General features: G+C 39.1%; 1 protein-coding gene across 2 annotated transcripts; it reads left to right on the top strand.

The window, feature by feature from the left end:
• Window positions 1–26,722: 26,722 nt before the first annotated feature.
• On the top strand, window positions 26,723–56,401 carry LOC134612368 (eotaxin-like). 2 transcript variants are annotated; one of them, XM_063456707.1, is made up of 4 exons: window positions 26,723–26,840; window positions 49,385–49,505; window positions 54,537–54,715; window positions 55,988–56,401. In XM_063456707.1, the coding sequence occupies exons 1-4, from the start codon at window positions 26,774–26,776 to the stop codon at window positions 55,993–55,995; spliced, it is 375 nt and encodes a 124-aa protein (XP_063312777.1). In that variant the 5' UTR covers window positions 26,723–26,773; the 3' UTR covers window positions 55,996–56,401. The 2 variants fall into 2 exon arrangements, with proteins under 2 accessions (XP_063312777.1, XP_063312776.1); XM_063456706.1 differs by having other exon boundaries at window positions 55,985–56,401.
• The last annotated feature ends 15,688 nt before the right edge of the window (window positions 56,402–72,089 follow it).

Below are 72,089 nucleotides of genomic sequence, written 5' to 3'. Positions count from 1 at the left end.
AGAATCCTCCGTTCTAAATAGAGTCACCACCCCAGAGATAATAAAATAAGAAAGCCTCCTCCCTGTTGCAAAAACCACGTCCCAGTCGCCAAGGGACCACTAACAGCTATCAACTGAAGTTCGTTGCTGAATTTCTATTCTGAATACTAAAATAGTAAGGAGATCGATCGCTGTCTAACCTCCAGTCCTTTAAGCAAAAACGAAACTTTCTAGTAGCTGCGTGTCCCTGCGGCTAGAATACCTCTCGGCTACAGACTAAAACCTCACAATTTGGCTCGAGCTATCCTGCAGAAATATCTATCAGAAGACATTCTATCTGTCCCTTGTCTAGCTCCACAGCTCGCTATTGTCACAAGCGTCCCATATTACACTACTGCGGTCCTGTTTTGCGCAGTTTTTTCTATTAATCTGATGCATATCTGGTGGTATAAAGACATGTTAGTTTCACATTGTTACACTACGAACTATGGAAACATTTCAAAAACGAATGCCCTACTAACATCGTTTTAACTGAAGTTTAGTAAGTTTATTATGAACTGAAACTCATTAATTAGTTAATAAGCTACTTTATGTTTCATTAAAAAAATGGAATTTCAGGAAAACGAAATCTCTTTTTATGTGAGCGAGTCAATTCAAACCATATTGATAAAAATAACATGTTTTGGACATTTTAGCTTTGTCAACGCACGGGGAACATGCTGGGATTAAGCTGTAAGAATTATTCTTACTAACAATAACTAATTACTTTACTTGATTGTATGGGATTTCTCTAAATTCCAATGTATTATCTTTGCTTAGTCTATTTGCTATATGGTGAGCCATTGTTTGCCATTTTATTTTTTTACACTACAAAGACAGTGTCACGTGCTGTGGACATGGGGATTAAGAAATTATACCCAGACATACAATGTCTTTCAAGGAATGTGGTGACAGAAAGTAAACGTGGTTTATTTTAACCAAACAATGTTGTTAAAGGAGTTTATTCTGAAAAAAGGGAACATTCAGAATAAACGTGTTATCATATTACAAAGTAAGTCTTTTATGTTTGTCTGAAATTCTTTATATTTACTAAACTGGAAGGAAGGCTGAACTTGATGGACGCAAGTCTCTTTTCAGCTATCTAACTATGTAACTATGTAAACTGAGAAATTATAAAGATGAAAAATGTACAGAATAGAAGAACGTGATTCTCAGATACACAGGTATCTGCCCACAGAGTCTGTGCAACACATCCACCACACAGACAGACATAAAGAAAGACAGACAGACAGGCAGATAAACAAATAGATTACTATATAGCATTTTAATCAGCCCCCTGAGCTGTTTGTGCTGTCGCAGTTTGATATATATTAAGGCCCTTATAGACGAGAGGTATCTCTGTACTGGAGATACCTGGGGTGTTTTAGTCGTGGAACATAACGTCTGGAAATTCTACACAAAAATGAAACTTACATGAGAAAACACAATGAATTACGTAACATTAATGTGTAGATTTAGGTTTGATGATAACCTGGTTAAAAGGGACTTGTCATTCCCTGAACTACATTTCATCTATACATTGTGCTGCAGATTTGACGGAAAATGTATAGATTGAGAGGAAACAAATATTTAAAAATAGGCATTTTCCTCTTCCCAGTTAAATCAAAGACTGTATGCCGATGATTGGACTGAGGGAGGAGAGCAAAGGCGGTCCTTCTGCTCTTCCAAGCATAGCAATCATAGTGCATGGAACTCTGACATGGAACTCTGACATGGAACTCTGACATGGAACTCTGACATGGAACTCTGACATGGAACTCTGACATGGAACTCTGACATGGAACTCTGAAGTATCTGGCTGTTACACCTCGGGAACTCATACCACAAACCCCTGCTACAGTTATCAGAGAGTAAAATCAGAGGACCGCATAGCTACTAATTTGTTCTTTTGCTGTTGTATTTATTAGACAACCCTAAAACTTTAAAAACCAAAGAAAAGAAAATGTTACTTGCGCTTTCTCCTTAATCCCTATGTATATTTAGACAAATGGAGGTCATTTAGTTGCTCCAATGGCCATTGGAGGGAATGCCCGCCTGCCAACGTCAAGGCAGACCCCCCTAAGCGGGTCCTAACACTGACCCTTCAGCCTGCTTCCTTGAGCTTCTGGCAAAGATATCTCTAATGAGACAGAAAGGGGTATTTTTTATATACACCCCTATACTTATTAACCCTTAATAGGGAACACATGGGATGGGTAGCAGCATTGTAACCAGGCTGTGTGATGCAAAGTAAATACAAATACAAAAAGAGAAGTCCTGCGCTTAAGCAGCAAGGACTACAACACACATCAGACCCAATATATAGTAAAAACCAAAGAAAAGAAAATGTTACTTGCGCTTTCTCCTTAATCCCTATGTATATTTAGACAAATGGAGGTCATTTAGTTGCTCCAATGGCCATTGGAGGGAATGCCCGCCTGCCAACGTCAAGGCAGACCCCCCTAAGCGGGTCCTAACACTGACCCTTTTGTCTAAATATACATAGGGATTAAGGAGAAAGCGCAAGTAACATTTTCTTTTCTTTGGTTTTTACTATATATTGGGGCTGATGTGTGTTGTAGTCATTGCAGCTGGCCCAGTAGTAATGTGACTAAGCGCAGGACTTCTCTTTTTGTATTTGTATTTACTTTGTATCACACAGCCTGGTTACAATGCTGCTGCCCATCCCATGTGTTCCCTATTAAGGGTTAATAAGTATAGGGGTGTATATAAAAAATACCCCTTTCTGTCTCATTAGAGATATCTTTGCCAGAAGCTCAAGGAAGCAGGCTGAAGGGTCAGTGTTAGGACCCGCTTAGGGGGGTCTGCCTTGACGTTGGCAGGCGGGCATTCCCTCCAATGGCCATTGGAGCAACCATTTGTCTAAATATACATAGGGATTAAGGAGAAAGCGCAAGTAACATTTTCTTTTCTTTGGTTTTTACTATATATTGGGGCTGATGTGTGTTGTAGTCCTTGCTGCTTAAGCGCAGGACTTCTCTTTTTGTATTTGTATTTACTTTGCATCACACAGCCTGGTTACAATGCTGCTACCCATCCCATGTGTTCCCTATTAAGGGTTAATAAGTATAGGGGTGTATATAAAAAATACCCCTTTCTGTCTCATTAGAGATATCTTTGCCAGAAGCTCAAGGAAGCAGGCTGAAGGGTCAGTGTTAGGACCCGCTTAGGGGGGTCTGCCTTGACGTTGGCAGGCGGGCATTCCCTCCAATGGCCATTGGAGCAACTAAATGACCTCCATTTGTCCAAATATACATAGGGATTAAGGAGAAAGCGCAAGTAACATTTTCTTTTCTTTGGTTTTTACTATATATTGGGGCTGATGTGTGTTGTAGTCCTTGCTGCTTAAGCGCAAGACTTCTCTTTTTGTATTTGTATTTACTTTGCATCACACAGCCTGGTTACAATACTGCTACCCATCCCATGTGTTCCCTATTAAGGGTTAATAAGTATAGGGGTGTATATAAAAAATACCCCTTTCTGTCTCATTAGAGATATCTTTGCCAGAAGCTCAAGGAAGCAGGCTGAAGGGTCAGTGTTAGGACCCGCTTAGGGGGGTCTGCCTTGACGTTGGCAGGCGGGCATTCCCTCCAATGGCCATTGGAGCAACTAAATGACCTCCATTTGTCTAAATATACATAGGGATTAAGGAGAAAGCGCAAGTAACATTTTCTTTTCTTTGGTTTTTACTATATATTGGGTCTGATGTGTGTTGTAGTCCTTGCTGCTTAAGCGCAGGACTTCTCTTTTTGTATTTGTATTTACTTTGCATCACACAGCCTGGTTACAATGCTGCTACCCATCCCATGTGTTCCCTATTAAGGGTTAATAAGTATAGGGGTGTATATAAAAAATACCCCTTTCTGTCTCATTAGAGATATCTTTGCCAGAAGCTCAAGGAAGCAGGCTGAAGGGTCAGTGTTAGGACCCGCTTAGGGGGGTCTGCCTTGACGTTGGCAGGCGGGCATTCCCTCCAATGGCCATTGGAGCAACTAAATGACCTCCATTTGTCTAAATATACATAGGGATTAAGGAGAAAGCGCAAGTAACCCTAAAACATTAGCCCAGCTCCATGCTAATGAGATAAGAATGTTCTATAATGAGGTTAGTTTCATGTTGAAGTATTCCGAGTCTGTACTATTTTTTACAAGTTCCTGCTAAGGGAATATTTCAGAAACACAGAAAGACAGATATTTCATTGAGTTGCATGTTACTGCACGTATCGAGTTAGGGAATCTGCTACAGCTTAGTAACATGATGATCGAGGGCTGTGATGTGCTTGTGATTGTTAGCAGGTGTGTTGTTTAGTTTAGGCGTGGATTATTCTAGAATACGAAGCACTTAAAAAAAAATAAACACAAAATTAAGTGTAATATGGAACCAAAGGAGGCTAAAAATTTGGAAGAGAGATTTAATCAAATCACCTAATTATGGGCACAAACAAAAAGGACTTAGACAACATCCTACGAAAACAGAATAGACAAGGGTCACTAATTTGTAAGAACTTGTATCGAAACATAAACTTTCTACTTGCTGTGTTAAAGCGTGCACTACATACCAGAGACTGGGTTCAAAGCAAGCACATTTACAAATGCCTTAACGATGATACATGAATGTACAGATCCAATATATATAAGGTTTTCCAATTGCATACAAATAACATAACGTAAAGTACAAACCATAACCACTACAGAACAGACTGCCAAATAATCTGATCTGACTTATCTGCCTTGTTGCGTAGAGAACCCACAGTCCTTCTGCTCCTTAAATTCTCAATTAATTCAAAATATACAACTCAATTGAGACTGCTTAGCATTTTGAGCACGTTTCCACCGAGACTGGATTGTACGATAGAATTCGATTTGTTCATTAATTGTAGAAGTGGTATGTGGACTATCAGAATTAATTTTTACAGAAGAACTGATTAGGAATAATTTTAACTCCCCCTCTCCAGCTTTTGGTGTATTTAATAAAGGAACAAGGTCCAAGCAATTTTGTGTTTTTTGGCTATTTTTGTCTGCAAACAGTAAAAAAAGTATCTTTAATTTAGCAAAGCAGACAAACCTGGAAGTAAAAAGTAAAAAAAATACCGAAATATCCCGTACCGGCCATGTGTTCTTATCCTAATGTCTGTTCATAATTAGTTTTTATTGTATTGTTACTTTATCTTCATGACAAGCAATTTTGGTTTGAGAATACTTCAATAAAACACATGTCCCGCTGTTTCTCCAAGAAAAATATAGCATTTAGATAATAGTCATCTATTATTCCCTTACTCTCTCCCAACCAATAAAATAAAAAAAATACAAACTAGCAAAAAATGGCGTTTATGGTTGTATTGCTGCAAAATTAGCAGAATTTTCAGAAAAACGAAATGGTTCTGGAATACTTTCAAAAGAAAGAAAAATAGGGAGGACTCTATGTTAGTGTAATTCAGCCCATTCAGATTATATTGTAAATAAAGTAATTGTTTCCAATCTCTGAAATGTGGCACTGAGATTAATACATTTGATTTGCCGTGGGAGATCTAAATAACTCACATTCAATCCATAGTCAGTTTAATATTCTTATTGCAGCCAAGTCTGCATTCAACTCACAACCAGTTCAACATTCATCTCACAAAACAGAAATGAAGGAACAGCGCACACACAATAAACAAAGGTTTAAAAAAGGCTTCCTAAAATCACCCGTCAAATATCGTGATTTAAACAAACAAACAAAAAGTTACCTGCACACTATCCTAAATTCCTATGCATACTTAAATAATTGTTTTTAGTATCACTAATGGCCATTAACGTCAACAGTGGTGCCATGTGTGCCCTGATAAGGGATAATAAATGTGTTCCCTAATAAAGGATAATAAGTGTGGGAGCTTTTTATGGATAATAAGTGTGTGCCCTATTAAGGGTATTAACACGTGTTAAGTGTTAATACGTATGTACCATATTAATGGATAATAAGTGTGTGCCCTATTAATGGATAATAAGTATGAGCCCTATTAATGGATAATAAGTGCGTGCCATATTAAGGGACAATAGGGTTTCATAAAATACCCTGTCCTGCCTCATTATAGATTTGAAATTTTAGCTGAAAGCAGCAAGGTGAATTGTTAGTGTAGGACTGAGCTAAGAGGTTTTGCCTTGATGTGGCAGGTGAGCTTATACTTTAATGGCCACTGGAGTTATTCTAAAAATTTGGGATAGTGCTCAAGTAACTTTTTTCTTCATTTTCTTATTTTATGTATTGGGGCTGATAAGCATACTGCAGTTATTGCTGCTGCCCAGGGGTAGTGGGAGTTTGCACGCAGGGTTAAACTTTGTATTGGGATTCGGTTACACCATATGGCCATTTTGTGTCAAGCCCACCACAAGGTCCCAGTACCCCAATATTGGTGGGTCCTACACATATTAGTGTGGGAGATTAACTTGTTAGCTGCAATACTTACTGCTTAAATGGCTTCCAGAGGCTCTGCTCATATTTTTTTTTTTCTGTAGTCACATGCAAAGAGGCAACCGGAGTGAAGGGGAGGACAGGACAAGATATTGAAAATTAATCTCACAACCAAATGAACTTTCAGCCAGGTCCATATTTTCTGCTCAGCCAATTCTCAATTTAGCTCACAGCCAAATGTCTAACCTGAAATGGTTGTGAAATGCAAGAGGTTGTATATGCTACAGTGGGTCATTTCGGTGTGTTTTAGTATTAGTGCACACAAAAGGACAAATTCATGAAATTTTGTGTACATTGCAGACAAGCATATTTACATCCTCACTGCATTGCATACTCACTCCCACCATACACTCTACACAGTCCATATCATCTGAAGATAAATCGAACCACTTGTCATAAACAGCCTGGGCTAAGGTTTACAAAGGGCATGAGACCTTTCACCCCTATTCCTCTCACTTTTCATGGGGAATCCGATCCAGTTCCTTGCTGCACTGCTTGATTTATGAGGATTCAGTCTATGGAGGAATGAGGATTAGGAAGACCTAAAGAAACAGTAGTGGTGCTCCTCCTACCTCTCCCAGCGCTCTTTCAGTGTTTCTTTCTCTGGTTCCGCCTCTACTCACCAACCCCTCTCTGTCGGCGTCCCCCAAGGATCTGTCCTCGGCCCCCTACTGTTCTCTATCTATACTGCCTCCCTTGGTAAACTCATCAGCTCCTTTGGTTTCCAATATCATTTATATGCAGATGACACGCAAATCTACCTGTCCTCCCCTGATCTCTCTCCGCCCACCTTGACTCGTGTTTCTGACTGCCTCTCTGCTATTTCCAACTGGATGGCTGCTCACTTCCTTAAACTCAACCTGTCCAAAACAGAACTTCTAGTTTTTCCTCCCTCAAGTGCTGCTACTCCTGTTGTCTCCATCCAAGTCAACGGCGCTACTATCACCTCTACCTCGCAGGCTCGCTGCCTAGGGGTTCTTTTCGATTCTGACCTCTCTTTTACTCCCCATGTCCAATCGATAGTCAAATCCTGTCGCTTCCAACTCAAGAACATAGCGCGCATCCGCCCATATCTAACGCCGGACGCGGCTAAGATATTGGTTCATGCTGTTGTTCTCTCTCGCCTCGACTACTGCAATCCCCTTCTGACCGGTCTTACATGTTCCCAGCTTGCACCGCTGCAATCTGTAATGAACGCGGCTGCGAGGCTTATTTTCCTGTCCGGTCGCACCTCCCACGCCTCCACGCTCTGTCAGTCCCTGCATTGGCTTCCAGTTAGATATAGGGCCCAATTCAAAATTCTGGCACTTGCTTACAAATCCCTACATAATGCTGCTCCAACATACCTATCCTCCCTCATACACAAGTATGTCCCGTCGAGACCCCTGCGCTCATCCCAAGACCTACGCCTATCCTCTGCCCGGATCCCCACTTCTGACGCTCGCCTTCAAGACTTCTCTAGGGCTGCACCTATTCTGTGGAACTCACTTCCCTCCTCAATCAGACTTTCACCCAGCCTCCACTCCTTCAAAAAATCTTTGAAAACTCACTTCTTCGTTAAAGCGTATCAATTAAACTGTCAGCAGGCTTCTCATCCCCCACCCCTTGACTCCTTCCCTGCAACTGTCAAAAATGACCTACCAAGCACTCAATAAACCCTTCTCTAACAAACTATTTAATTCCCCTACTTTAACCCGTTTGTGTCACTATACCCCACTCCCTCTAGCATGTAAGCTCATTGAGCAGGGCCCTCAACCCCCTCTGTTCCTGTACGTCCAGTGGTCTGATCTCAATTATGTGTCTGTTAGTCCACCCATTGTACAGCGCTACGGAATTTGTTGGCGCTATATAAATAATAAAATAATAATAATAAATAATAATATAGCACATGCTCTGCGCTGCTCTCTTTAATTGGAACCAAATTACCAATGGTTAAATATAGTTTATATAGTTTATTTATTGAAAACATTTTATCCATAACACACATAGAAAAAAAAAAGATAAAAACGCTTAAAAAAAAAAAAAAAGATAAAAATACCGGTGTTTTCCATGTCGTCTTTGGTAATATATTTTTGCAAAGAGTTAAACCTGCTGGAACCAGCTTTAAATGAAATGCTGAAATGCATACAATAAAAAACACGTGGAGTCTAAGAGACATAAAGCTACTTGTGTGTATTTATAAGCAGCATCAAGTCTTTCAATCTACACCAAAAACTACTTGCGTAGACCAACACTCCCCTCCCCATCCCTTGCTCCGTGCAACGTGTCACTTTCTGCTGAGGTTGAGATAAAAACATTGCATAGTTCAGAGACTGACTATTATTATTATTTATATAGTGCTAACAAATTCTGTAGCGCTGTACAATGGGCGATGAAAGTGTCCAATAATTGCAGAGTCCACTACATGCTAAAAAAAAATTCAGACTTTTTTTTTAATTACGAACATGTTGTCGTTTTTTTTTTGGCCCACTTGTGTTTTATTGTGCATTTCTCTTTGAAATAGCATATTTTATAGAAAAATGATCTTTTGTGCAATATTTGCCTCATTTTATTTTATGGAGTTACAGGGATCCCATCTTTAAAGTCAGGCACAAGTTAGCATTATGCCCATGCCTCCAAACACCTTGAGCTGATTTTAGCTCTAAGCAATGTGAGCTTAAATTCAATCATTCTAATACATTATAATTGAAAAAGAGAGAGATATAAAATACCTTTTGTTCTTGTTTGTTTTGTCCATATGTTATATCTGCAAACACCTGGATTTAGTTTTAACCAATGTGAATGCAGTATCTAATGACTCTGTGTAGATATCAGTCCACTAGCTATATCCCTGTGCTTTACTATCTAGCAAACATAGCATCTAATGGTAATAGGTTTCTTTGTGTAGAAATAATACTAAAATCAAGTATTATCATGATCACATATCCTGCAAAAAACAATATTATCGTGTGGTATGTAACAATATGCTCTATAAAGCTCTCAAATTCCTGCATTTACCATATACTATAATATAAATATGTGCATTCGTTTCCGAATGAATCAAAAAATGAACAAACATTTTGTTGTTAACTTCGCTAAAAACAAAAAGCGGACAAAATGTTAACGAATGTCTGTGTAACGAAGCCCTTGTACTCCGACAGAGTACCTCCGTCAAATTTGCTTCCTAGCTGCAATCAAGGACCCTGGAGTGCTTCAGACCCAGTCGCTGTAGCTTGACTGGGGTCTCTGTGCAGCTCTGCCACCGTGGACCAAGCTGCTGTGGTTATAGCGCTCTGCAGTGAAGCAGTGATTATAGATAGGTTTTCCCACACATTAGCTGAGACTGAATGTAATCCCAGATAGGTGGATTCACACACCAGGGGGTCCTACGTGCAATGCAATGGCCCTCACTATAGTCCCACCCCGGTGCCACTCTGTCTGAGGTCTGAATAGCACCATCCCCAGCTAACCAGAGAGACTCCCTGCTGTGCCTGCCCAGACCAAGAGACAATGTGTACAAAATGTCCGTTTTGTAATTTCTGTCCATGTGGTGATAGGAGTCCGTGACAGTCTGAATGACGGTCCACTGAACAAATTTTGTTTTGCTTAACTTGTTTATTTGCTGAACACCTGCTGCTGAGGGGATTAATATCTCCCTTTAGGGGGAAGTCGTGACTGCCACCATTTGGGTTTATAATTTCCCAGGCGATTAATGGCTGACCGAAATTCATTAAAAAAACGAAAAACTTTATCAATTTTTTGACTAACCAATTAGATATTTGAACAAATTCCAGAAAAACTGAAAACCAAATATTTTTAGAATGAACCAAACCCATGAAAAATGAAAGAAATTTCTTCCTGTGGCCTCTCAGCTACAATCTAGCATTCGATGGGCTTTGCATGTCATGTGGAATAGTTTACTGTTCTGGAAGTTACACAGGGGGAAGCACTCGTCTCTAGAGTATTTCCAGTCATTTCAAATAAGAGGATCCCAATTAAACAAGGTCAAGTCCTTCCTGGCAGTATGAAGAGCCTTTAGCTGGAGGTAAACTCAACACAAGGCTTGTTTCAGCAAGATGTATGTGAGGTCGTATCGGTTCCAATAATCTGCTACTACTAACATTATAAAATACATTGTGTGTCTTAAACAGTCACTTACTCTGTGTTCTGATAACATCCTGATGATAATATTGAGATATGTTAAACAGTAGTGAAAGTGGTATGTATACATCGGCCCTAGACACGATCCGGCTGCCACAATAACAGAATGGCTAAAATAAAAGGGAACAGTGAATCGTTGAACCATTGTCAAAGGATAGGAGGCGTATCCCCTCTTATAATAGTGTAAATCACTATGGAATCTGTTGGCGCTATACAAATGGTAATAATAATAATAATAATAATAATACAGTAATGAACCAATGCAGAATTAAATACCAGCATCTTTCCATCCAGGTACCCTCACCCTAAATGGTAGGGAACTAGGGATAACCACACACGAGAAGGATTTGGGAATTGTTATAGACAATAAATTAGGCAGCAATATGCAATGTCAATCTGCCGTTGCTAAGGCCAGTAAGGTTTTGTCATGTATAAATAGGGGCATAAATTCTCGGGATGAAAATATAATTTTGCCTCTTTATAAATCGCTGGTAAGACCACACCTTGAATATGTTGTGCAATTTTGGGCACCTGTTCTAAAGAAGGATATTATGGCACTAGAAAAAGTGCAGAGACGAGCTACAAAATTGATAAAAGGAATGGAGCATTTTAGTTATGAAGAAAGGTTAACATTTTTAAATCTCTTTAGTTTGGAAAAACGGTGCCTGAGAGGGGATATGATAACATTATACAAATATATTCGGGGCCAGTACAAACCATTATCTGGAAATCTATTCATAAACAGGGCTATACATAGGACACGAGGTCACGCATTTAGGTTCGAAGAAAGAAGATTTCATCTAAGGCAAAGAAAAGGTTTTTTTACAGTAAGAGCAATAAGAATATCGAATTCTTTGCCTGAAGAGGTGGTTTTGTCAGAGTCTATACAGATGTTTAAACTGCAGTTGGATAAATACTTGCAAAAACATAACATACAGGGATATAATTTCTAATTAGTGGGGTAATAGCTGCTTGATCCAAGGAGACATCTGACTGCTATTTTGGGGTCAAGAAGGAATTTTTAGCTAGTTTGTTGCAAAATTGGAAGCGCTTCAGACTGGGTTTTTTGCCTTCTTTTGGATCAACAGCAAAAAAATATGTCAACTTGACGGACACAAATCTCTTTTTAGCTATGTAACTATGTAACTATGTAACAATGTAACTATGTAACTATGTAACTATGTAACTATGTAACTATGTAACAATGTATATATGCTAGAAAGAATTTGTTTTGTTTTTTACAGTAGAGTGTCTCTTTAAAGGGACACTATAGTCACCTGAACAACTTTAGCTTAATGAAGCAGTTTTGGTGTATAGAACATGCCCCTGCAGCCTCACTGCTCAATCCTCTGCCATTTAGGAGTTAAATCCCTTTGTTTATGAACCCTAGTCACACCTCCCTGCATGTGACTTGCACAGCCTTCCATAAACACTTCCTGTAAAGAGAGCCTTATTTAGGCTTTCTTTATTGCAAGTTCTGTTTAATTAAGATTTTTGTATCCCCTGCTATGTTAATAGCTTGCTAGACCCTGCAAGAGCCTCCTGTATGTGAATAAAGTTCAATTTAGAGATTGAGATATAATTATTTAAGGTAAATTACATCTGTTTGAAAGTGAAACCAGTTTTTTTTTCATGCAGGCTCTGTCAATCATAGCCAGGGGAGGTGTGGCTAGGGCTGCATAAACAGAAACAAAGTGATTTAACTCCTAAATGACAGTGAATTAAGCAGTGAAATTGCAGGGGAATGATCTATACACTAAAACTGCTTTATTTAGCTAAAGTAATTTAGGTGACTATAGTGTTTCTTTAAGGAGCTTGATAAAATTTCAAATGTAAGCCAGGATGACCAAACTGAAAACAGAATTGACTTTCATAATTTTCTAATTCTGCTTTTTTGGTCAAAAATAATATATTTTTACAGTTAAATTGTGGATCTCTCATTGTTATGTTATATGGAAAGCTCACAACCTCCCCTATCTCCCCTTATCGTTTCCCCTTTTTACATTTCCCCTTGTCTTCCCTCTTTTCTTCTCTCATAACACTGACTATGTATTTGCATTCATTATATATATTATGTGTTAAATAATTTACCATTTCTGTAACAGCATCTCGTGGATAACTGCACACCTTATTTCTTGATATGATTTTATTGTATCTGTATAAATACATTATAACCAAAGTTGTTACTATACGAAAAAATATAATAATTCCTAAACAAAATATTTGAAAAGAAAAAAAGTTTAAATTTACTTTGAATCCAATTTAAATTCCCAGCAATTCACACTTAGTTCATGCGCCCACTTTGAAACATCATATTCCCCCTCCTGATTATGCATCCAAGATATTTGCATGGGTGAGCAGGGTGTGGGCGTGCCGAATTGCCATTAACTCTTTAGGAGCCATTAATACAGGCTCCCTGTTTCAAGACACATTCCATTTTCATGTGTATCTCTTTCTTCAAAGGGCTTCATCCCATTCTGGTAGAGCATCATGGGAAATACAATACAGCGCTGTGGAATATGTTGGTGCTATATACATAATTGGAATTGTATACACAACAATCAATGTAAATATAGTAAATAGTAGAAATTATAAACCTTGAAAAATGTAATGATGATTACTCACAGCACTGCGGATATCCGTGGACGACATGTTTTACAGCTGATACCCTCTGCACTGACTGGTCCCAGAAATGGTAATAACCTCGTTAGGCCTGTGCCTGTAGGGACTCCCACAGCATGGGGCATATGATGAGTTTATCACAGTTTATTATTTCATCTCCTCTGTGAGGGGTTACATGGGGGCTTGGACACAAGACACTCAAGGAAGATAAGATACACTAAAGGGGGTCAGACATTCAATAGACAGGTAAAAAATTTAAAAGGAGGGGTAAAATGCATGCATGTAAAATGCATGGGGGTGGGGCAATATGCATCTTAGCCAATGTAGCCAAAACTCCTTGCACCAGTGAGGAGATATAAAAAGGAGCCTGTCTGGGAACCTGGCAAGGAGGCAAACCATTACTAAACAGTTTGCCCCATTAAGAAGAAACCATGCCAGGCAGGGCCGTCTTTAACGCGGGGCAAACGGGGCAACTGCCCCGGGCCCAGTTGCTCCTGGGGGGCCCAGAGCAGCTGCCCCGTGGGCCCCGCGATTTGCGCAGCCCCCCTTGGACCCAGCGGTGCGGCTGCACAGAGCCGCACCAGCCCGCACGCTGAGGAGGCTCCCCGGGTGGCTCATGCACTAAGGGCCACCCGGGGAGCATGTGTGAGCAGGGGCCTGGTCTGGCGCTGTGACGCTTAAACAGCGCGACCAGGCCCCTTCCTGTACCGGCTGGGAGGAAGTGATGCCACTTCCTCCCGACGGAGAGCACAGCCGCGCGGGAGGAGAATGGCAGGGAGGGGAGTTCCAGAGGAGAACTCCCATCTGCCTCAGCCTGCCACTGTACCCCAGGGAAACCACCCTCCAGAAAAAGGTAAGAACCTGGAGGGTGGCTAAATGTATGCTTGTGTGTAAGTATGTCTGTGTGTCAGTATGTCTGTCTGTGTATGTATGTGTGTGTGTATGTCAGTAGGCCTGTGTGTGTCAGTATGTCTGTCTATGTGTATGCCAGTATGCCTGTGTGTGTGTGTCAATACTTCTGTCAGTGTATGTGTCTGTGTGTGTCAGTATATCTGTCAGTGTATGTGTCTGTGTGTATGTATGTCTGTGTGTGTCAATACGTCTGTCAGTGTATGTGTCTGTGTGTCAGTATATCTGTCAGTGTATGTGTCTGTGTGTATGTCTGTGTGTGTGTGTGTCAATACGTCTGTCAGTGTATGTGTCTGTGTGTCAGTATATCTGTCAGTGTATGTGTCTGTGTGTGTGTATGTCTGTGTGTGTGTGTGTCAATACGTCTGTCAGTGTATGTGTCTGTGTGTGTCAGTATATCTGTCAGTGTATGTGTCTGTGTGTGTGTGTATATGTCTGTGTGTGTGTGTCAATACGTCTGTCAGTGTATGTGTCTGTGTGTGTCAGTATATCTGTCAGTGTATGTGTCTGTGTGTATGTATGTCTGTGTGTGTCAATACGTCTGTCAGTGTATGTGTCTGTGTGTCAGTATATCTGTCAGTGTATGTGTCTGTGTGTATGTCTGTGTGTGTGTGTCAATACGTCTGTCAGTGTATGTGTCTGTGTGTCAGTATATCTGTCAGTGTATGTGTCTGTGTGTGTGTATGTCTGTGTGTGTGTGTCAATACGTCTGTCAGTGTATGTGTCTGTGTGTGTCAGTATATCTGTCAGTGTATGTGCCTGTGTGTATGTATGTATGTCTGTGTGTGTGTCAGTATGTCTGCCAGTATATATTTGTGTGTCAGTGTATGTGTGTGTCAGTATGTATCTTGGAATGTTTTAATGTCTGTCTGTGTGTATGTGCCAGTACGTCTGTCTATGTGTATGTCAGTATGCCTGTGTGTGTGTCAATACGTCAGTGTATGTGCCTGTGTGTGTCAGTATATCTGTCAGTATGTCTGCCAGTGTATGTGTCTGTGTGTGTGTGTCAGTATGTCTGCCAGTATATATTTGTGTGTCAGTGTGTATCTGTGAATGTTTTAATGTCTGTCTGTGTCTGTATGTGCCAGTACGTCTGTCAATGTGATTGCGCATTGGGGGGAGGGATAGGAGGGGCAGGGCCCAGGGGGCCCAAGAAAATGCCTTGCCCAGGGTCCTAATCATATTATAGACGGCCCTGATGCCAGGTACTCCCGGGTACTCCAGGGTACTACCAAATAATTAAATACGTTTAAACTGAATAATCCTCCCAGATTGACCAGCACAATTAGAACATATTTATGCCATAAATTGACGGCTGCTATGTTCATGATTAAGTTCAGCAACAATTGTAAAGCGAAATGTTATCTCTGTCGAGAGCACATAGTTACGTTTCATGAAATCAGAATCACAATGTGAATTATTGAAAGAAGATTTTTATTGGAACGCTGCATTTCGGTGTGATATCATATCAAGTCTGTGCATGCTAATTGACAAAAAATCCAAGCATTTTGAAAAAAACTATAATGTTTTCAAAACACTTCTCCTTCAAAAGGAAATGTCGGATGAACATTTTCCCCAGTTAGCAAAGTCATTGATGAGTAGGATGATATATGCGAAGCTGTTATAGAAATATTAATTGGAAAATACAAAAAAAGGTTCACTGATGTCACACTCAGATTAGCATTTCAGCCTCACCAAATTTATATCATCAAGACTCCTCTAGAGTACTACAGATAGAATGGAATGAGCTCTCAGCAGATGACAATTTAAAGTCATAGTTTGATGCCAAGAAAAATCCAATTGAAATATGGAAAATGCAGTGGAATACTCACGCCTTCGGCAACATGCCCATAAAATGTTTTCCTGCTTTTCAATCACTGATTGCTGAAAGTCTACATTCTACCACCTAACCCAAACCAAGACTCTATTAAGGTCACACATGACAGATACCCATCTACGGGATCAACTGTAACTGCGGACCTTATTGCTACAAAATATATTTAAATGCTTTTCAACAAAAAGCAGACACAACAAAGTCATTAAACAGTTACTTAACAAATAGTTATTTTTTTATTATTAGGCACATTGTAGTTTTTTTTTTGGGGGGGGGGGGAAATAATATATGTAAGGAAACCAAGTGTATTTAAACCTCCTTCGGTAGTTTCCTCCCGAACCGCCAGAGCCTAGTGAATATAGCTCTCCGTTCGGTAGTTAAAGTAGACGAAATCCATACGAAATACAAATAGCTTTATAAGATAATTCCCTTAATAAAGCATACGAATCCCTAAACATCAGCCGAAGTCAAGAAGAAGGGTACAAATAGAACTGAGCTTTAATGATCATACACAGGCTTTTATGCAAGTCCCCATGCAAGGGGACATCTCACAAGGAGGGACAGAGATTAACCAATCGGGCACAGTAAAACATAACACACACCTACAATTCCCTCCCCTAGTCCTGGAGATAATCAAGTCTGATAAAGTAGTAACTTGATTATCTCCAGGCAGAAAAATCACAGTTTTCCCCAATATCTGCAACACCCCTTTATACATTAGGTATCCCCACAAATAATATGTCCCATGATAGCCCCGATCTGGGTGACCAACATATTCAAATTTCAAATAAAAATAAATTCAGTATCAGCGCTTAGTGGGTATGCCCCTGTTATTTAAAAAAGGGTCCAGCACAACAAAATAACCATTCAGTTTGGCGGGACTTTTGAATTTGCCACAGCACAGCAGTATCTGGAAGTCGGCGTTCTTGTGAAGGACGGATCCAAGTGCACAGGATCGGTTCGGATGAGATTTATCCACGGAGCGGTAACATCCTATTCTTCCATTGATACTCTGTTTCAATTTTGCTTTGATTGTGAACCTTAGAGATAAGCTTCACAACACATTATTGTAAGAGTTTCTTCTATGGGTTTTTTTTCTTATGGGAATAAAAATTGTAACGTTTTTACGCTATGTCAGTTTCCTTTTTTTAAAGGTCTGGATACGTATAAAGACACAGACTTGCCATATATGCTACTGTTACAATAACTAATCCCTGTGGATTTTTGGAAGTACCCCTACATAACACTGGAACTGAAACTCTTTGCTGAATGGTTATTTTGTTGTGCTGGACCCTTTTTTAAATAACAGGGGCATACCCACTAAGCGCTGATACTGAATTTATTTTTATTTTTTTGTCCTATGGGATGTTCGAAAACTTGGGAAGGTTTTTATTGTATCTAGCAGCTTTTCTCAACTATTTTCTTGTGGATAATTGAATTTGGAGCATTGTCTTAGAAAATTCACTGTTTTATTTATTTTTTCACCTTGCGCTCTCTATACTGTGTGTTTTATATTCAAATTTCACCCAGATCGGTTCAGGGGTTCTCAAAAACTAAGTCTTCTGTGACCGGTTCGCCGTGTGTGGGCTGCCCAAAATAGTTCCACAAGTTTGAGTGGTTTTGCCGGTCACTTCAGTAAAAGGTTAAAAATGAACAAAGTACTGAATGGATCCCCCTGGCTCCTAGCAGTGATTGTTCCCCTCATTCATATGCACAACCGTAAGCGCTCTTCTAGCTAACCGGTACATATAGATCCAGCGTTCGTGGGTTAGAGATCGGTGTTCAGGAAGTCGAGTGTCCGATTTTAGTTCCAGACACTCGACGACCAAGTCCCGCTGCCTTTGTTTGTCTGAAATAAGATGGCCGCGGTTTTCTTAGCCACGAGGCGTTCGGTAGTACGAACGCTGGCCGCACACATAGAGGGTTTAATTGAAGCAGGCTTTGAAGTTTAATGAGCCAGGGGGTGGTCTTTGTTCGGTAGTTACATCTACCAAATGGAGAATGAAGAAATAATGAATAAAAAAAGGTAATTTCTTCACAATGTACATTTTTAAGTACATATCATTGACGTTTCTTGAACGTGGCTCTATCTGATTACAGCTAAATTATTTTTTATTTATTTATAAAATATTTTACCAGGAAAGATACATTGAGATTTCTCTCGTTTTCAAGTATGTCCTGGGATTACAGCTAAATGAATGCGGCCTTCCAATATGAGAAGATTCCCTACCCACGACCTAGGGGGTTTAGCCCAACGGAAAAAAACTCAGACAAACTGAGGCTAAAATAATACTTTACTTTTTTAACTTTTTTTAAATGATCAGAATAATTGTAGAGCTGATACAATTGGGCACCTTGAAAATATATCATTTATAATAGTGTAATGAAACTTTAGAGATTTGTGTCTTTCACCATATCTGTATTTACATTTTTCCTATAAATATATATAAAGCTACTTACACTTTTGTCTTTTTAAACTCCATCGCTAGTCTCAGAGTAGGATTGTTTTAATCACTAAAATCTTAGCTTTTGGATAGATTGTAACATTTCAGCAGTCGCTGCTGTTTCGTTTCTGTCTGTTTTTGGAGTCCCAGGTAAGAAACGTATGCATCAACCATAGTAACATAAGGAAAGATAAAAAGGAAATGTTCTTGTGTCATTAACTGTTCTCTTTAAAGGCAAAAATCTTTGGTACTAAACCAAAGCAAACATTAGGCAAAACTCACAGGGGAATGCGTATTTATGGGATATGTCCTTCTTATTATTTAACAATGGACAAATACATCTTAAAATCGTGAATTTCCAAATCCTAAATGGGTGCTTTAATCCCTTAAGATAGATGCAGAGATGAATATTTGTCAACAGAGATTACATAGAGTGTTTCTTACCAGTAGCAGCTGGGATATTAAATAAATAGCCCCCCATCCGCTGTAGAATGGGGTTTACCTTCGTTACGGGAAGTCTGGTGATTTGGCATTGGTTTGACAGCCATGGAATGTCTGTAATTACTGCAGACCCCCTGGACGTGTTTACAAAATGAGATTCTTCAGCCGCACCTGCCAAAACCAGCTAAATGGAACCAGGAGCTTACTGTCTGCATTACAACGTATTGCCTCCCTGGACAAAAATCATTTGCTGCTGCCTTGTGTATCCCACCTCTCCCTTTAGATGCTTTTTCTATCTATTTTGACAAATTTTTCCTTCTGCCAGAGTCTTTCTCCATTCTTCTTCTTGGTGTCTTATTTGTCAGTTTATCTCGATCCCCGTATCATCATTCATATCATAGGCTATTAGCCTCTGTACCTCCTCAGCCTCCATTACCATTTTCTAATCTCTATTTCCCCTTTCAACCATTCTTTTTTTTCTTTTGCGTTAAATTTTATTTAAAAAACATTTACAAGAAAACTAAAGCCACTTTAAATAAAACCCAAACCACTGGGCGGACTGGGTCTCCCGATCTGGTCAAATACCACCAAACTATACACCAACAACGCATCGCCGAATTGGGCTCTAGCACCTAAGGACAAGCTCTGGATTCGCCATAGAGGCAAGCTTCTCTACACTGCCACTACATACGCTTCCCTGGCAACCCTCACAAAAGACGATGAGACCAGAAAGGATAGCTGCCTCTCTGGCTGTTTGGAAGAAGATTTCCGCCAATCCGAACCTTTCGCCATCTGTCTCCCCCCCTCTACCCCATCACTGACAACCCATCGTCCCGCATAATCAACTCTTTATTTTTACTTTTTCGAAAAAAGTAATTTAAAATAACTGTCTACCTACCATGGGCGTAGGAACCGGGGGGGATGGGGGGGACGCATCCCCCCCAGCAAATCATGCGGGGGGGACAGGTAATGGGGAAATCCCCCCAGCTCCGCCGGCCCCCCTTTTGCTGCAGCCGCCCGAGCGCTCTGCAGAGAGCCTCAGGTGGCTGCAGCTCTGCCCGGGCTGGTGCGTCCATGAGGGCGCACCACCCGGGCGCAGCCAGAGGAGAGGGGCTGACAGGAGGGAAGCGCTCAGCGCTCCCTCCTGTCACTCCCTCTATGTAGCGTGGCCGAGCCCTGTATAGTCCGCCGGTACAGGGAGCATCTGTCTCCTGTACCCGGCCGGACTAAAAGGAAGTGAACACTGAGTGTGCACTTCCTGTTAGTCCGCCGGGTACAGGAAACAAAAGCTCCCTGTACCCGCGGACAGTACAGAGCTCGGCCACGCTACAACACAGGTAGGGGAGGGGGGAAGAAAGAAACAGGGAGGGAGGGAGGGGGTGGGGGGGAGAAAGAAAGAGGGAGGGGGGGAGAAAGAAACAGGGAGGAAGGGGGTCAGAAAGAAACAGGGGGGGGATAAAGAAACAGGGGGGGTGATAAAGAAACAGGGAGGGAGGGTGATAAAGAAACAGGGAGGGAGGGGGTGTGTGATAAAGAAACAGGGAGGGAGGGGGGGGTGACAAAAGAAACAGGGAGGGGGGTGATAAAGAAACAGGGAGGGGGGGGATAAAGAAACAGGGAGGGAGGGGGGGGAATAAAGAAACAGGGAGGGGGGATAAAGAAACAGGGAGGGAGGGGGATAAAGAAACAGGGAGGGAGGGGGATAAAGAAACAGGGGGGGGTGATAAAGAAACAGGGAGGGAGGGGGGGATAAAGAAACAGGGAGGGAGGGGGATATAGAAACAGGGAGGGAGGGGGATAAAGAAACAGGGAGGGAGGGGGATAAAGAAACAGGGAGGGAGGGGGATAAAGAAACAGGGAGGGAGGGGGGGTAAAGAAACAGGGAGAGAGGGGGGATAAAGAAATAGGGAGAGAGGGGGATAAAGAAACAGGGAGGGAGGGGGGATAAAGAAACAGGGAGGGAGGGGGTATAAAGAAACAGGGAGGGAGGGGGAGGGGATAAAGAAACAGGGAGGGAGGGGGAGGGGATAAAGAAACAGGGAGGGAGGGGGAGGGGATAAAGAAACAGGGAGGGGGGGGATAAAGAAACAGGGAGGGAGGGGGGATAAATAAACAGGGAGGGGGGTGGGATAAAGAAACAGGGAGGGAGGGGGGATAAAGAAACAGGGAGGGAGGGGGATAAAGAAACGGGGAGGGAGGGGGGATAAAGAAACAGGGAGGGAGGGGGGATAAAGAAACAGGGAGGGGGGAAGAAACAGGGAGGGGAGGGAGAAAGAAACAGGGAGGGAGGGGGGAAAGAAACAGGGAGGGAGGGGGAAAGAAACAGGGAGGGGGGAGGGGGGAGGGGGGGAAAGAGTGACAAGGGAGGGGGAGAGTGAGTGACAAGGGAGGGAGGGGGGGAAAGAGTGACAAGGGAGGGGGAGAGTGAGTGACAAGGGAGGGAGGGGGAGAAAGAGAGTGACGAGGGAGAGAGATTGACATCCATCACACACACACAATCATGCCACCCTCACACACACAGAAACACACAATTCATCCTTACACACACTCAATGCACCCTGTGCACACACACACAATCATGCACCCCGTGCACACACACACAATCATGCAATCCGTACACACACAGAAACACACAATGCCTTCCTTACACACACTCAATGCACCCCGTACACACACTCAATGCACCCCATACAGACGCACATACTGCATCCCGTACATACACAGAATCACATCTTGCAGCCCTTACACATACAAACACAGATTCACACAATGCATTCCTTACACACATATCAGGACATCCCCTACACACTCCACCCCCTGTGAACAAACTCATTGGTGGAACGTGAAGGTGGACCCTGGGACCCAGACCTTGAGCTGTGTAAAGGGCCCCCCAAAAAATGGAGCTGCTTCCCGCTCTCCCAGAACATTGATTTTTGGGACTACAGTTACAAACAGCCTCCAGAGAGCCTGTTCTACACCAGACCAGTGGAGCCAGACTGCAGCTAGAGTCCATCATCATCCTCATCTGGTTGTAAGTAGGCAATCTAGCATATTATTTGTGGCACTAATCTCTAATTTACCTCACATTAAAGAAACAATATAGTCCCCAGAAGCACTGCAGCTTAATGTAGTGGTTCTGGTGTCTATAGCCTGTCCCTGCAGGCCTTTTAATGTAAATACGGCGGCACTCCAGCACTGGCGTTAGTTAACATGGCAGAAAAATAATTGGAAAGGGTTAGGGGGGCTACTAATAAGGATAGGGGGAGAGGGGTAGGTAGAAAAATAATTGGAAGGGTTTAGGGGGGCTACTAATATGGATGGGAGGAGGGGGGAGGTAGAAAAATTATTGGAAGGGGTTAGGGGAGTACTAATATGAATGGAAGAGGTAGGGTGGGTTCTAATATGCATGGAAGGGGTTAGGGGGTACTAATATGCATGGAAGTGGTTAGGGGGTACTAATATGCATGGAAGGGGTAGGGGGTTAATATGCGCGGAAGGGGTAGGTGGGGTTCTTTTGTGCATGGAAGGGGTAGGGGTGGTTCTAATATTCATGGGAAGGGTAGGGGTGGTTCTAATCAGGAGGATCCCGGCGCTGTATCCAGGTAAGTAAAACCCCTTCCTTGTAGTGACCCTTTAATGTTATTATTTAATCATTTATATAGCGACTGCAAATTCCGTAGCGCTGTACAATGGGATAAACAACTCCTAGTTTACGGAATAAGAATATACCCGGCGAGTAAAAATGCTATCCCCCCCAGATTTTTTGGGGTTCCTACGCCCATGCTACCTACTGTATAACTTTATGGAAGGAACATGGTCATAATCTGTGACTCTGTGTGTTTGCAGGATTCCTTGCTCCCCCTTGTCCTTCATTCTGGACAGAATCAGGGCATTGGATAGGTAACCTGGTAGCACTTCTATGATTGTTCAAGAAGCAGCGGTGAAGACCACACTCTGCCGTGTATTAGTAGGAAGTGGCGGATTGCTCAGGCAGGTATTATGATCTTCACAGAGATACTCCGTTGTGTGACAGTAGTGCCGACCTTGTATCTGCTTCTAATGCCAAAAATAATCCATATTGCAGATGGAGTAAGGAACACCGGGGAGGCACATGATATTGGACAGAATTATTGACATATTAGAATACTCCCATGTGTATACCATGTGTCATGGAAAACTAACCTGTCTTTAGGTTCAATCTCTTTGTACTTAGTGTAAAGAAACAAGCAACTTCCTGTGTAAGATAATATTTCCTCTAGGAAGGGTTACATTAGTATTCTTGTAAAAGCACAAAGTGAAGGATGGAGAGGAAGAATACAGCCCCTGTACTGAACACGGGAAGGAACGGACAAGATACATTAATATGATACATGGGTCTGCAACAGATCCTTTATCACCAGAGATGGTTTATCTGTGAGACAGGAGTGTAGGTATAGGATGAACAAAGCCATTATTATTTTTTTCTCTAAATGAATTATGAAGCCTGGTGGTTACTGCTTGAATATTAATTAGCATATTGCGGTTTTTCAGTCAAGTGTTGTAACAACATGCCTTGCACATACTCAGAACAGCTGTGCGTGTTTCATAGACACAAACAATGTCAATGTACAATGAATTGACAACATATTGGAGAACAGGCTGTTAGTGGGGGGAGGGGAGGGGAGGGGAGTTCTTTCAACTTCAATGATACAATATGGGTGTTCAGCCAAGAACGTCCCTAGTGATTCAGTAATGGGGGCATGTTAATACTTTTTTGAGAAAAATAATTCGTTTAAAAAGGCTGACTGCCAAATTTACTTAAAGGGACACTTTGTGCACTCTAACTATTTGATATAATTTAATTTGTTATAGTCCCGTAAGTCAACTGACGCTGTCCCTCCATTTAGTTTTAAACTACTTTCAAGCAATTTAAACGGAATGAAGGTCCCTGGCTTCCTGTAGCCCGGCCCTCACTGGAGGTGTGGCTAAGGCAGAGATTACACACTTCCTCATAGCCATACCAATTTATACCAGTAATGGGCGCTGTGACAGGCTAAAAGTGGTCAGCTGACACCTCTCAGTCAATCACAGCGACCTATTGCTACTCAATTAGTCCAAACCGCACAGAGAGCTGGGCTCCTGGGGAGTCTTTTTTGACATTAAAACATAAAAAATGGTTTAACACCGAAATGAACAATGGCACCAGCGGTTCCAGACATTATAATCGCATCAATGAGATGAAGCAAGCAGAGTGCCGACATTGCCCTTTTAATGCTTCACAAGGATTGGCCATTGCTGTATCTGCAGGCAGATATAACCAAATGTGTAGAATTGAATGCATTATACATACAGCCCAGTGCATTGAGATGGACTAGCTATCACATGTAAATATAGCACATACTGTCCACCATAATTAGACAGACCAGCTATCACTGTAATTTAATCAGAATTAAGTCGGAATTATTTATATATTTTGCAGTACAGTGATTTCTGATTTTCAGCAATTTTTAATTTTCACACCCTCTTGGTTCACCCAACTTTGTGCTAGCTGTGACTCCGCATGCTTGCCTGTGTTAGTGGTCATGTATGACTATGACTCTGAGTGTGTTATTCTGTCTGGTACTGACTGTGTCTCTCTCTTATGTGTATGTCTATGACTTTGTGTACAGTATGTGTGAGGGAATGTGTAGCTCTGCGTTTGTGTGTGCATGTCTGTGTGGGGTCTGTATACGGTCTGATGAGAGACAAATAAAATCTAAAATGAAACATGAAAAGTATGGTTTTATACACACACTGTTATTAAATGCTCTCTGGAATGCATACTATGTGTGCAACATCACTAAACCAACTGCTGGCCATAACTTCTCATATTCATAACATCTCATGTTCCCTAAACTTACTGGCATTAACTGCAACATGGCTATCTCCCTCTGACACTGCTACCTCTGTCATGATATCCTTTGGTGGTCTTCAATTAACTCACACCCCTAGACAATCTGACAGTAAGGGTGGCAAAATAGGATTTCTGCTTTCACCCCACTGCTCCTTCACACCTCCACACCTCCTCCCCCATACTGCTCCTTCACACCTCTACCCCCCAACTGCTCCTTCACAGCTCTACCCCCACTGCTCCTTTACACCTCTACCACCCACTGCTCCTTCACACCTCTACCCCCCCCACTACTCCTTCACACCTCTACCCCCCACTGCTCCCTCACACCTCTACCCCCCACTACTCCTTCACACCTCTACCCCCACTGCTCCTTCACACCTCTACCCCCCCACTGCTCCTTCACACCTCTATCCCTCCCCACTGCTCCTTAACACCTCTACCCCCCCACTGCTCCTTCACACCTCTATCCCTCCCCACTGCTCCTTCACACCTCTACCCCCACTGCTCCTTCACACCTCTACCCCCCTCCCTCTCTTTCTCCTCAAATGAAGTTCCCTCAATTCACCTGTTCAAACCCATCTCTACAAAGATTGCAGTTATTTACCGCCCCACTGAGTCCAATCTTCTCTATCTTGGCCACTTTGCTGCATGGCTTCCATACTTCCTTTCAAGTAATATTCCATCCCTAATTCTTGGGGACTTCAACAATGTTCAGCAGCCCCAAAGCCTATTTCCATTGATTCCTCCATTGGGCTATCCAAATGGGGTAAATCTCCCAGCATGTAGCTGGATCTAATATTTTTCTAATCCCTGTAACACTCCATTTCTCTGTCAGATCGCCACCTCTTATCTTTTTTTCTTGAGAGCCCCCTCACCCAGCCTTTGCAGCCTTACCCTCCTCAACTTAGGAGGAAACTGAATTCTCTTAACCTTCAGCAACTGTTAATTGATGTCCTTTCTCAACACTCATCAATTCCTACCTTCTCCTGTCCCTCACTTTTGACCTAGATGCTGTAGCCCCGCTCCAAACATACACCTCTAACCGTGGCACACTAGGTCGATCCACTACCTGCAGAGATGCACTTTGTCAGACTTTCTCCATTATAAAGTCATCCTGCATTCACACACCACAGCCTTCGCCCTTGTTAAACAATCAAACCAGTGGGTGGTATGCTTTAGTTCGAGCATGTGCGTATCGGCAATGGGGAGTACCCTTCCTAGCGGCTGCACGTGAGTCCAAAGTTTGTATCAGCAATAAAGGGTGTCCGTTGATTTGTGCATGTGCTGCAGCCATAGCGACTGCACATGCGTCCAAATTACGACTTAGAGTTCTGTCTGCCGGTGACCTTCTCCTGTCTGCTGCTCGCACACTTACTGCTAACTCGCACTTGAAAGACAATAAAGGAACAATATGAATACATATGGAACAGTATATACAGGGAATAAATGGGTGCAATGCCAGAAGATTATTGAAATACGTGGGGAAAAAGTCAATTTTACGTATTCAGAACCATTACTTAATTACTGTCCTGTTTGCTTATCTGTAACGTAACCCCTTAAGGACTGGAATAAAAGGGAATCATGACATGTCACACATGTCATGTGTCCTTAAGGGGTTAATTAGTTGGTAAATAATTGGTTTTTAAACTCTTCCTGTTTAACAAAAAATATAACTTTTCCATTTCCATTTAATAATGAGCTATCTATGCATTATGAAACCACTTGGCAGGGAAGGGGTTAATACAAGTTTTACTAATTCTTACTTTGGAAAACTCCATAAATGTAAACATTGCTCGATACGGCAGAGGTTATGCAGCTGGAAGGCTATTGAGCAAGGTGTGCAGTGAGAGCACATGGTCAGTAATGAATCAATGGGCTCCGAGCCAAGAAATCTCACTCAAAGTAAATCAGTTGATCAGCCTCTATAAATACAAGAGCGAGAAAGAGGAAGTTTGGACGTTTAGCTGAGAACGCGAAGACAAATCTCTCTCTCCCTGCGGTGAACAAGCTCAGACCCCCAATATGAGTCTGTGGTTCTTCATTCCTTTTATCCTGGCTGCGTTCCTCCCTCAAACTGTCTACATGCAAGGTAAGTCCTTGTCATTACATACTCAGCACGTTGCATGACTAGGTGATTACTCATTAGAAAACCATGTGAAAGACGTCCTCCGGTACTGAAACCGCATCTTATAACATTCTGCACTCTTGGAAGTAACGTGTGAGTCCCTGCAAATCTCAGTGATTGTGCTCCCTCTAAGGTGAGTTAGCGTGCATGCAAACGGTTAAATAACGGTTGTGCACTGTACGTTAAATAACGGTTATGTACTGTACGTTAATTAACGGTTATGTACTGTACGTTAAATAACGGTTATGTACTGTACGTTAAATAACGGTTATGTACTGTACGTTAAATAACGGTTATGTACTGTACGTTAAATAACGGTTGTGTACTGTACGTTAAATAACGGTTGTGTACTGTAAAATAGTATAACATTTTATAAGGTCGGATTTACTTCCGCTTTATAAGTAAAAAAATTTCTTATTTTTGAATGATCCTGTTTTTCTCATCTTCCGGCTCTTACAATTTTATGTAGCGTTTTACAGCAATTTTTATCTTAAGATAAATGGTTACATTTTCTATTTGGAGTTTGTTTTGTTTTGTTTTTTGTTTTTCAAGTAAATTGATTAACTTAAAACGGAATTGTGTTTTTTGAATTGTTAAATTGTTGACAAACTGTCCTGTATTTTACAAAGGATGTCTTGAATGCACAATTAACCCCTTAGACAGCCTCCTAGAGGGGACTGTGTTTGCATCTAATTCACCTCCATTTAGGTAAAGAGAGAGCAGTGAATAGTGAGCCAAAGTCCTCGTACAGTCTATAGCATTCTCCGTTTATGGTCTGCAGCATTCCAAGAAGTTTGTGTGCTTTATAGTTTCTGTGCTTTGCACAAATTCATCATCTTCTTGTCTTTATCTCCCATTTCCTGATAAATATCTAGTCAATGAAATATCTAACGCAGAGCCCCTGGCAGAGCGTGCCGCCCATGCCATTTGTATGAACTGCTTTGTTTTATTTAGCATTAAGCATTAAGCTCACATTTTTTCTTTCAATGAATGGTTTGTTTATCTTTTTCCAGTGTGAACAGATTTGCAAACAGACGTCAGATAATGCAAAATAAAAACAAAACTCTAAGGTTTTCACGTTCAGAACTTATTTACTAAAATGCGAATTGTGATGAATTAGAATTGGCTTTAAAATTTTCACAAAATAGCCGAATTATCCTGAATTAGCTGTGTTTTTATTACATCAATATTGGCATTAAAACACAACAACTGTAAATAACTGAACAATCTTGGCAGGGATTCACATCAACGAATTGTGATGTCTATAAACTAATGTGCAAAATGTACAAAATTTGGGAAACAATGCATTCAGCAATCAATGGTTTTATTCCAATGTTGCTCTTTTCGCATCACCCAATATCACCTGAACTCACTGTTTAGAAAACATGCTCTACAGAACACTGTTTATTAATTTATTAAAACACATCTTCTTCGTTTTTATATCAATCTTAAAGTCATGTATTTGCTTCCAGTTGTAAGAATTGATGTTTTCAAAAGTTTTCATACTATTAGAAATCAGGACAAATTGACAGTTAACACTCTACCTAAAATTCCAATATTGATCTTACAATGATAGACATCCTTCGGCACTCCAGATGTTGTGGACTACATTGCCCATCATGCTCTTGCAGTCATAATGCTGGCAAAGCATCACAGGAGATGTAGTCCACTATATCTGTGATTACAATTATTACTAACAGCACAAAAGTGAGTCCACAAATTGAGAGGAAACTTACTGTTACCTATTGTAAAAAATACACAATTTGTAACTTAATATTTGCTTGTCATAGTTTGTTTAGATTTCTATATCATAGGTATGTTGTACTATTTGTTTACCTTTATAATGACTATTTATTATGTGTTATAATTGTGAATCATTTCTTCCTTGCATGTAAAGTATTGTTTAATTATCGGCACCCATTCATATAAATTAAAACATATTAACTAGCTCGCACAAATACGTAAATATTAAATAGTTAGACTGTGAAATTGGGAGATTTAAAAAACAATTATTTATTTCAATCTATATATAACTAGTCAAATTTGGAATGTAGTTTTGTTGTATTTATATGTGAAATGTGGCGGTGCAGGAGATAATTAACATTTCAGTTAAATAAATACAATAATGTGATGAATTATTATTTATTATTTATTATTTGATCACGCAAGTGGGGAAAGTGTGAAATGTTCTAGTGTGTAATTTAATATTTGAAGGAATTTTGCAGTCTGCCCATTGTATCACAGCTATTACGTACCCAGTGTATCACAGCTATTACGTACCCATTATATCACAGCTATTACGTACCCATTGTATCACAGCTATTACGTACCCAGTGTATCACAGCTATTACGTACCCATTGTATCACAGCTATTACGTACCCATTATATCACAGCTATTATGTACCCATTGTATCACAGCTATTACGTACCCAGTGTATCACAGCTATTACGTACCCATTGTATCACAGCTATTACGTACCCATTGTATCACAGCTATTACGTACCCAGTGTATCACAGCTATTACGTACCCATTGTATCACAGCTATTACGTACCCATTGTATCACAGCTATTACGTACCCAGTGTATCACAGCTATTACGTACCCATTGTATCACAGCTATTACGTACCCAGTGTATCACAGCTATTACGTACCCATTGTATCACAGCTATTACGTACCCAGTGTATCACAGCTATTACGTACCCATTGTATCACAGCTATTACGTACCCATTGTATCACAGCTATTACGTACCCATTGTATCACAGCTATTACGTACCCATTGTATCACAGCTATTACGTACCCAGTGTATCACAGCTATTACGTACCCAGTGTATCACAGCTATTACGTACCCATTGTATCACAGCTATTACGTACCCATTGTATTACAGCTATTACGTACCCAGTGTATCACAGCTATTACGTACCCAGTGTATCACAGCTATTACGTACCCAGTGTATCACAGCTATTACGTACCCAGTGTATCACAGCTATTACGTACCCAGTGTATCACAGCTATTACGTACCCAGTGTATCACAGCTATTACGTACCCATTGTATCACAGCTATTACGTACCCATTGTATCACAGCTATTACGTACCCATTGTATCACAGCTATTACGTACCCAGTGTATCACAGCTATTACGTACCCATTGTATCACAGCTATTACGTACCCATTGTATCACAGCTATTACGTACCCAGTGTATCACAGCTATTACGTACCCATTGTATCACAGCTATTACGTACCCAGTGTATCACAGCTATTACGTACCCAGTGTATCACAGCTATTACGTACCCAGTGTATCACAGCTATTACGTACCCATTATATCACAGCTATTACGTACCCATTGTATCACAGCTATTACGTACCCAGTGTATCACAGCTATTACGTACCCAGTGTATCACAGCTATTACGTACCCATTGTATCACAGCTATTACGTACCCATTATATCACAGCTATTACGTACCCATTGTATCACAGCTATTACGTACCCAGTGTATCACAGCTATTACGTACCCATTGTATCACAGCTATTACGTACCCAGTGTATCACAGCTATTACGTACCCAGTGTATCACAGCTATTACGTACCCAGTGTATCACAGCTATTACGTACCCAGTGTATCACAGCTATTACGTACGTGGTATATGCCAATATTTTAGTGACAGGCTTATTTACAAAATAGTACGTTTTAATGAGTAAAAAATACAATTGGAAAATTTAGGCAAAAATGACTAGTTCAGACAAAAATCACCAACTATTGTTTTGCTGTTTTAGCTCCAGTCCCAGTTTGGCTATTTAATCCTACATTTTGCAATTCCACGTTCGCTACAATTCACTATAATCCCCAGAATGTTTGTGTGATGTGCTGACAGTAATCTTGATAAGATTTGCTGATAGTGAAATTTACTGCCTGCAAATCACTTCTCTGCAGAAACTCAACATCAGGATCTTAGTGTTTGTGTTTTAACGATATTTCAAAGAAAGTTATTAACAAAACAAAAAAAAGACAAAAAACCCACAAAGATTTCAGTGTGATCGGCTGTAAGAAGCTGGCGAATGCATTAGGAAGGATTTCTTATGGGTATTTGTAGTACACACAGAATGTGCGGCAGGTATAGTCTATCCCACTGAGTATCTGTCTATATAAACGTTACTTCATGTTTTCACTCATGAATTTAATTCCTGATTTTATTGATATTTATTGGAAACTGGTAAAAAAAAGACATTTTCTCATTCACTGAAAAAGTAACTAACGCGTTATTTAGCAAAGTGTTAATTATTGGGAATTGAATGAGATTAGAAATACTTTGTCAAAATGGACAGAGTACAAACAGAGCACAAACTGATACAATTATTCAGAATTAATGACAATCCACAATATAACAAATAAATAGACAGATAATTAGACAGACAGATAAATAGATAATTAGATATATAATTAGATAGATAGACAGATAGATAGACAGATAGATCGATAATTAGATAGATAATTAGATAGATAAATAATCAGATAGATAGACAGATAGATAATTGGATAGATAATTATATATATATATATATAATTAGATAGATAGATATATAATTAGATAGATAGATAGATGATTAGATAGATAGACAGACAGGTAGATAGATAATTAGATAGATAGATAGATAGATAGATAGATAGATAGATAATTAGATAGATAGATAGATAGATAGACAGATATAAAGTAGACAGACATACAGATAAATAGATATCTAATTATGTAATAAAGTCTGATAATTTTCTGGATTACAACCAGATTTGCAAGTCTCGTAGTTTAAATGAATATCCAGGTGATATTTTGTTATTTGAATCAAGTAATCTTATCTCGTTTAGTACCATCCTGTGTCTGCTTCCAGATTAGTAATCGTCATGTGTGAATCCCGTATAAAACATAGGATTCACATAGCTACAAAAGTTGAATTTCCGCGGGATTCACTCATTTGGTTTTTTTGCAGACAAATCTACAGAAATCAGTTAAATCTTCCTGATGGTGATGCAAGCAACCTGTGCATAAAGGGTTAATTTTTTTTAAAAAAAGTAGAACATTACAAATGTAATTAAAACCATGAATGAACTCATGATATAACATTGTATTGGTCTCCTCTACAAAGCTATTCCCTTCTCAAATGGCCTTTTATGTAGTAATTGGGCAGATATTTATGATATATCTATAACCCTTTATAATGAATGTGTATATATACTTACCAGGAAAGGTTAAAGGATCTTAACATGTATAGCTTGGAGGAAAGACGACACAGGGGGGATATGATAGAAACATTTAAATACATAAAAGGAATCAACACAGTAAAGGAGGAGACTATATTTAAAAGAAGAAAAACTGCCACAATAAGAGGACATAGTCTTAAATTAGAGGGACAAAGGTTTAAAAATTACTTTACTGAGAGGGTAGTGGATGCATGGAATAGCCTTCCAGCTGAAGTGGTAGAGGTTAACACAGTAAAGGAGTTTAAGCATGCGTGGGATAGGCATATGTTTCTATGTTATATAGACCGGCAAATTCTGATCAACCAAATTGGGTAAATTTGGTTGACCTAAGCCAGTTTTGGCTATTACTGTTGGCTATTACTGAGTATTCGGTTACTTGTTTCATTCATTTGGTTACAGACTTCCGACTTTCTATTGCATCCAGACAGGTTATAATCAAGGATACATTCACGGTAATTGCAAAAACTGGAAATGAGCAAATCTTGGGAACAATGTCTGGATTTGGCAGTCCGAGTCCTCCAAATGATTCGAGATTATTTAGCAAATCTTGACTATGAGCAAGTGAATAACTCTAGGAATGAATTACTGATCCTTCTCTAATTCACGGTAACTATATTTGGGCTGAGTCCCGTCACCTGCCGTAGTTTACATTTGTTCGATTGGTACCTCTTGTTCTACTTAAGCAAATTCAACATTAAAGAAGAAGGATATTGTGGACTGAAATAAAACATAACTTTTATTTACAATATATTAAAGTTAAACAATCATAATATAACTCCTCTGGCTAGTTTATATAATTATAAATACTTTTCTTCATTCATATCTAAGCAGCAAATAAATGTGTTCCCTCAACTCAGGAAGCTACAATTAGCTGCAATCTCACCATGTCTAGCCTCTGCGTAAAATCTTACCTGCACACTGCGTTTGAGTGGCCGATCTGCTAAATGTCACACTCTGAAATAATCAATAATAATCAAATCCAGGGGTCCTCAAACTCCGGCCCCCCAGATATTGCTGAACTACAACCCCTGATCAAATCCCTAAATAGGAGAAATGGTTTCAAAAGCAGTCAATAAACTATAAAATTATAATAGGGCACTTTGCGTTTACTATTAGTTACAACTTATCATACATTCCCCCGTGTAAGCTTCCGATTCCCAGTTTAATTAATAAAGGAAATTGTTTGTTTGAGAACATACAGATAGGAAGCATATTATACATGAGTAGATATACTACAGTCTAGAGCAGGATTGCCCAAAAGGTAGATCCCCAGATAATAACAATAATAATAATAATAGTATTTAACCAAGAAAGGTCCATTCAGATTACTTCAAGTACATCCTGGGGATGTTACCGTAGCCAACATCCAGGGGTTGTTACTATTACCCAATTTAATGGTACTCATTTTATCTACCTCGGAAGGATGAAGTGCTGAGTCTACCATGCTGATGTTGCACTACAACTCTCTTGATGCTTTGCATAGCTTTGGAATTGTTTTAGAATGACAAAGCATCATGGAAGATTTCGTTTTTAAACATCTGGGGATCTGCCTAAGCACCCTTGATCTATGAGAACATGTCTTTATTACATATACTCAAAGGGAGAAACATCGCTATTTGAATAAAAGGGAAGCATGAATATAACTAAATCAATAGAAAGACGAGGGTACGGATAGAAAACTTCCAGTGATACACAGACTTATAATTAGTGCCGAGAGGGTGGAATCCAATTATCCCTCTTTTTCCCATGGGATCGGTGGAATAACATCCTTGTAGACTGTATGTCTGATGGGTTTTCGATGGGTTTCCTAATAGAAAACGACCATCTTGACTCCACTAATAAGCAGCTGGAACATGGAATTACCAATATTAAAACTTTTAAGTACATGAGCAGTTCCTTCCTACGTAACAGAAATTCCATGGAAATGATGAGAATTAAAAAAAAAAAAACCTCAAAAGAGAAAAAACACAGAAAATGTCAACGTGACTATAAAGACTTTAGAGAAGAAAATGTTTTTTAGATCAAGACAAAAAATTAGTAGACACTTTTATCGTTATTCAAAATCTGTTGCGACAGAATGGTCCAAATCGTAGCTGAGAAACTCACAGGGTGAGACTGAGTCAGAATCCTCCTAAAGTCCTCACTCAAATAAAAGAGTTAATGGAGGCATACTCAAACAAATTGAGACATTAGTACGGTTCCTTAATTCTTCCTCTAGAAAAAAGTTGAACCTATGTCAGTGATGCTCCTAATCTAAGAGGTAATCATAAAACATCTGACATGGTGGGGTATTATGCGTCTGGGGTATTATTGGACGGTGACCCAAAATTTCTTTTGGAGTTGTATGGATTCTTTAACTATTCCCAACAACGTCAAATCATTTCAAATGACGAATTTGGATATATATTCCGTTCTAAACCACACATTCCAACCTTTTATTGCCACCCTGAGCCGAGGACAGATGATTATTTCTGGAACTGGCTGCCTTTAAGAGAGATTGAGCGTCTTTGGGGATAATCTACTGAGACCTTTGGTGGAGAAATGTCAATCGTTCGATTACAATACTAAACGAACACTGGTAAAACTTGAAAATCTGACTGTGCTTCCCTTCACTAATATATCCAAAGTATATAGAATAATATAGAAGAATAGCTTCTAAAACAAGGAAGACAATATTGAAACAAAGATTGTTTGAGTTACAAATCCTACAATTTATATTAACTCACAATTTGTTCCTGTTTAATGGTTTAACAAACAAAAAGGTGTAGTTTGTGGCGCTAAGAAACAGCTGCTGAAACACACTAGTGGGATTTAATCACCAAAGTCCCACAGTAAACATAACACAGCAATACAAGAAAGTGTGCAGCGCTCGTGATAAATACAGACAATAATATGTTAGTGGTATATCCCAAGATAAATATATGAGATGAGGATAAATACCTTATTGTAATAGGTGTCAATACTGCAATGTAAAATAAATCAAATACAGCAGTCTTTATGGTCCCACTCACATGGGTTGGAGCCTGTTAATGGATAAACTGGCTCAGGTATAATACCTGAGCCAGTTTATCCATTAACAGGATAAACTGGCTATTATACCTGAGCCAGTTTATCCATTAACAGGCTCCAACCCATGTGAGTGGGACCATAAAGACTGCTGTATTTGATTTATTTTACATTGCAGTATTGCCACCTATTACAATAAGGTATTTATCCTCATCTCATATATTTATCTTGGGATATACCACTAACATATTATTGTCTGTATTTATCACGAGCGCTGCACACTTTCTTGTATTGCTGTGTCCTGTTTAATGGTGCCTTTTATTTGAAGACTAGGGGCACCGCGATAGGTACATGCTATGTACGCCTATTTATACCTATCATGGTGGGAAGAAACACAGGTTTTCATTTAGATAACGCAATCGTTTACCTTCCACATCCTAATGTTTTATATTGACAACATCCTACTCTTTTGGACTGGCCCCTTTTTTAGGGAATTTGCCAAGACCCTTAATTCATATTCCACTGGCTTAACACTGACATCTGTCATTAAGCCTTATGAGCTAGTCTTTTGCACCTTAAAATTACCATTGAAGATGACAGTGCTATATCAACTTCCCTAAACTAGCATTGACAAACCGTTTATTAAACTGAGAGAGCGACCATCCTCTTAAACTGAAAAAAGGAATTCCCCTTGGTCAATATTTAAGAACCAGGGGAAATAGTTCCAATGCTTCGTATAGGCCAGTAGGCATTTAATCCCAGGGATATTACAGGATCTGTACCTTTACATTTGTCGTGATGACATTGGATCTGTAGTCCTGGATTAGTTTAATTAGATCCAGTGATTTCTTTGAAAAATAAAAGTTTTCTTGCAACTCTTGTCCAATCAGCAGTCGTTACGATTACTGTAAATAGCTGTATGTAATGTATTTATTATTTTTCGCTCCTCTGGATTTAGTTTTCCCTTTTTCTTCTCTTCTTTTTCCATTTGTCTGGATGAAATTGTTTTGTGTTCATGTTCCCTCATCGGCACAAGAAATAACAGTGATTAAATAAACATTTAGGACAACAACCTGCCCATTGGGGTCAGCGGCCCACTTAGTGGAGGAGATTCCACCCCGTGTGATATAGGTATTAATTAGCAATCAATTGGTTTTGTCTATAAGGAAGTTCCTCCTTTTACATTTCTGCTGTTACTGAATGAGGTTTTGACTATAAGGACTGAATAGATATCGCCAATTTATCCATTTCATTGTGATCAGCCATTGGTGTTATAGACAGAGAGAGACAGACAGACAGACAGACAGATAGAATACAGAATAGATAGATATATAGATTGAATGATCTTATTTTGCCCCATATGTACATTAACCTACAAATGTGTCTTCCTGACACTATAAGTGTAAAACCCCCATTTAGTCCCCCGGCCCGCCCCCTTCACCCCAGCTCTGCACAGGTCTTGTTGCACTGGCCCTACCCACGCTCTGCCTGCTTGGCTGAGATCATCAGGTTTGATGATTTCAGCCAATCCATATGTATTCCCTAACTGTATGTTATTTTACAAATAATGTATCTTTATGAATTAAACTGGAAATCAAAACCTTAAATGGGAGAATGTATGCTATGTTCTAAGTATTACTACACACATAGTGCACGTCTCTGTGTTCCAATATTATAATAATATTGCTAAATTATTTATAAATTATATTAAACCATAAAAATACAAAACATAATGAGAATCGCACCTCAGTGTGACAAACAACCCCTCACCTTCTCACATGTATTGTGTGCATCGTGCTCATTTAAACACAGGGTTAAATAAAATGCTATAATTACGTGTGGACATTTAGTGAGGGGCTCCTATCAAACATGTCTGTCCAGCCTCCATATTGTGAATATTTATTAATGGCAAATACAGGTTGGGTTTTAATTCACTGCGCTATTTCCTTTTCCTCATTTTCTCATTGATTAAACTTAGGGGTTTCATTCCCCCCTAGACCCTTCATGTGTTTCATTCACCTACAGTCCATCCATGTGTCTCACCCCTCCATGTGTCTCAACACTCCCCCCCAGCTCCTCCTTGTGTCCCATTCCTTTACCACTCCTCCCCTCCTGTATCTGCATGTGTGCCCCCCCCCCCCCCCCCGCCTTAATCTGCTCACTTAACCTGTCTCTCATTGGGCACTTCCTGTCATACCGTGGTCCGCTGAGCCAGACAAGATTATCTATAAAAATACTTATAGACGTTACTGGTTTCTGTAGATAAACAATTTGAAAATATTTGATTTATTTGGAAATCGTATTAAATCGAGGCCAATATACTCAATGTATTATTGCTGCATAACCTTTCCAGATGATTTAATATTGTGTGGTAAACTTTTCAAATTAATTAAATGACATCAGGGATATATATATATATATATATATATATATATATATATATATATATATATATATATATATATATATATAAGAGTTCTGTTCTAAAAAGTGGCACAAAAATGTAAAAGACAAGGAGTCCCCAATGGAATGTGCCTTATAGTCCCACTGGTTCCCATGGTTACTGTCCCACTGGTTCCCATGGTTACTGCCCCACTTAGTACTTTAGACCCATTTTTAAAACCGAACGCTTTGATCATTATCTGCTATTCTTTTGGTTTCCATGGTGACTGGTACTTAATTTTCACTTTACCCCAGAATAGCATCTGGTTTTGATTTGATAAAGTTTCTTCCAAATATTGCATTCTAAGAAAACGTCTGATATAGTAAAATTGGGAGATTTTTTTTATTGTTTTTTTATTTTTTTTTAATACATTTTAAATAACCGATCCACTATGGGAACTGTATATATTCACAATTCTCGTTGTATGAACCCATACTCAGAATCTTGTTTACAATATTTTTATATTGCAAGAGAAGTTCATTTTACACAAAATATCAAATTTGCAAATTGTCCACTTCTGGATCCCAGACAGGAGAGACAACCAGGAACATCTTAGCAGCATTAAAGGCCCCCCGGGCAAAGCAGTGCACTGGGGCCCTGCCTACACAACCACTCACAGGAATAAAAATGTAAATTATCGATAAAATTAAGCTTAGATTTATTGGTACCTACAACAACTTCAATGCATACATTGAATACACATACACACAAACTGCTGAATACACACAGAGCCTGCTGAGTACACACGCACAAACTGCTAAGTACACACACACACACACAGACTGCTGAAACACAGACAGACTGCTCACAGTCTGCTGAATATACAGACAGACTGCTGAATGCACACACTCACAGTCTGCTGAATATACAAACAGACTGCTGAATGCACATACTCACAGTCTGCCGAATACACAGACAGACCGCTGAATACACAGACAGACTACTGAATACACAGACACACCTCTGAATACACAGACACACCTCTGAATACACAGACAGATCGCTGCATACACAGACTGCTGATACATACACACAGAATGCTAAACACACACACATACAGCTGATTACATACACAGACTGCTGAATACATGCAGACTGCTGAAAACACAATCTGCTGAACGCACATGCACGCTGCTGAACACACACATAAACACACAGACTGCTGAATACACACACACAGTGGCGTACACACAACCCATGGGGCCCCGGTGCGAAAACTGATCTGTGCACCCCACCCACGAGTGCTTACTCTGCACGGGCTGGGGCCGCAACACATGGCGGTGGGCACCTGGTCACAGGGGTCACAGGGTTGTGACCCCTGCGACGCGGTATGTATGTCAGTGCATGCAGATACACATTCACTTAAAGGACCACTACAGACACCCAGATCACATCAGCTCAATGAAGTGCCAGATCCATCTAGTTTTAACCCTGCAGCTGAAAACATAGCAGTTTCAGAGAAACTGCTATGTTTCACTGAGGGTTAATCCAGCCTCTAGTGGCTGTCTCATTGACAGCCGCTAGAGGAGCTTCCGCAATTCTCACTGTGAAAATCACAGTGAGAAGATGCTGAACGTCCATAGGAAAGCATTGAGTAATGCTTTCCTATGGGCGGTTTGAATGCGCACGCGGCTCTTGCCACGCATGTGCATTCGGAGCTGAGAGGCGGATCAGGGCGGAGAGATCCCCAGCGCCAAGGGAGGTGCGGGCGGACAGGAAGATGAGCCTCACCCCCGCATTCATAATGGACTGTAAGGGCGCAAGTTGGGAGCACGTAAAACCACTGAGAAGCGGAATACAAAAGTCAAGGCGAGAAAGGACAGTGGAATGGACCACCACCTTAGTCGCATCTGGCGTTAAGTAGGGGCTGATGCGTGTAGCAAACTCGCCCCTTTAACAGAGTTTGACATGTTTTCTTGGAGGGGGCTGCTGTGGTCATTTAAGTACACTATTTGGGCATATTGGATTTGTATGGTGCTGCTGGCCCTTTAAGAACCATTTTGGGGCATGGCAAAAATTTGGGACAATCCCCCTTTAAAACTGTGTCCCCAGACCTATTTGGGACAAGGCCCCTTTAAGACTGTGTCCCCAGATTTGTTTGGGACACTGCACCTTTAAGACCCCAGTGTCCCCAGACTTTGGAAATAACTTTTAAATGGCTTTTTCCTTTATGGTTCGGTAATTGGGGCTTACCGAGCCATTCACTGCACAGGCGGACCACCCAGAACTGTAAGTGTGCAGGCAATTTACCACCCAGGCTGGGAGCCTGCTGTAAGTAAATTGCCGAACGCTGGGGGGCCGCCGTTCGTGCAAACCAACACGTGGCGGCGCCATCATTTTTCAATCAATGCGGTCAGCGGTGTGTGCAGCCAAATTCATGGAACTGAAATCGTCTACACAGTTCCGCGAACACTGCTGAGTCTTCCCTTCTCCCACATTGATTTTGCAGCTGCAGAGACTAAGTCCCCTTCGGCGATGGGACTTAGTCATTTTTTTCAGCCTGAAATAGACCGAGCGCACAGCCCAAATCTATGGAACTGTTTTGGACATGAAAATGTGCTTGCGGTCGGTCAAAAAGGGACCTCCAGCTAACTTTTTAGTTGGGTAGAATAAGTAGAGCCAGAGAAAGAAACACTGAAAGTGCTCTGGTTGAGGTATGAGGAGCACCAATATTGAGGAGGATGAGAAGAAGCTGTTGATGATAAACAGTGTCAAAAGACAGGTCAAGGAGAATGAGGATAGAGTAGTGACCAAGAGATTTTGCAGCGAGTAGATCATTGGATACTTTGGTCAGTGCTGTTTCCACAGAGTGCTTAGCGTGGAAACCAGACTGAAGCGGGTCTAGCAGAGAGTTGGACTCGAGGAAGTCTGTCAATCTCACATACACAATTCTTTCAAGGATCTTGGATGCAAAAGGCAGTAGCGAGATAGGAACAGGGCCGGACTGGGAATTAAAAGCAGCCCTGGAAAAAAATTATTTACCAGCCCCATAATGCGTCACGCCAGCATAGTGTGCAGATACAGAGTTAGAAAAGAGAACTTAAAATAAAAAATGATTACTCCAACGTGAAAAAAGCACATATAGGCTTAAAAAAAAAGAATGCAGATTTATTTTAAGCAGACGTGCCTTTGCATATAACCAATGTTTCAGTCCAACTACCATGACATATTAAGGAAAGCTTGGTAATGGGACTGAAATGGTGAATGTATGTAGGGCACAACTGTAAAAAATTACGTTATCTTGTTTATTTTGAGGTCCTGTGGGTGCACTCTTCACTTTAAATATGTTATTGTGCTGGATTATGCACCTAGCAACAAGACTGGGCCAATATCTGCTTATTACATATCAATGACATTTCTTAGTGTATTATGCATATATAAATGTACATTAATATATGTGTAAATATAATAGGCATAATTATATATATATATATATATATATATATATATATATATATATATATATATAATATAAATCAGTGGCGGATCCAGAGCCTGATCTCAGGAGGGGCACCTATAGATTATTTAAAGAAATAATCCATGCACAATAACCACTACTGCTCTGTGTAGTGGGTATGGTGCCAGGAGTGCCGGGACCCGCTCCCAGAGTAAGTAGTCAAACCGTTTAAGTACAGTTTGACAACTTACCTGGGGTCTGCTGGGATATGGGGCTGTAGTAGGGTATAGGAGCAGTGGTGCAATGTGTGAGGGGTGCAATGTGTGTGAAAGGTTCCGTGTGTAGGGTGCGTGGGGCAATGTGTGTATGGGTGGCTGTGTGTGTATGGGGGTCTGTGTGTGTATGGGGGGGCAGTGTGTGAATGTGTATGGTGTGTGTGGGCAGTGTTTGTATGGGGCTAAAGTTCACTCTCACCACTTGGACCACCAGGAATCCCTGGTGGTCGCAGTGGTGAGAGTGAACTCTAGCCCGTAGCTCCAGGGCTAGAGTTTCCCTGTGGCACTCTCCCTCCCCCTCTGTCTCTCTCTATTCACCCCTCTTTCTCCCCTTGTGTCTCACTCTCCCCCCTCTGTCTCTTTCTCCCTCCTTTCCCTGTGGCACTCTCCCTCCCCCTCTGTCTCTCTCTATTCACCCCTCTTTCTCCCCTTGTGTCTCACTCTCCCCCCTCTGTCTCTTTCTCCCCCCTTTCCCTGTGGCACTCTCCCTCCCCCTCTGTCTCTCTCTATTCGCCCCTCTTTCTCCCCTTGTGTCTCACTCTCCCCCCTCTGTCTCTTTATCCCTCCTTTCCCTGTGGCACTCTCCCTCCCCCTCTGTCTCTCTCTATTCACCCCCGTCTCTCTCTATTCACCCCCCCTCTGTCTCTCTCTCTCTCTATATTCACCCCACTCTGTCTCTCTCTCTCTATTCACCCCCCTCTGTCTCTCTCTCTATTCACCCCCCCCTGTCTCTCTCTCTCTCTCTCTCTATTCACCCCCCCTGTCTCCCTCTCTCTCTTCACCCCCCCTCTCTCTCTCTTCAACCCCCCTCTGTCTCTCTCTTCACCCCCCCTCCTGTCTCTCTCTTCACCCCCCCTCCTCTGTCTCTCTCTCTTCACCCCCCCTCCTCTGTCTCTCTCTTCATCCCCCCTCCTCTGTCTCTCTCTTCACCCCCCCTCCTCTGTCTCTCTCTTCACCCCCCCTCTGTCTCTCTCTTCACCCTCCCTGTCTGTCTCTCTCTTCACCCCCCCTGTCTGTCTCTCTCTTCACCCCCCCCTTCTGTCTCTCTCTTCACCCCCCCGTCTGTCTCTCTCTTCACCCCCACCCCCTGTCTGTCTCTCTCTCTCTCTCTCTTCACCCCCCCACTTCCATCCCCCCCACCCACCTGAGAGGAGTCAGGGGGCCAGCCGCATTACCCGCTGCAGCCTCGCCGGTCCGGCAGCACTGTTAATGCTGAGGGCTGAAGGGGGAGGGAGGAGCATGTCTCTCTACCATGCTCCCTCGCGGTTCCCACAATCCCCAGCACGGATGCTGCTGGGGATTGTGGGAACCGCGAGGGAGCATGGTAGAGAGACATGCTCCTCCCTCCCCCTTCAGCCCTCAGCATTAGGTGTGCCGCCGGACCAGCGAGGCTGCAGTGGGCAATGCGGCCGCCGGCCGGCCCCCGCAAAGTGTGTGCCACCGGACCGGTATCCCGGTGGGCCAGTCCGGCCCTGGATAGGAAGGTAGTTGGATGGGGAGTTAGGGTCAAGGTTGGGCTTTTTAGAATTGGGGTTACAGTTGCATGTTTGAAGGGCAATGGAAATATACCAGAGGAGAGAGAGAGATTGAGCATTTTAGTGAGTGGTGGAGAAAGAGAAGACAGAGTACGGATGAGATGCGAGGGAATTGGATCTAGGGAGCAGGTGGTGGGGCGGGAGGACTCGAGCAGAGAAGGAACCTCTTCCAATGTAGCGGGTGCGAACGAACATAGAACAGCAGAGGGAGTGAAGTTAGGGGAAGTATTGTAAGGGGAAGAAGAAAGATGAGAGATCTTGTAGAGATCTTGTCAGTGAAGTGAGTTGCAAAGTCTGAGGCGGTCAAGTTAGTAGGTGAAGGAGGAACAACAGGGCGAAGAAGAGAGTTAAATGTGTGAAATAGTTGTTTGGGTTCGCGGGAGAGTGTGGTTATGAGGGTATTGAAGTAATTTACTTTTGCAGAGGAAAGAGCCAAGCTGTATAAGCTCAGCATAAATTTATAGTGGAGAAAGTCAGACGCACAGTGAGACTTTCTCCAACAGCGTTCAGCAGTTCTGGAACATATTTGGAGGTATTGAGTGAGTTTGGTGTGCCAGGGTTGCTGTTGGGGGTGCCTGTGGCATTTAAATGTAGGAGGAGAGGGTGGAGTTGTAAAAGGAGGTTGCAGAGCTAGGACAGGTGAGGTTTGAGATAGGTAAAAGGAGAGTTTGGAGATTAGTGGAGAAATGCTCTAGGTCAAGACATTGGAGGTTTCTGTGCGAGTTATGTTCAGACGGTGGTGTCAATTGGGTCTTAGGTATGCCAATGTCAAAAGTCAGCAGATGGTGGTCAGATAGAGGAAAAGGAATATTGGAGAGATTAGAGGCAGTACAGAGATTATCATAAACTGTTTCTTAAAACACATCAGTTTGCAATGTGAGCAATGTTAATGTCCGTGCCATGGAATAGCTGAGCTGTACGCTCCCAGTAAGTCACAGTTGCACGCTCCATATGTTTTTTAAACTATGCGTACCCATTCTACTCACATTGCGATGATTCATGCCTGTATACATTCATTTGTACTATTACTATGAGCAGAATTCCTGGGCAAAAATAACAAGAGGAAAACAAGTCGAGCTTTGTAAGGAAAGTTTATATTTACATCTTAAATTAGATGCCAAGATTAGTTAACCCATTCATAAGCTGTAGTTGCTCTGGTGGCTATAGTGTATTTTTAATGATAAGATATTAACATTAATTCAGCAAATATAAACAGCTATTACCTGTGAATATATCAATACACTGTGCAGTTTGATTCACTGTCCATTCTTAGTTATAGACTGTATTTCCACGTATTGAAGTAATTTATAACATTAGAATGTCAGCTCACCAGCCACCTTGCAGAGCTCTATGTATATAGACATTAAAACTAAATGCACCCAGACCTCTTCATCTCAATGACAGAATCTGTAAAACTTTGGCATTTTATAGAATTTATAACAGCCACTAGTTTGCCACTAGAGGCGCCTCCTCTACAACGACCGAGTGAAACGCAATGTGACCAAATGCATTTGATTGGACGCGCACCCCGATTCTCCTCTGTAAGGAGCTTTGGATTAGATAATCATCGTGACGCCTCCTTGGTGATGTCACCGGAGGTGGAGTGAAAAGCTGGAATATTGGCCCTTTAAAAAAAGACAATAAAACCTTTCTTACTAACTTAGAATGTGAATGAGGGGACTAAATCGAATTATGCAAAATAAGAAAAGCTGCTCTGTGCAATATATAAGGCGCCTAATAGTAAATACACATCAAATATAGGTATACAGCAGCTCAACACACGTGTAAATACCCAAAAATTACACAAATAAACATGGCAAAAAAATGAACCCGGTGGAACACACCACCAAAAAACCCACTCAGTGGAGCGCTAGTATATAAGATACATTTACCCCACTAGATATTGCGGGGGTGTACAATAACAATGTTCTCCCACTAGATATTGAGGGGGTGTATAATAACAATGTCCCCCCACTAGATATTGAGGGGGTGTATAATAACAATGTTCTCCCACTAGATATTGAGGGGGTGTATAATAACAATGATCTCCCACTAGATATTGAGGGGGTGTATAATAACAATGTTTGCCCACTAGATATTGAAGGGGGTGTATAATAACAATGTTTGCCCACTAGATATTGAGGGGGTGTATAATAACAATGTCCCCCCACTAGATATTGAGGGGGTGTATAATAACAATGTTCTCCCACTAGATATTGAGGGGGTGTATAATAACAATGTTCTCCACTAGATATTGAGGGGATGTATAATAACAATGTTCCCCCACTAGATATTGAGGGGGTGTATAATAACAATGTTCTCCCACTAGATATTGAGGGGGTGTATAATAACAATGTCAACCCACTAGATATTGAGGGGGTGTATAATAACAATGTCCCCCACTAGATATTGAGGGGTGTATAATAACAATGTTCTCCCTTTAGATAATGAGGGGGTGTATAATAACAATGTTCTCCCACTAGATATTGAGTGGGTGTATAATAACAATGTTCTCCCACTAGATAATGAGGGGGTGTATAATAACAATGTTCCCCGACTAGATATTGAGGGGGTGTATAATAACAATGTTCTCCACTAGATATTGAGGGGATGTATAATAACAATGTTCCCCCACTAGATATTGAGGGGGTGTATAATAACAATGTTCTCCCACTAGATATTGAGGGGGTGTATAATAACAATGTCCCCCCACTAGATATTGAGGGGGTGTATAATAACAATGTCCCCCCACTAGATATTGAGGGGGTGTATAATAACAATGTTCTCCCTTTAGATAATGAGGGGGTGTATAATAACAATGTTCTCCCACTAGATATTGAGTGGGTGTATAATAACAATGTTCTCCCACTAGATAATGAGGGGGTGTATAATAACAATGTTCCCCGACTAGATATTGAGGGGGTGTATAATAACAATGTTCTCCCACTAGATATTGAGGGGGTGTATAATAACAATGTTTGCCCACTAGATATTGAAGGGGGTGTATAATAACAATGTTTGCCCACTAGATATTGAGGGGGTGTATAATAACAATGTCCCCCCACTAGATATTGAGGGGGTGTATAATAACAATGTTCTCCACTAGATATTGAGGGGATGTATAATAACAATGTTCCCCCACTAGATATTGAGGGGGTGTATAATAACAATGTTCTCCCACTAGATATTGAGGGGGTGTATAATAACAATGTCCCCCCACTAGATATTGAGGGGGTGTATAATAACAATGTCCCCCCACTAGATATTGAGGGGGTGTATAATAATAATGTTCTCCCTTTAGATAATGAGGGGGTGTATAATAACAATGTTCTCCCACTAGATATTGAGGGGGTGTATAATAACAATGTTCTCCCACTAGATATTGAGGGGGTGTATAATAACAATGTTTGCCCACTAGATATTGAGGGGGTGTATAATAACAATGTTCTCCCACTAGATATTGAGGGGGTGTATAATAACAATGTTCTCCCACTAGATATTGAGGGGGTGTATAATAACAATGTTCTCCCACTAGATATTGAGGGGGTGTATAATAACAATGTTCTCCCACTAGATAATGAGGGGGTGTATAATAACAATGTTCGCTCACTAGATAATGAGGGGGTGTATAATAATAATGTTCTCCCTTTAGATAATGAGGGGGTGTATAATAACAATGTTCGCTCACTAGATAATGAGGGGGTGTATAATAATAATGTTCTCCCTTTAGATAATGAGGGGGTGTATAATAACAATGTTCTCCCACTAGATATTGAGGGGATGTATAATAACAATGTTCTCCCACTAGATATTGAGGGGATGTATAATAACAATGTCCCCCCACTAGATATTGAGGGGGTGTATAATAATAATGTTCTCCCTTTAGATAATGAGTGGGTGTATAATAACAATGTTCTCCCACTAGATATTGAGGGGATGTATAATAACAATGTTCTCCCACTAGATATTGAGGGGATGTATAATAACAATGTCCCCCCACTAGATATTGAGGGGGTGTATAATAACAATGTCCCCCCACTAGATATTGAGGGGGTGTATAATAATAATGTTCTCCCTTTAGATAATGAGGGGGTGTATAATAACAATGTTCTCCCACTAGATAATGAGGGGATGTATAATAACAATGTCCCCCCCACTAGATAATGAGGGGGTGTATAATAACAATGTTCTCCCACTAGATATTGAGGGGGTGTATAATAACAATGTTCTCCCACTAGATATTGAGGGGGTGTATAATAACAATGTTCTCCCACTAGATATTGAGGGGGTGTATAATAACAATGTTCTCCCACTAGATATTGAGGGGGTGTATAATAACAATGTTCTCCCACTAGATAATGAGGGGGTGTATATTAACAATGTTCTCCCACTAGATATTGAGGGGGTGTATAATAACAATGTTCTCCCACTAGATAATGAGGGGGTGTATAATAACAATGTTCTCCCACTAGAAATTGAGGGGGTGTATAATAACAATGTTCTCCCACTAGATATTGAGGGGGTGTATAATAACAATGTTCTCCCACTAGATAATGAGGGGGTGTATAATAACAATGTTCTCCCACTAGATATTGAGGGGGTGTATAATAACAATGTTCTCCCACTAGATATTGAGGGGGTGTATAATAACAATGTTCTCCCACTAGATATTGAGGGGTGTATAATAACAATGTTCTCCCACTAGATATTGAGGGGGTGTATAATAACAATGTTCTCCCACTAGATATTGAGGGGGTGTATAATAACAATGTTCTCCCACTAGATATTGAGGGGGTGTATAATAACAATGTTCTCCCACTAGATATTGAGGGGGTGTATAATAATAATGTTCTCCCACTAGATATTGAGGGGGTGTATAATAACAATGTTCTCCCACTAGATATTGAGGGGGTGTATAATAACAATGTTCTCCCACTAGATATTGAGGGGGTGTATAATAACAATGTTCTCCCACTAGATATTGAGGGGGTGTATAATAACAATGTTCTCCCACTAGATATTGAGGGGGTGTATAATAACAATGTTCTCCCACTAGATATTGAGGGGGTGTATAATAACAATGTTCTCCCACTAGATATTGAGGGGGTGTATAATAACAATGTTCTCCCACTAGATATTGAGGGGGTGTATAATAACAATGTTCTCCCACTAGATATTGATGGGGTGTATAATAACAATGTTCTCCCACTAGATATTGAGGGGGTGTATAATAACAATGTTCTCCCACTAGATATTGAGGGGATGTATAATAACAATGTTCTCCCACTAGATATTGAGGGGGTGTATAATAACAATGTTCTCCCACTAGATATTGAGGGGGTGTATAATAACAATGTTCTCCCACTAGATATTGAGGGGGTGTATAATAACAATGTTCTCCCACTAGATATTGAGGGGGTGTATAATTACAATGTTCTCCCACTAGATATTGAGGGGGTGTATAATAACAATGTTCTCCCACTAGATATTGAGGGGGTGTATAATAACAATGTTCTCCCACTAGATATTGAGGGGGTGTATAATAACAATGTTCTCCCACTAGATAATGAGGGGGTGTATAATAACAATGTTCTCCCACTAGATATTGAGGGGGTGTATAATAACAATGTTCTCCCACTAGATATTGAGGGGGTGTATAATAACAATGTTCTCCCACTAGATAATGAGCGGGTGTATAATAACAATGTTCTCTAACTAGATATTGAGGGGGTGTATAATAACAATGTTCTCCCACTAGATATTGAGGGGGTGTATAATAACAATGTTCTCCCACTAGATCTTGAGGGGGTGTATAATAACAATGTTCTCCCACTAGATATTGAGGGGTGTATAATAACAATGTTCTCCCACTAGATATTGAGGGGGTGTATAATAACAATGTTCTCCCACTAGATATTGAGGGGATGTATAATAACAATGTTTTCCCACTAGATATTGAGGGGGTGTATAATAACAATGTTCTCCCACTAGATATTGAGGGGGTGTATAATAACAATGTTCTCCCACTAGATATTGAGGGGGTGTATAATAACAATGTTCTCCCACTAGATATTGAGGGGGTGTATAATAACAATGTTCTCCCACTAGATATTGAGGGGGTGTAGAATAACAATGTTCTCCCACTAGATATTGAGGGGGTGTATAATAACAATGTTCTCCCACTAGATATTGAGGGGGTGTATAATTACAATGTTCTCCCACTAGATATTGAGGGGGTGTATAATAACAATGTTCTCCCACTAGATATTGAGGGGGTGTATAATAACAATGTTCTCCCACTAGATATTGAGGGGGTGTATAATAACAATGTTCTCCCACTAGATATTGAGGGGGTGTATAATAACAATGTTCTCCCACTAGATATTGAGGGGGTGTATAATAACAATGTTCTCCAACTAGATATTGAGGGGATGTATAATAACAATGTTCTCACACATTTGTACTTGCATTCCATCAAAGCTTACAGCTTTTCCAGTATTTCTAATTAAAATATAATGAATTGCCATAATGAGTTCTGGAGATGATGAATGAATAGATAAAGTTATATTTTTATGTTTTATAGGTACCGGTAACACTGCCGCAGACTGCTGCCTTCTAACCAGTGACAAGCGCATCCCATTCTCGGTGATAGCGGGATACGAGATTCAGAGTGTGGACAGAGGCTGCAGCACCGCTGCTGTGGTGTAAGCATACAGTAAATCGAATCAGTGTTGCATGAAAATACAAATGCGCCTGAAAACGTTCTCCTTTAAAATGTACTGGATATTTCATAAATATAAATAAATATATCCATTCTCAGGTACACTCTCAGGTACACTCTCAGGTACACTCTCAGGGTGAGACTTCCAATCTGGAAGCATAGCTGACTTGGTAATTATTTTCCAATTCGACTAATTTTGAAATTCACTGTAATGTACGATTAGGGTCACAGGTAGATGAGGAGGGGTTTATTGAATATACCAAACCAGAACTCTAGAAGGAGCCTCAATAAAATGAGAATTCAATTTGAATTAAAATTAAATTTCAAATTTAACCCCTTCCTGATCAATGGCGTTTCAGGTATGTCCTCCAAAAAACAGTTGGTAACGACCGCAAACGTAGCTGGTACGTCATTCAGTAAATCGCCACTTACCTGATTGCTGGCGATCCCCTGCCGGCAATCGAGATAAAAGACTGGACATACCCCATTTACAATACCTTGTGTTGTCTTATTTTGCAAATGGTATGCCATCAATGGGGGGTAATTCTCATTCCTGGGCTACTAATACGGTCTCAAAGGCAACATAACCAATCTGGCAAATTTCAATTTGAAAAAAAGGAAAGTCAAACCTTATATTTGACCCTGTAACTCTCAAAAACACTATAAAACCTGTACATGGGGGGTACTGTTATACTCGGGAGACTTCGCTGAACTCAAATATTAGTGTTTCAAAACAGTAAAACGTATCACAACAATTACATCATCAGTGTAAGTGCCATTTGTGTGTGAAAAATGCAAAAAACTTCACTTTTACTGGCGATATCATCGTTGTAATACATTTTACTGTTTTGAAACACTAATATTTGTGTTCGGTGAAGTCTACCGAGTAAAACAGTACCCCCCATGTACAGATTTTAGGGTGTCTTGGAAAGTTACAGGGTTAAATATAGTGCTAGCAAATTAAATTATCTGGACTTTCCAACTGGGTTGTCAGGCAGGTTAACAAAATTGCAATTCAATTGCAAAATTGAAGTCTACGTGTATATTTATGAAATTATTTGTGTAATTATGTATATGGACATATGTATCTTTTGTATTATTTTTATGTATTTATATATAATTTCATTCTGAGTGTATTTTTATATAAATAAATATATATATATATATATATATTAATATCAAAATACAGTTAGAATAAAACTACATATATATATATATAATTTAAAAAAAGTTTTTTTATTTTATTTATTTTAATTAATTATTATTCATTTTTTATAATAATATATATGCAATATTTATAGTTATTATATATTTACGTAAGTTATTGTACTCTGTGTATTTTTATATTAATATATGTATATATTAATAAAAATACACTTAGTATGTCGTTATATATAAGATATATACATGCATATTATATATAGATATAATATATAATTAATATATATATATATTTTTTTTTTATTTATTAACTTTTCTTTTATATTTTTAGACTTTTTTTTACCAGCAGGGGGACTGCCTGTCAGTTCAGGCAGTCCCCCTGCAGTCAACACCATAGATGCCTATTGGGGCCATGTGACCGCTCTTTCAGAGCGATCACATGGCCCATGGGGTCCTATTTAGCCGAGGGTGAACTGTCTGGACTGTTAGACAATCCACCCAGTGGAGAAAGACCGATCGCCAGCGGGGGAACGGCGGCGATCGGGTAAGTGAATGGGAATGGAGGGAGAGGGAGGGAAGGAAGGAGGGAAAGATTTTTATTGAAATCTGCACTTTTTGCAAAATGAAAAAGAGGGAACACTCTTCACACATAAAGGACTTCAGCGATCTAAAATGCTTTAGGGGTCTGGAGTGTCCATTTAAGGTAATTTTAACTCCCATTTATACCTTATGCTGATGCAATTACCAGCAAAGGTAAGGATTACTGTGTAACTGTTACAGTCAATTTGATATTGGAAGGCTGACGAGCCAAGCAGACCTCCCAGAATTTGAAACTGTGATCTTCGGGTTAGGCACAGATCTACACAGCAGGAGCAGAAAAATCCTGAAAGTAGTGATGTCGCGAACATAACATTTTCTGTTTGCGAACGGCGAACGCGAACTTCCGCAAATGTTCGCAAACGGGCGAACCCACCGAACCGCCACAGACTTCAATAGGCAGGAGAATTTTAAAACCCACAGGGACTCTTTCTGGCCACAATAGTGATGGAAACGTTGTTTCAAGGGGACTAACACCTGGACTGTGGCATGCCGGAGGGGGATCCATGGCAAAACTCCCATGGAAAATTACATAGTTGATGCAGAGTCTGGTTTTAATCCATAAAGGGCCTAAATCACCTAACATTCCTAAATTGTTTGGAATAACGTGCTTTAAAACATCTGGTATGATGTTGTATCGATCAGGTAGTGTAAGGGTTACGCCCGCTTCACAGTGACAGACCGAACTCCCCGTTTAACGCACCGCAAACAACCGCAAACCGTCCATTTGCACAACCGCAAACTCCCCGTTTGCACAAGGTTGGATACCAAGCTAACCATGTCCCGTTCCATGTCCGCACTGATGTCATTGAAGGTCTCTTCCTCCACCCAGCCACGTACAACACCAAGGGTCCCCGAAAGGTGACAACAAGCCCCCTGTATTTCTTTTTTAAATGTACACTACTGTTACACCAGATATGAGTTGCACTGGTGTGACACTGTGCCCTGGCAGGCCCTGAAACGCACACGTGTGAAGGAAACTGACTGCTATTATTTCACAGTCAAATTTCTAGTTTTTTTTTTTTTTTTATGTACACTACTGTTACACCAGATAGGAGTTGCACTGGTGTGACACTGTGCCCTGGCAGGCCCTGAAACGCACACGTGTGAAGGAAACTGACTGCTATTATATTACAGTCAAAAAAGTTTTGGTTTTTTTTTTAAATGCAAGCTATTGTGACAGCAGATATGAGTGGTGGCACTGGGACCACCTTAAAAATATTGGATATCGCTAAAAATCATGATCACTATATACTTTCTCTACAAACCTCTAAAACGAACCAAACTACTCATCCATCACTTTATCCCACCTAGAACTAGTGCCCAGTTAAAATACTTGACTCTTACTTACCCACACTCAGTCATGCCACACACATTTCACCACTACTCTCACTGAATCCCTCTGACTACGGCTAAAATCATCATCTACATCAGAACACTACTCCTAAGATTGGGTTGTATCCATGTCTCGGGTCTTTCATTTAGAATAGGGGCAGCTTCGGTCTCCTTCAACACTGACACTCCAGTGCATATTATTAAAAGATTGGGCAGATGGAAATCCTCAGTCTACAACCGATATATTCCTCATCCCGAGAAAGAAATGAGGAAAGCTTTTAAAAGTTTGGCTTTGTAAATTTGATGCAATAAGTGTGTTTTTCTTTAATACCTTTTCACCCTCTTTGCATGAACCCGATTTACATATATTACTAATATGTTTCTGAACATATATATTATATTATTCACTCACTCACTCACTCTCTGGGCCGGCCTAAGACATCATGCTGCCTAGGTCCAACGATAAATGACTATGGGGGATAATGTATAATAAACACAGGTTACTGGCTATGGGGGGGATAATGTATAATAAACACAGGTTACTGGCTATGGGGGGGATAATGTATAATAAACACAGGTTACTGGCTATGGGAGGGATAATGTATAATAAACACAGGTTACTGGCTATGGGGGGGATAATGTATAATAAACACAGGTTACTGGCTATGGGAGGGATAATGTATAATAAACACAGGTTACTGGCTATGGGGAGGATAATGTATAATAAACACAGGTTACTGGCTATGGGGAGGATAATGTATAATAAACACAGGTTACTGGCTATGGGGAGGATAATGTATAATACACACAGGTTACTGGCTATGGGAGGGATAATGTATAATAAACACAGGTTACTGGCTATGGGAGGGATAATGTATAATAAACACAGGTTACTGGCTATGGGGAGGATAATGTATAATAAACACAGGTTACTGGCTATGGGGAGGATAATGTATAATAAACACAGGTTACTGGCTATGGGGAGGATAATGTATAATACACACAGGTTACTGGCTATGGGAGGATAATGTATAATAAACACAGGTTACTGGCTATGGGGGATAATGTATCATAAACACAGGTTACTGGCTATGGGGGGATAATGTGTAATAAACACAGGTTACTGGCTATGGGGGGATAATGTGTAATAAACACAGGTTACTGGCTATGGGGAGGATAATGTATAATACACTAAGGTTACTGGCTATGAATGATAATGTATAATAAACACAAACACAAAAAAAAATACAAACAATAAAATAAAAAATGAATGCAGCTTCAGAATTAATCTAAATTGTATGCTGTCTACGAGGTGGGAGGGTCTGGGAGGGAGGGTCTGCTGCTGATTGGCTGGAATGTGTCTGCTGACTGTGAGGTACAGGGTCAAAGTTTACTCAATGATGATGAATAGGGGGCGGACCGAACATCGCATATGTTCGCCATCCGTAGCGAACGCGAACACGCTATGTTCGCCAGGAACTATTCGCCAGCGAACCGTTCGGGACATCACTACCTGAAAGTTTAAAATTCTAAGTGATTTTCTCATTGTCTTACATCAGACCATTATCAATCATTTCTCATGATGTCACAAGTTTCTGACATGACATCATATCATGAGCTCATCTTTTATTTGAGATACATTGACGATCCTCTGGAAGGCGTATTGTCAAGATGAAATTAGTAAGATGATGTAAGGGATATATTTCTGGAACATAAAGCATTGCCATGAATTAGCTGTATATTAACACAGGGAATCCATACATAGACCTAGGAACTAATTATAAATATTAATTAGGGTTACACAATAAATCCAGTCCAAGAGATATCAATAATTTAGTTTGCTAATTGTTCTATGCATTATTAGTCATCCTTCATGTTGGGGATCATGAACTCACTAATACATTCCATTATTTTCCCGCAGATTTTTTATAAAGAACTCAAAGATCCTATGTGCCACCCCAGGTTTGAAGTGGGTGAAAAACGCAATGAAGAAATTAGACCAAATGCAAAAGAAAAAAGTAAAGGTGGATAAGGTCAAAGGAGGCAAGAAGCCACATGGCAACTCCAAAGACTCGGCAGCTTCTAACAAATCAAGCAAAGGTACGGTCAGAATAGAACATCGTACGTTGCTGGTGATGGATCTACTTTTCAAACTTTTTTCCATTCAAACTTTTCACAAAATGCATTATCTGTCAATAGAGCACAAGGATGTTCAGCTTCAGTTGAGTTAACCCTGAAATGTAATTATTGCAGTTTATCAAACACTGCAGTAATTACAATTGCAGGGTTACGGGGCTTGGGACTGTAGCCAGACCACTTCAATGGGCTGAAGTGGTGTGGGGGCCTATAGTGTCCCTTTTAGGTTTAGTGTGTATCTTCACACACCAAGCAGGAGAGAGCTTTGATGATGTAGATATTTAACCCACTTCAAACCTGGGGTGGCACATAGGATCTTTGAGTTCTTTTTTACAGAGCTGCGTCAATCCAACCACAATCCCAGACTGTTGGTGCTTTCTCCAAGTTTGAGGCAGCCCTGTCAGTTCAGCCACGGTTAATTTCAATACAGGGTAATTTTTATTCAGACCCTGAACTAACCTAAAATTAAACGTCACGCCTTTTTATATTTGTTTATTGGCTGCCTGTTTTTTCACAGTGTGCATGCACATATTGACACAAACCTCATGCAAGGGCCTGACCCTACAGAAACCTCTGTCATTTTAGGTCCAGAGCCCTTTCATGGTTTCTGTCTTCTGATAGCTAGTAAACCCGTTATTCTGTTTCTTGTTACTGATCCACCTTGACTTGATCCTGACCTTGCAACATCTTGTATACCTGTCCCCGCTAATTTCCTGACTTCAAGATTCCTGATTCCATGTGCTAAGGACCTAATAAAAATTGTTTTTTTGTTCTTTTTATAATTTTAATATAATATAGTATGTTTGCAATATGGTAAATTGCTTGGCATAACCTTTCCCAACCAGTATTTGTAATCACCAATTATGGCTTTTATACCATTTTCTTATCTATCTTGCATTAGTTGCTGTGATTTTGTTTGATTTTTATGAATGAAACTTTAGGTTTTATTTTTTAATATGGCCAAAGTCCTGTCTGCCCATATTTTAAATTTATTGTATTTTTGGAATTAATGGTTTAGTATGTGCACAGGACTGTAAGCTCGTTTGAGCAGGGCCCTCTTCAACCTATTATCCCGGTAGTTTTTTGTAATTGTCTCATTTATTGTTAAATCTCCCCCTCTGATAATATTGTAAAGCGCTACAGAATGTGTTGGCGCTATATCAATACCAGTAATAAAAATAATAATAATAATAACAAGTCTTCTATTAATGTCCCCGTTTTTCTTTTCCCCAGCAGCTCTGTAAGAAAAAAACCTGTTCTTTGTTCTTCACCATTCCTCGTTATTCAATTTGGCACGAACGTCCATCTGTGAAGAATTCACTCAGATGCCAAAGGTTACACAAAATATCCCAATCTCTCATCATTTGGGATTAATCTGATATAATGGTTTCATTTTATCTCATTTACGTCTTTTCTAATGGACCTCTCCTCCCTGCTGGGGTTGACTCCTCCGTGTCTGCAGTATCGGAAGAACATTAGCACAGAATAGTCGATGGCAGATAGGAACCCATCGGATTATGTGGCCTGCCTATTCTGATTTCTTTTGCTTGATGTATCCACTCCACCAAAATACATTTTTCGCTAAGTAGATAAATATCTCTGTAGAAAAAGAATCCTTCTTTATAGGTAAATGCAACTGCGGTTTGACCAGAGGCCTTTATATATATATATATATATATATATATATATATATATATATATATATATATATACACTATATTTGCAGGAAAGTAAAACAATGACATTATGAATTGCAGATTTATTTGTCACGCACCTATTTAGTAAGTAGTAATAATTATATTATTACTCCTTTGTCTGCTGATACTTTAAAAACAATCTTAATGGTGATATTTTTACTTTCTATGTAAATGTATTAATTATCCACGATAATTAAAAGGGACAGTATAGTCACCAAAACCAAAACAACCCCAGTTTAATAAAGCAGTTTTGGTGAATAGATCATGCCCCTGAAGTTTCACTGCTCAATTCTCTGCCATTTAGGAGTTAAATCACTTTTGTTTCTGTCCATGCAGCCCTAGACACACCCCCTGCAAGGTCTAGCAAGCTATTAACCGAGCAGGAGATAAGCAAATTCTAAATTAAACAAACTGTGCAATAAAGGGAGTGTACACATTGGAACTCTATTTATAGGAAGTGTTTAGGAAGGCTGTGTAGGTCACATGCAGGGAGGTGTGGCTAGGGCTGTATAAACAAAGTGATGTAACTCCTAAATGGCAGAGAATTGAGCAGTGAGACTACAGGGGTATAATCTATACACATAAACTGCTTCATTAAGCTAAAGGTGTTTTGTTGACTATAGTGTGTCTCTAACAATATCTTCTATGATATGTATCCTTAGTGTAAAGGATTGTGATTAGTGTAATAAAATTAAGCTAACAAACCATTTCTAAAGTAACAAGAGAATACAAACATAAGCTATAACTCAAAAACAAATAGCTTCCATTTAAATGTATGGTACAAAAAAAGAAAATATACCAGATACAGGGAATCTCTTCCCTTACCAACGCGTTTCTCCTATTTCTTTGTTACATGATTGTAATTATCTGACCCTGCTCACGGCAATGTGATGTGATGTCTTTAGTCTCTTGCAATCAATGAAAAGCTCAGTAAAAAGTGTTTAAATACAAATCTGTTTATAAACAGTAGATTGCTTCATTATTAGAACAAGATTACGATTAATATATGTTTATAAATCAATATGCATTCAAACTAACATTAACTAAGCTAAGAAGCCAGTAACAGGCCAGTAACGTACATTGCACAGTGCTATTAGCTAATATAAAATTCACCAAATAGAAATATTCCTTTAAGATCAACTAATATCGGGCTTAGGCACTAAACAGGGAACTGACAGAAGCAGCATGTATTAAGACAATATATTAGAAATCCAAAATATTTGTAAGCTAGAGAATTTCCCTAATTTAACAAATTAATTAATGTTGGCTACAATATGGCTATTTTATCATTTTTTATTTCACTGTTATTCCAGTCTGGACAGATTTATATTTGAAAGGACTTCAGATTGTATTAAGAGGATTTTATGAGGCACTCTTGGATCACCATAACCACTGCAGCTCATTGTAGTAGTATTAGTGGTTATATGGTGAGTCTATGGTTTCTCGCAGCCTATCTCTGCTGTTTAGGTTCCCTCCTGGAATTTCCATGCGTTTAGATTGTAAGCTCAGTTTGAGCAGGGCTCTCTTCTCCTACACTTCCTCTGTGTCAAACATGTTTTGTTAGAATTTACTGTCACCTTTTGTACAGCGCTACACAATATGTTGGCACTATATAAATAATTGTAATTAATGAGCTGTAGTGGTTATGGTGTTTAGAGTGCCCTGTTAACAGTAGTTCCATGATATGTCTTGGTGATTTAGGGCGTGAGTCTGTATAGCGTATGGAATGTATTTTAAACAAACGTTCCACTACCAGGCATTCTATATCCATCTATCAATGGCAAGAATCTCTATAAGAGCATTTTATACTTTATAATTTAGCTTCACCCCTGTTATGACCTGACTGTCCCTTTAATTGTAATAGTAGTTCTGTTTATTATGATTTTATTAGAGCAGTCTTCTATTGACAGTAGGCGTACTCTTGGCATATACAGACAAAACGCATGCATTTTAGTTACAGCTGTTTTACATGTAGAAAGAAACAAAATTAAGCTGAATATTTTTCTATAGAAGACTTTGCACTCTTTCCCCATTCAGGTCTCTGACATCCCTATTGCTTCTTAATGTAATTGATGACAATAATATGTAAGGTAAAAGCTTGTGTAATTAGCATTGAGTCGCTCACCTATACAGCAACAAGAAGGACCATAGTGCCATCTTTATACAATGCCAGTACATATATATATACACCACAGTATATAGAAAATGCTACAATGCAGAAATAAATAAGAAATGTTACAATAAATTAGGTTAAAGTGGTTTACATACAGACATATTATTGTCAGGTTCTATAATATTGCTGCATTTGTAGTGACCACCAAGGCATAAATAGTCTGCCGAAACTTTGTGCATATTAAAAGCTGGTAGAATGAAATATATATATATATATATAGGAGAAGATTCTCATTAAAGAAACATTCCAAGCACCATAATCACTGCAGCCTACTGTAGTGGTTATGGAGTGCCCTGGAACTCTTACAGAGTTGGTAGTCAAACTACTAACAACTTGCTGGGGTGCGTCAGGTGCCCTTCGCTGTCCCTACTGATACCAGTAGTTTCTGTGAGGTAAGTCCTGCCAAGCATGATGGCTGATTGGCTGAGAGTGTCAGGTATGGACTGAAATTGATTGATAGCTTACTCTGGGAGGACGCCACAACAATATTGGCTTAGATAATTTTAATTTCTAGTCCGGCCAATGGATCTTCTGTCTAGGTCCCGTCTCCATGTTAAGTTAGTTAAACAAGGTAATTTCTTGGTACAGAGTAAAGGAATTAATTCCTTAATCCCTGGAAAAATGTGAAACTCTTCCTCATGAGAAAGGAGATTGTGGAGAAATGTGATTCTCCTTTTTATCCCAGTATAGTGATGTATCCTTTGGGTTAACAGACTGCACTCCAGTTTATAGAAGGTCTGACACCTACATCATTCTCAGCATAAAATATTATGCAGTATCCTGAGGTATGTTACAACTTTAATCTCTTCCTCTAAACTCTGTAATATCGCCTTGCATTATGGGTGGTGTAATGTAACGGTGGGAGGTAACACCAATTAAATCATGTGGCAAGTAGGATATTATATATACCTATTATTTTAGTATGCCCTCTCTCTCTGTGTGTATATATATATATATATATACATATATATATATATATATATATATATATATATAAATATACATGCACATGTACTATCACAGGAGAGTGTGCTCAACTTTATCTTTACATTTTGTGAAGTTGGCAAACAATGTGAAACTCAGTTATAAGTTTTTCAACTCACATCATTCCGAGCCATGTGAATACAAAAGGGGGGTTTTCCATGTAACCGTAATACCAGAGCCTCGGTTCTAGAATATAGCCATATTTGCAGGGTAATACCCTTGTTCTGACCCTGTGTCTATAAATAATGGATAAATATAAACAATGCAGGTAACCCTGAGCTATGTATATTTATATCAGTTAAGTCAGGGGAGAGCTGGCAAGGGGGCGGTGGGCATTTTCCTCCTCGGCCACTAGTATAGTGAGGTCTGTAGACTGCTGCTGTACAGTGCATTACTAAATACAAGGCTTCAAATTTCAAGTCCTGCACTGCTAGCCAAACCTTCACCACTTCAAACCTGGAGAGCCCATGGTGCATTTCTACTCATGTCACCTGTCAATTGCCAGTGGCAATTGCTAATTTTGAGCCCTGCTCAATATATCATGTAACGATATTTTCGTATTATTGTTGTAGTCATCATCTTGTTATATTACTATAAGGTATTGAAAGGGAAACTATAGTGCCAGGAAAATAAATTAGTTTTAGCCCTCCCCCCTCCCACGCGCCCCTCTATAATGTGACGTGCATGTAGGAATACAATGCAATTGCAATAGTCTAGTAAAAAATATTTTTTCAACATGTTATAAAATGATTTAGGTGAGGTTATCTGTCTGATACAGTTTGAATATTTCAGAATGTTTATAATTAAGCGCTCATTGTATATATACATTTATGTAGATAGAAAGAAAGAGCTTTTTGAAAGAGTTTGAGATATTTTTGTAATCTTAATTGAATTTAATTAGTTTTTCTATAAGAGCATTTTCTATACATAAAGTAGAATAAAGTAGCTAAACATTTAAACTGTCTAGTTAAACTTTTATACATCGTGCTGTATCGCACAGGATGAGGATATATGTATCTACAGCATCTGATGATTTCTGTTTTGCAGAGTAAGATTTGCTTTAATCTGCTCAGAAAAGATCAAAATAATAAAACGCATTTGGCGAACATCTGCACAACACAACCGGGTCATAAATCCAGCATTTGTGAGTTAAATAAATAGATATAATATTATGGAGACTAAACTGTTATTCAGTGATAGGGCCAATACATTTGATAATCATTTTGTTACTGATCTTGACATTTATTGACTAAGCTGGGGCTGGGATTAGATGAAGTGCACATGAAGTTCGGTTTAGCAATTCAAGTCTCAAGTCTCCTGAGAACAGTTGTGTTTCAGTAAATGTATTGGAAATGACTGACCTCACTGTGGAATTAAAGGGCTCCTACCATGCCAAAACAACTTTACTTCTTTTTAAAGAACGTTCATATGCTGGCATGCTGTGTAGACGTGAGTGTATTGAGATCATGGAGGAGGCTTGCCGTGTTTGGGGAAGTGTCCTCAAGCAGTGCAAATTAGCGAAGAGAGCTGAAGGAGCTAGGGTGGACTGGAAGAATCACCCACATCTGTAATAAGATCACAGTAGTGGAACGGAGGCTGAGATATTTAGTGGCAGGTTGCTCTAACTCAACACCACTGGGAAAATTCTTGGTTGTCCTGTGTTGCGCTGCTCATCCTCCCTCGATGTCAGACGATGGGGGGACCTGATGTAGATGTGAGATGAGCACCTTGTGCCAATTAGGTCTTCCCCATAGGCAAGCAATGCCTCAATTCTTTCCACTGCGATTTTCCTTGACACAGGATGTCCTCATGTTGATCGTGAGGATGTCCAGCATCATTTCATAGAGTCAATTTCCTTGAAACTCCAGGAAGTGTCCCTAGTGATGATATGGTCTGGGTGCCTATAGTGTCTTTTTAATAGTTCCGAGGTCCCTGTCTTATCCCTGGGCACTCACGTAAAGTCCTCTTATAGTGTTAATCCTCTACATTTCTGCTTTGAGAGGGCAACAAAGGGCACAGGTCTGCCCAGTCCGGTGCCCAAGTCAAATCCAAGTGTTAAACATCCATGGAACACATTTTCCAACTGTTACTATATATTCACCTTTAAGGTACCAACCAGGTCAAATGTATCATTAGTGAGTAGAATCCTGGCCACATAGGAACACCGTGGGTGAGGCGTCTTCCTAGTGAAAGGAAGCCTTCTAATGTCTGCTATTTCAGACTTTGTAAAGCCTCCCCTACTTGGATAACAAACTCCTGGGCATTGCAGAGGTTGATCTCACTTGAGAGACATCTCTCACATTAGTACATATAAGCATTAACCTCTTGTTTGCATTTTGAAAACAATGAGCACTTTTCTTTCAAGTCAAAGCTTTAACATGTTTTATAGTTTCATATTTTTATGTTGTTTTTATAAATCAGTATTTTTTCTGATTATTTTATAGCTCCATAAAAAAATTGTACGTTTGTGTTTGATTCTGGATAACTGTGTTTTATTGTCTCTGTAAACAAATCCAAATGCTGGAACTTTTAACTCCGAAAAGAGTGAAAGAAATTCCAAAACTCATAGAAAAACAGGGGGAGAAATATAATGATGATTACATTTGCAATTTAAAGGGTTAAACCATGTTGTTTAAACGTTGCTGTTGCATTTTCCTGGTGGTTACACTTTGACATGACACACATGATTTAAGTTCATTTTCTTGGCCAAGGGAGTGTGATGAATTACAGAGCCAAATGGCTTGAAGTTAGACAGTTCCTGGAATGTGCGACAAATGATTACAAAACCATATGTAGAACGGACTCCAGAAAGAATCCCGTGCCAATATGTCTTCATCTGTCTTTACATGTGTGCTGGTAAAACGGGAAATTCTATATTTATATATTTATCCCCAAACTGGCTTTAATACAATATATATATACAAGAAATGTGATACATTATAACACCGTACGTTAAATGTCTTTTTTTACTTTTCCATATGATAAACATTATATTCCTTGTGATGTATTTTACTAAATAAAACCATTGAAATAAAGCACGTGGGCTTTTGTTTATTGTTTTATAAAAACACGCTGACATATATCATTAGTTGAAAGATTCTTGACCTGGCCAATACATTCTTCAGATTTAAAACATAGAAAGATGGCTTATTTTATTGAGCAGTGCATGAATACAGTGAAAATGCTTGTCGTATAGGCAATATCTATAAAATACAGCTGAAATTATACATGTGTATTTAATTTGATAAGTGCACACGTGTATATGAATCCCTTTTTTTTTATAAATGGCTTGTCATGTAGAGACTATTTTACCTAATTGATTTTATTGCAATTAATTAACTTCTTGTTCTTCGGCCATCTTTCTCCCACTTTGTGTACCTACCTGATCTCAATCATCAATTATGTCACACAGCAGGAGTGGGAGACATGAGATATTGTTACCTGTAAGGTAAGCCCATGATTACACAGCCAAAACCTGGAATTGGGTAACAAAAGGAAGAAGCAAAAACAATAGAAACACATAGACAGGGAAATAGAATAATAGAATAAAACAATAGAAACATATATACAGGGAAATAGAATAATAGAATAAAACAATAGAAACATATAGAAAGGAAAATAGAATAATAGAATAAAACAATAGAAACATATAGACCTGGAAATATAGAATAATAGAATAAAACAATAGAAACATATAGACCTGGAAAATAGAATAATATAATAAAACAATAGAAACATATAGACAGGGAAATAGAATAATAGAATAAAACAATAGAAACATATAGACAGGAAAATAGAATAATAGAATAAAACAATAGAAACACATAGACCTGGAAAATAGAATAATATAATAAAACAATAGAAACATATAGACAGGGAAATAGAATAATAGAATAAAACAATAGAAACACATAGACCTGGAAAATAGAAGAATATAATAAAACAATAGAAACATATAGACAGGGAAATAGAATAATAGAATAAAACAATAGAAACACATAGACAGGAAAATAGAATAATAGAATAAAACAATAGAAACATATAGACAGGAAAATAGAATAATAGAATAAAACAATAGAAACATATAGACAGGGAAATAGAATAATAGAATAAAACAATAGAAACATATAGACAGGGAAATAGAATAATATAATAAAACAATAGAAACACATAGACAGGAAAATAGAATAATAGAATAAAACAATAGAAACATATAGACAGGAAAATAGAATAATAGAATAAAACAATAGAAACATATAGACAGGGAAACAGAAAAATAGAATAAAACAATAGAAACATATAGACAGGGAAACAGAATAATAGAATAAAACAATAGAATCATATAGACAGGAAAATGGAAAAATAGAATAAAACAATAGAAACATATAGACAGGGAAATAGAATAATAGAATAAAACAATAGAAACATATAGACAGGGAAATAGAATAATAGAATAAAACAATAGAAACACATAGACAGGAAAATAGAATAATAGAATAAAACAATAGAAACATATAGACAGGAAAATAGAATAATAGAATAAAACAATAGAAACATATAGACAGGGAAACAGAAAAATAGAATAAAACAATAGAAACATATAGACAGGGAAACAGAATAATAGAATAAAACAATAGAATCATATAGACAGGAAAATGGAAAAATAGAATAAAACAATAGAAACATATAGACAGGGAAATAGAATAATAGAATAAAACAATAGAAACATATAGACAGGGAAATAGAATAATGGAATAAAACAATAGAAACATATAGACAGGAAAATAGAATAATAGAATAAAACAATAGAAACATATAGACAGGAAAATAGAATAATAGAATAAAACAATAGAAACACATAGACAGGAAAATAGAATAATAGAATAAAACAATAGAAACACATAGACAGGAAAATAGAATAATAGAATAAAACAATAGAAACATATAGACAGGGAAACAGAAAAATAGAATAAAACAATAGAAACATATAGACAGGGAAACAGAATAATAGAATAAAACAATAGAAACATATAGACCTGGAAAATAGAATAATAGAATAAAACAATAGAAACATATAGACAGGGAAATAGAATAATAGAATAAAACAATAGAAACATGTAGACAGGAAAATAGAATAATAGAATAAAACAATAGAAACATATAGACCTGGAAAATAGAATAATAGAATAAAACAATAGAAACATATAGACCTGGAAAATAGAATAATAGAATAAAACAATAGAAACATATAGACCTGGAAAATAGAATAATAGAATAAAACAATAGAAACATATAGACAGGGAAATAGAATAATAAAATAAAACAATAGAATCATATAGACAGGAAAATGGAAAAATAGAATAAAACAATAGAAACATATAGACAGGGAAATAGAATAATAGGATAAAACAATAGAAACATATAGACCTGGAAAATAGAATAATGGAATAAAACAATAGAAACATATAGACAGGAAAATAGAATAATAGAATAAAACAATAGAAACATATAGACCTGGAAAATAGAATAATAGAATAAAACAATAGAAACATATAGACAGGGAAATAGAATAATAAAATAAAACAATAGAAACATATAGACAGGAAAATGGAAAAATAGAATAAAACAATAGAAACACATAGACAGGAAATAGAATAATAGAATAAAACAATAGAAACATATAGACCTGGAAAATAGAATAATAGAATAAAACAATAGAAACATATAGACCTGGAAAATAGAATAATAGAATAAAACAATAGAAACATATAGACAGGAAAATAGAATAATAGAATAAAACAATAGAAACATATCGACCTGGAAAATAGAATAATAGAATAAAACAATAGAAACATATAGACAGGGAAATAGAATAATATAATAAAACAATAGAAACACATAGACCTGGAAAATAGAATTATAGAATAAAACAATAGAAACATATAGACCTGGAAAATATAATCTTTTCACATCTAAACACATTTTTGTTCTTTAAAAAAAGAGAGCAACACGTGAGAAATGAGTCAGAAATCTATTTCCTCTTTTGGTGTTAGAGCCACATCTTTCGAGAAGAATTTTGGTGTTATTGACAGATCAGAATTGTGTAACTGTGCTCTGAATTCACCAGATATTATATATAAACTGCCAGGTTGTAGTGACACAGTGTACTCTGTATCTGACAAGGAGGGAATGTGTGAACGACTTGTACATATTGCTGAATGTACAATATCCTTAATATAAATACATACATTAAAATACATTAAAATACACACACATATATATATATATTATATCTTTATTGCCCATATGTATATATATTAGACATTTTTGCCATATTAAAACAAAAAGGAGGAAGAGTCTGTCTAATTCAATTAAGCAGCAACCCTAAAAGGGAGATCCCTCGGGAAACCCTTTATTGAAAACAAGAAAATGCAAGAATGGGGGTCAAGGGCTGTGCTTGAACAAAAGAAGTAAAAAGTGTATAAAAATATATATAGATAAAATAAGCAATAATAATAAAATCAAGTAAAGTTCATCCGGATGTATAGAAAAATAAATATAAATGAAATTGAAACAGTCTCACTGGTGTGTAATGATACGGTAATAATCCTCAAGTGTTGCTCCGTCCGTATGGTAGGTAGTCCATATATGTGAAAATAAAAGAGAAAAGAAAAAGCTGCCAATGGTGAAATATTGTATGTCCAGATGTGGTATATATTCAAAGGAAATGTATTTCACTCACATTTGTTGGAGCTTTAGCCAGCTCTAGGAGAAAAGACACTTAGTGGTTTGATCCCCACTATCGGATGTACTTAGATGGTTGGTCCGTCTATCCGGCTTGGGATTCCTGTAGTGTAGGCTAGGACCTACTCAGATATGCGTTGTTCTTTAATGCTGGGGAGATAGGTCCGCCTTTCCGGTATTGGATGGTAGATGTCCACGGAATATATATAAAACAGCAAATAGTGCTCTCAGTGTGAACAAGAAGGTAATATATTTAAAAGAGTTATACTTACAAGAATAGAGCAGACAGGTACTGCTCTATTGCCACAGCGCTGGTGGAATTATCCCCACCTAAGGATTTCGTTTGACGGGATACACTCCGAATAAAAAATAAAAAATAGAAGGATAAAAAGTAATAATAAAACTATAGTATAATAATATAAAAAATATAAAAAATGCCAGGAGTAGAAAAAGTGTATAAAATACAATAAAAATAAGTATACAATTGGTCCTAGTATAAAAGGTAACCAAAAATAACTTTTATTGATTAAAATACACTTATTAAAACCATTTACGCGTTTCACCTTTGGGGTTTTCTCAAAATGGTAAAAGAAAAAAAGAAAAAAAGAACAACGCATATCTGAGTAGGTCCTAGCCTACACTACAGGAATCCCAAGCCGGATAGACGGACCAACCATCTAAGTACATCCGATAGTGGGGATCAAACCACTAAGTGTCTTTTCTCCTAGAGCTGGCTAAAGCTCCAACAAATGTGAGTGAAATACATTTCCTTTGAATATATACCACATCTGGACATACAATATTTCACCATTGGCAGCTTTTTCTTTTCTCTTTTATTTTCACATATATGGACTACCTACCATACGGACGGAGCAACACTTGAGGATTATTACCGTATCATTACACACCAGTGAGACTGTTTCAATTTCATTTATATTTATTTTTCTATACATCCGGATGAACTTTACTTGATTTTATTATTATTGCTTATTTTATCTATATATATTTTTATACACTTTTTACTTATTTTGTTCAAGCACAGCCCTTGACCCCCATTCTTGCATTTTTGCCATATTAGCCCAGTGATGCAGATATAAATTAACATGAAATTAGTATCTTGTAAAACATTTTTTCTTCACTAACGTCATTTTGGGAAAACAAGCTTTTGGGAAATTCTCCCTTTCGCGATCTAAAATTATGTTAATGATATCAAGATACTAATTTAGTGTTAATATATATATAAAACAACATACAGAATCCAGCGCACTAGCTTATTCACTAAACAATGATTTAAAATCTTAGAGATTGTAATAGTTTTACACCTCACCTAGGCAAAAAATAATGGGGGTTTAGCTACATTATATGATCATATATTGTATAAGACTGCCACAAAGTCAATGTACCCCATATTCGGCAGGTCCTATCCTAGCAGCCTAATGCTTGCTCTTATGAGATTAATCCACTTACTTGGGAACTACTTCATTACTGGGACTCTCTGCAAGTCAAGGTAGGGCCCTCTACAGTCATGGGGGAAAATAAAGTACACCTTCTATTCTATGGTTTTACACATCAGGACATAACAATTATCTGTTCCTTAGCAGGTCTTAAAATTAGGTAAATACAACCTCAGATGAACAACAACACATGACATGTACACCGTGTCATGATTCATTGAGTCAACCATGAACACCTCTCTATACCAGATCCTTTAAAGAGACACAATAGGCACCCAGACCACTACATCTCATTGAAATGGTCTGGGTGCAGTGTCCCTGTCCCCTTAACCTTTCAGAGAAACTGAAATGTTTACATTACTCACAATGCATATCATATATCTGCTCTACATAAAAAAAAAATTCAGTATTTAAATCAAAATATTTACATCAAAGTATTATCACTTTAATTGCTTAGTTTGACTTTTTTTGAAGTGTGTTTTTTATCACAATAATTTTGCATTATATATATTCACAATTCTCTTACAAACAGATTATTGAAATACACTTCAGCTTATTTAGCACTATTTAATTTGTCTTCCGTGTTGGAATTAGTGTAGGACCCACTGATATTGGGGTACTGTAACGTAGTGGTGGGGTTAACACAATATTTCCATATGGTGGAACTGAATACACATATCTGTTTGCTGAGAGAGCTAAATTTAAGTAGCTTTGAAAAATGTAAAAATTTATTTTTTCGTGTATGGGGGGGGGGGTTATGTTGTAGAGCTGAACCCAAAAAAATCTACAAACATGCACCATATAATTAAAGTGACAATGGACTGGATGTGTAGAGTAGAATATAAAATAATAATAACATAATATTATATAGTGCACTCAACACGTGATTTTAAATTTGCTGAACACACCCATAGCTGAAACTCCTGGAAATGAACAAGGAGTGAAAAAAATACGAAACCATAGAGTTTGCCTATATCACAATATCTGGTCCCATGAAGGTGAGTTACATAGTTACATAGTTAGATAGCTGAAAAGAGACTTGCGTCCATCAAGTTCAGCCTTCCTCACACCTGTTTTTTGCTGTTGATCCAAAAGGCAAAAAAAAACCCCAAAAAAAACAACAACAAAAAAAACAAAACAAACAAACAAAAAAAAAACAGTTTGAAGCACAATTTTGCAACAAGCTAGGACAAAAAAAATCCTTCTTGACCCCAGAATGGCAGTCAGATATCCTTGAATCAAGCAGTTATTACCCTACATTGAAAGATTATATCCTTGAATAGTCTGTCTTTGCAAGTATGCATCTAGTAGCTGTTTGAACATCTGTATGGACTCTGATAAAACCACTTCTTCAGGCAGAGAATTCCACATCCTGATTGTTCTTACAGTAAAAAAAACCTTTCCTTTGCCTTAGACGAAATCTTCTTTCTTCCAGTCTAAACGCATGGCCTCGTGTCCTATGTAAAGTCCGGTTTGTGAATAGATTTCCACACAATGGTTTGTATTGGCCCCGAATATATTTGTATAATGTTATCATATCCCCTCTCAGGCGACGTTTTTCTAAACTAAATAGGTTTAAATTTGTTAACCTTTCTTCGTAGCTGATATGTTCCATTCCTTTTATTAATTTTGTAGCCCGCCTCTGCACTTTTTCTAGTGCCATGATATCCTTCTTTAGAACAGGTGCCCAAAATTGCACAGCATATTCAATATGTGGTCTTACCAGTGATTTATAGAGAGGCAAAATGATATTCTCGTCCCGAGAATGAATGCCCTTTTTCATGCATGACAATACCTTACTGGCCTTGGTCACTGCTGATTGACATTGCACATTGTTGCATAGTTTGTTGTCTATAACAATTCCCAAGTCCTTTTCGTGTGTTGTTATCCCTAATTCACTTCCATTAAGGGTATACGTTGCTTGTGTATTCTTTACGCCGAAGTGCATAACTTTGCATTTTTCAACATTAAATTTCATCTGCCATTTGAGTGCCCAGTCCTCCAGTCTATCTAAATCCTTCTGCAGCAAAGTAATATCTTGCTCACATTGTATTATTTTACAAAGTTTTGTGTCATCTGCAAACACTGAAACATGACTTTCAATGCTGTCAAGATCATTTATAAAATTGTAAATAGAAGGGGTCCCAGAACAGACCCCTGAGGGACACCACTTGCCACCTCTGTCCAGCTTGAAAATTTACCATTAACAACAACTCTTTGTATTCTGTTTTTAAGCCAATGTTCTACCCAAGAACAAGCATTTTCATCGAGACCGATTTCCTTGAGTTTGAACACTAATCTTTTGTGTGGAACTGTATCAAATGCCTTGGCAAAATCCAAATAGATCACATCCACTGCAACACCCTGATCTATACTTCTACTTACTTCTTCGTAGAACGCAATCAAGTTAGTTTGACATGACCTGTGCTTCATAAAACCGTGCTGATTTTTGCTGATAACCATATTCTTCTCAAGGAATTCTTGAATATTATCCCTTAATAACCTTTCAAATATTTTACCAGCCACAGAAGTTAAGCTCACAGGTCTATAATTTCCAGGCAAGGATTTTGAACCCTTTTTGAATATAGGAACCACATCTGCCTTCCTCCAATCCTCCGGAACACTTCCTGAAAGAAAAGAATCTTGAAAGATTAAAAACAGAGGTTCACTTATTTCTACACTTAGTTCCTTAAGTACACGTGGATGGATACCATCAGGCCCTGGAGCTTTGTTTATATTAACTTTCTTTAGTTGCTGCAGCACATTGTCTTGAGTTAACCAATTACAATTATTCTGCAAGTTTTTAGTAGCAATCATTTGCACCTCATTTGAGTTCTCATTTGAGTTCTCATTTGAATCATTTGAGTTCTAATACGCTTATAGCAGCAGCGGCCAGTATAACAGAGGATGGATTGAATTCCCTCTGATTATCAGCGACCAATCAAAAACATTTAACAGGGAGAGATAGACATGTTAGTTCTACACAAAAATGGCTAATTTTAACTGAGTCAATTTAGAAAAAAAATCTCCAAAACATCTATTTTTCCCCCTCGGCTTTTTTGATAAAATATTGCAATTCTTTATCAGTTCTAGATAATTCCTTGCTTAGTGAATATGAAATCTGTGCATTGTCCCAGAATACTTTGTATCCAAGATACATGCATAAAGGTCAGAAACCTGGTCCATAACCAATGGAAACAAAATAATATGGATTGATGAGTAACCATCTCCCTATTTTCCAGCTCTTTTACTGGTTTGAGGATGTTGGGAACCTTTTATAGTATTCTTTGTCGGGGTACTCTATGTCCCGATGATTGAATAATGAGTAGAGACTGCTAATGTTCACACTCTGATACAAGATATTTCTCAACTCAATATCAAGTGTCTGCATTATTTCAGCATGGAATGTGGAGGGAAGAGTAGCAGCCCGCAATGCCCTGTGCAGTAAAATTGTATGGTTTTACTGTGCTAACTGTACACTGATTAGCCACAACATTAAGCCCACTGACAGTTAAAGTAAATATCTGATTATATTGTTACAATGGCACCTGTCATGGGGTGGGATATGTTAGGCAGCAAGTGAACAGTCAGTTCTTGAATTTCATGTGTTGGAAACAAGAAACATGGGCAAGCGGAAAGATCTGAGTGACTTTGACAAAGACCAAATAGTGATGGCTAGACGACGATGAGTCAGAATATCTCCAAAACGGCAAGTCTTGTTCCCGGTATGCAGTGGTTTGTGCCTACCAAAAGTGGTGCAAGGAAGGACAACTGGTGAATCAGCATCAGGTTCATGGACGCTCAAGGCTCGTTGATGCACGTGGGGAGGGAAGGCTGGCCTGTTCGGTCCAATCACACAGATAAGCTACTGTAGCTCAAATTGCAAAACAAAAAACAATGCTGGCCATGATAGAAAGGTGTTAGAACCTTTGCTGCATATGATACTGCATACATGAGTGTCCATAAAGACCCCTGTCCACTGCCAAAGCACCTTCAGTGGGGATTTGAGTGTCAGAACTGGGCCATAGAGCAAGGGAAGAAGGTTGCCTGGTCTGATAAATCTAATTTTTGTTAATATTAGGTGAATGGCCTGGTGCATGTGCATCATTTACCCGGCGAAGAGATGGCAGCAAGCTGCACTATGGGAAGAAGTCAGGCCGTCAGAGGCAGTGTTATGTTCTCGGCAATGTTTTGCTGGGAAACCTTGGATCCTGAAATTCATGTTGCTTTAACACGTACCACCTACATAGAGATTGTTGCAGACCATGTACACCCCTTCACAGTAA

The sequence above is a fragment of the Pelobates fuscus genome, chromosome 5, assembly GCF_036172605.1.
Source record: "Pelobates fuscus isolate aPelFus1 chromosome 5, aPelFus1.pri, whole genome shotgun sequence".
Lineage (NCBI taxonomy): Eukaryota > Metazoa > Chordata > Amphibia > Anura > Pelobatidae > Pelobates > Pelobates fuscus.
Note: the sequence above shows the minus strand (reverse complement) of the source record. Positions and strands in the feature narration are given on the sequence as shown.

Bases quoted from the DNA above. Each gene is read 5' to 3' on its own strand.
- LOC134612368 (XM_063456706.1), top strand. From the start codon at position 26,774: ATGAGTCTGTGGTTCTTCATTCCTTTTATCCTGGCTGCGTTCCTCCCT. The intron at 26,841-49,384 runs GTAAGTCCTTGT...TATGTTTTATAG, and splicing joins TCAAACTGTCTACATGCAAG to GTACCGGTAACACTGCCGCA. The intron at 49,506-54,536 runs GTAAGCATACAG...ATTTTCCCGCAG, and splicing joins TGCAGCACCGCTGCTGTGGT to ATTTTTTATAAAGAACTCAA.